This window comes from Hirundo rustica, chromosome 15 (genome assembly GCF_015227805.2).
Source record: "Hirundo rustica isolate bHirRus1 chromosome 15, bHirRus1.pri.v3, whole genome shotgun sequence".
Taxonomy (NCBI): domain Eukaryota; kingdom Metazoa; phylum Chordata; class Aves; order Passeriformes; family Hirundinidae; genus Hirundo; species Hirundo rustica.
In genome coordinates this window covers 1-52,165 of record NC_053464.1, presented here as the reverse complement: position 1 = coordinate 52,165, position 52,165 = coordinate 1, and the positions used below count along the sequence as shown (strand labels likewise).

Sequence of the window (52,165 nt, the reverse complement as noted above, 5' to 3'; positions counted from 1 at the left end):
GGAGCCTTTCGGTTACTGCTTCTTAAGGGGAATTATTTCAAAGGAACCGCTGCTAATTCGGGGGTGCTGCAGTCCCGTTCGCTGCCCCGGCACAAACACCGGCCCCGTCAGGGGCAGGGGCGGGGGCGGCAGCCACCACCAGAGTGGCCCAGCAGAATAACACCGCCCGACGGGCCGCCACTGGCACTTCCCACGATGCACTCGGCACACGGCGCTCCTTACACTGACACTTCCGACGATGCGCGCCAAACCGAGCTCCTCCGAGCGCACGGCAGGCAGACGGCCCAGAGAGCCTCCGACAGAGGCACCGGATGAGCGCGGCTCCTGCCTCGGCTCCACCCCCGCTCCGCGCGCCAATGGGAGCCGCCGCCCTCAGGACGAGGAGGGAGAGGGGGGCGGCCGCTGACGGCCCGCCCACGCACGTGATGGTCCGCCTGCCCACGTGACGCGGCCACCCAATGGGCGCGGCCACCGCCCCCCTTCCCCCTACTCGCGCTCCCGGCAGCCCCCGCGCGGCGCGGCCGGTCTGTGTCGGTAAGATGGCGGCCGTGAGTCTGAGGCTTGGAGACCTGGTGTGGTGAGTGGTGGCGCGGGCTGGGTGGTGGCTGCGGAGCACGGTAGGCCGAGCGCCTTTAGCGGAATCAGGCTGCGGCTACAGAGACGCGGGCGGGGCTGTACCCGGCCCTGGGAGCGACGCAGCGGGAGCCGAGTCGGGCTGGGCCGCGCTGGGCGCTGTCAGCTCGCCGTCGACTCCGGAGAGCGGCTGCGGACTGGGTGGGGCTGGGCAGGGCAGGGCAGTGGTGGGACGGCTGCCGGCTTGCCGGTGTCGCCGCCGCCGTCCCTCGGGCGGTGTGGGAGGAGCGGCGTGAGGCAGCCCGGAGCCAGGGCACCGGGCGGGCGGAAGGTGGGCCGGGCTGTGAGCCGGGCCGGCACTGGAGGCTGGCGGGGGCGGTGCATGACGGAAGCTGTGTCAGATAGAGGGATGAGGGAAGCGGGACGGAAGGGCGAGCGCTGCGGGGTTTCCTTGTAAGCACGGGCTCATCTCCCGAGGGATGCGAGGAGGGTTAGAGATAGAAGGTGTTTAGGGAGAGCCGCGGCACCGTTTCTTGGTGATGCTTTAATGAAGCAACACAACAAATCCAGCGTTTCGTTGCAGGTTGGGGTGTCCCTGTGGAAGCCCCCAGAAGCTATTTCCCCTTGTCACTGCAGTCTTATCCTCAGATAGTCAGAGATGTGATTTTGTGTTTCCTGGTCGGGAGAAGAGGGCATTCCATCGCGCCCTGTAAGCACCGATTAAGTGAATAGGTTCTGCTGTGCTGGATGGGCTAGGCTGTCCTACCAGGGCTCAAAGAAGTAGCTGATTCCCAATACATAAATACATGCATTTATACTGATAACCCAGATAAAAAGAACCATGTGCTTCAGGCTGTGACAACTGCACCTCTCATCTGAGAAATTTACAGTGCTGGGAAGTTGTCTAATTTATATAGCAAAATAAAGATTAGTTACTTTCAGCATATTTCTTTCAGATGAGAATTTGGAGAGTGTTCTGCTCTCAGTGTTGGAATGCAGATTATCCTGCTTTTGTTTTGTATGTGACAGGCAGGTGCTGTCCCTAGAGCTGTCGCAGGGAACTTTAACAATTAGACAGCAATAGCAGAAAGGGTTTGTTGATTTTTTTTTTTTCTCAGTACAGGAATGGGAGCATTGAATATGAGACGTGGTCATGGTCACAGCTCTTGGCAGTGTTCCTGCCTGCCCCTGGCTTCTGAATCCTCTGTGCAGCATTGCCATCTCAGGGGGCTGCAGTACCACTTGCTGAGAAGTTTTGTGTCAGGGGTTGTTGGCCCAGCAGGTTCTTTTTCCGTCTCTTGCAAGACAGTTACTAATGGGGTTTTGTGAGTACTGCGGCACAAGTTGGTGACAAGGGTGAACTAAGGGGTAAAGCTTGCCAGGAAAGCTGGTGAGCTGAGGGCTAAGACTAATGTCTCTTCCTCCTCTGTGATTATTTCTAGTATTGCCTAGTTTTCATAATGGAAACATTTGGAAGTGTAGAAAGTAAGTATTTCTGCCTTCCTTTCATGGCTCTTCATATCTTCAGTTATTGTGGTGGTGAGCACCTAAAGAAAAGTGATAGTGGAACACCTGTTGAGGGCATCCTGCCATTAATGCTTTCCTGTGAGAATCAGAACTTCAGCTTTCTGACCTGGGAGTTGGTGGCTGCTCTGCTCACCAACCTCTAGACAGGTGGATAGAAGTTCTTAACTTGAACTTTGATCTGACTGCCTGCATCAGTGCTTTTGTTCAGTTCCATGTGAAGAAATCTCCACGCTTATGGTGCTACAGTGCCTATTACTCTTGTATCTTGCAGGCAGTGTAGCTGCTACTCTTCTCTTCAGTTCTGACAGCCCAGCAAGGTCAAACAGACTGTCCAGAAACTTAAGTTAGGTGCAGATGTCAGCCATGTGTCCTGCCTTGCACAGGTTTTGACTGCAAACTGTAACTTTCTTAATATGAAAAGTGTGACATAATGTGGAAAAGCAGACACTGGGACAGTTGTTTTTTTCTCTGGTTCCAGTGCCTAACACTTTCTTTTTTCTCTAGGGGGAAGCTGGGCCGTTACCCTCCATGGCCGGGGAAGGTGATGTTTGTTTGTATTTATTGTTGCTTTCTTCGTTTTTCATGATTTGTGGGTTTTTTTGTTTGAGTGCAGGTTTTTTTGTGTTTCCCTTCTGTGCAGCGAAAGTTTTGCCTGAAAGCATTTTGGTTATAGATTAATATTGGTTTTCTTGTTTGTTTGGTTGGTTTTTATACACATATACCCCACAAATCTAAAGTGTGAACTAGTTTAGGGCTTTATTTAATCTGTTATCTCAGTCTGTCAGTAGCAGCAGGTGGTTCACGTGGAATGAAAAGCAAACAGAGAGCCAGCTCTGGAACTGATTGCGTTTCCCAAGTTTAGTTATTTAATCCCTGTCGGTTTCTGCAAGACACATTTCTTTTCTTCCATAGTAAGTTGGTTAACAGTACTGTGTTAAATAATAGAAGTAAAGAGTGTGGCTTCTCAAGATACTGGTTTAGAGCTGTGGTTTTTGAGAATTATCTGAGGTAGTTTGATCCTGCTTCTGGTTTGGTTGGCTTTTTTTCGATGAAAGATTTAGAAAAGTGAATTTTATATACCATTTCTATTATTTATACTCTGAAAGACCTTTCTTTTATGTCGTATGAGGGTTAAGCATGCTGATCTAACAGTATGAATCAGGGAAAAGAATTGTCAATGTGGCTGACAACTATAAACATTTGGTTATTGGATCAAGTTAACACCAGGCTCCTCTACAGGTGTCACCTGTGTAACTGAATGATAGCCTTTCTCCTCAGGAACATTTTAAACTCGATAAGAAATCTATTCTGGGAGTAAAGACAAAGTTTAAATTTTAAGGGATACCTAAGTGGAACAAGTTTTTATTAATGCCAGTTATCTTCTTAGTCAGAGTTTAAAAAAACCTGCAGTAGCTGAACACTGTATGGTAAAATCAAAATTTGTCACTATTTGCTTTTTTAATTTTGATTTCTGATCACCTTCAGATTGTTAACCCACCTAAAGACCTGAAGAAACCTCGAGGGAAAAAGTGCTTCTTTGTGAAGTTTTTTGGAACAGAAGATCAGTATGTAATTGCTTGTTTTCATCTGGGGAAAATATTGTATCACATAAGGTGGCTCTTTTGGGGAAGAAATATTTACTAATATATTTTTTAATGGGAGAAGTATTTACGAATATTACAGTGTGATGTAGCATTGTAAAGGATTTCCTTTGAACCACACATTAAAAGAAATTTAACTGTTATTGCATGCTGTAGCTGCTCACTGGGGTGTATGAAAATACTGTAAGAACTTAGCTTAGGATCTGAGTTGCTGCTGTGATGATAGCTTGGCACTTTTAGGTGTGACATGACTTAAATTTTGGCATGTAACCATGAATGAGAAAAGTACAGCTCAGAGTATTTTATTTTGCTGCCAGAGGAATAAAATTAACTATATAATTGCCATTTTTGAAAATATATGTCCTACCTACTGACTGAAAACATTCTTGCTGTGCTTTTGGAAGACTTGACAGTATAAGAGAGCCAAAACTGTTTTAGACTTTCTTTTTTCAAGGCAGAATTTAATGATTTCAAATGTGAACAAAATCATGGTTGTCTTAGATTTAAATGATTACAAACTAGGGGGGGAAAAAACAACAAAAAAGCCCCTGAGAACTTGGATGTTTTGTGAAACTGAGAATTACTTTGATAATTTTTCCGTTTCCCTCTTTATTTTCTGCTATTTCCTATTAAGTCATGGAATAAAGAGTAAATTGCAAATATCTGTGGAAGACTAAAAAACCCTTTACTTTTTGGAAGAAAGGTGACAAGAACTGAGGCCATTTGATGAATGTCTCTTAAGGAAATTATTTTTTCACTGCTAAATTATTTTTGCTTAATACTTAAAAATATTTTTTCATTAAGAATTGAGGTCTAACCTTGATAGAATAGTAGTGAATGCTGCATACTAATGGGAATGTTTGTATCTCTAGTAACTTGAGGCGGGTGCAGGTTGATTTGAGGGCAGAGAACAGTTTATGTTGGTGTTACTAAATATGGTTATTTGAGCTAATAAATTCTGAGTTGAAGTGGATTATTTCTGTCCTGATTATTTGTTCTCAGTTCTTGTATTTCACGTTATTGACTCAAATACAGATTTATTTGGTATTAAGACAAGTGGCCAAATGTCTTGGATGCTGTTGCTGAGATTAATAATGTAATTGCAAATTTCAAAGTTCAGAGCTGCAAGAGATTTATTGAGATTTATTATGAGATTTATTAGAGCTCTGGCCAGGGCAAATTCAGTCATCTGGCACAGAAAGGTAGTGTGTTTTTTGTAGTGTAGCCCACCACCCCAGTCCAGCTTGTGAAATTTAATTATATCATGCTAGATAATAGATGAAGTAGAAATTTGCTTGCTTTGATTGGCATACCCTACCTGAAAAATGAATAAAAAGAAATACTATCACCTTTCTTTCAAATAATGTTGATAGAGACAAGAGAGGGAAACTCGTGTGCCTCTTCTGTCCTGACCTGGAGCTTCAAAAGGCTGTGCGGGTTAGAACTGTGCTGTTCTAACCAGTATGTTTCTTGAGAAAGTTCTCTCAAACTTGAGAAGCTGGAGCATAATCAGTGAGCCAGATCAGGAAAAATGTAAATGATTTCACTTAAAATGTGAAGAGAAAATAATTTTACTTATTTAGTACAAGTGAACGAGTGGGTTTTGCCAATAATTTTTTCAGGTGTGTGTGTAAACAGGACTTGGAAATACGTAACTAAGAGAATGTCACCACCTTGTCACGCCTGAGGAACAGCAGAGCGCAGAGCTCTCACTCTCACTGTTCAAGGGGTGATGAGAGGCGCACTTACCCATACTGATGTTGTAGTGTATGTAGCTTCTTTTTTTAGCACCTCTCTTTTTCTGCCATATTTATGCTTTAGGATGGCATTTCTGTACCATGAATCCATTGGTGCAGTTCTTGTATTGCTGCCTTAACCTTGGAGGTTGAACAGGAGGGGATGTTGTCACTGACTGTTCGCCTCTTGTCCAGTGTGTGTAAGGCAAAGGTGATGCTGGTTGCTCAGTACAGGCCCTCCTGTGAACTTCTGAGTGTTGTTGCCAGCCAGTTTGTGGAGAGGTAGGCAGTATCGGGCCCTATTTTAGTCTTACTTCCTTCTGAGGGTTCCTAGGTGCCTGCTGTGGCCAGAAATGCTCCTCTTCCAGGCGGGGTGCAAACTGTTCCCTCCTGACTCACGTCAGGCTTTGGTTTGTCATGCTAAAGGTTAAGGAGAAAGAGGTTTAGAAGTAAAAACGGATGTGCATGAGCAGAGGGTTAATAAAAACATACCGATGAGTTTGGCAGTGGTTTTGGTGTAGTGTATAAGTTATGTTTATTTGTGAAATTCTGACTTATCTTAGGATACAGCACAGAGGAAATGCGTTTTCCTTTTCCTGCAAATTGAATATTACCGTGTACTGTGCCTGTGCAATGCTGCAGTGACTAAGGGAATAGATTAACTGGAATGCTTTGAGTATTTTTGGTCCAAGACACACAGGTGAGAGCGTAAGTGCATTCAGACTGTTTTCTAGGTCCTGGCTTTTGATAAATTTTCTACTGGGCTCTGTGTGTTAATTGTGTTGGTGGTGTTAGTTTTTCTTGTTGCTTCTGAAGGAATGGGTTTTCTGGAAGATAAGGATTCTCTACCCATGAAAGCTGAGTTTGCCTATGTTTGAATTGTGAAGTACATATCTGCTTTACCATAGTGAAAGCCACCTTGATGTTCATAGTAGTGATGTAATATCCATGTCCTATTCTAAGAGATTATGTGTATCACAATTAAGGCAATCATGTAATGTCTCTTTATTACTTTCTCCAAACTGATATGGAGGTTTTTCTAGTCTGCCTAGGAGTTGTTTTTCTGAGTGTCTCTTCTTAGAGTAAGTCACATTAAAAGGATTCTTTATCTAAAATCAAGAACAGTTTCCTGCCCATAGACCTGACAAGCATGAAACAACTTCCATTACAGGAATCTAAATAACAAATTTAATTTAGTTTGGAACTGGAACTTAGACCTCTTGTCTGTGTTCCTAACTGTGCTTCTCAGATAGTATTTAAAATCTCCTATTTTTTATTATTTCCATGCTACAATCTTGTAGAAAATCTGCTTTATATGTACATTTACTGCTTTTAGTACTTAAAACTTACAGACTGGCTGGCCCACCAGTGTGCATCATACAGTTCAAAATATTTTTACGTTTTTTGGCCTGCTTTCAAATTCATTATGACGTTTGTCAAAACTAAAAATATCATTGCTTTGAAGGTATCTTTCTAGTGTGAGTCTATAGAAATACTAGTGAGAGTCCCGCAGCCATCAGAGGTGTGTGTACAAACGCAGCCATTCACCTTCCTTCCCCCTTTGGTATTTCCTAACAGTCAAATGGACTTGCAAATCGTGTGTATCCATCTTAACAGGAAGCTGGGACAGCCCATTCTTGCTTACAACCTTTTGAAGCATCAGTGTGAAACTAAGTGCGGGAGGCGGGGGTCAAGGGACACTTCCAGACATATTAAGGAAGAAATGGAGGAAGCTTGCAGTCTAAGTTAAGTGTAATAATATGCAGCCTGTTTCCATCAGGTGCAGGGATTTTAACGCAGCACTCATTACCTTCCATCCTTTGTGTCCTATTGGGATGAAAGCACCTACCCTTTTCTTCTGCCACTGTTTTCTGTGGTTTTCAAGGAGAAAGGAAATTCAGGATGTAGTCTTTCTAAAATGTTCTTTCAGGTCCTGACATCAGAAAACACTTGCTTTAAGTGTGCCAACTTTTGGAAATACACCGTAGTAGTCTGAGGGGCTGGAGGGATACGTTGAGTTGATGGAGGGGGATGAGCTTGTGTTCCTGGTACTTCTCATGAGCAGATTATCCCTTGCTGGCTCTGTGTTGCTGTCGCAGAGCCAGCTGGAATGTTGTTTAGTGTTGTTCAACATTCTTGCAGGCACACTACCATAGCTGAAAATCACTACAGACAAAACTCTTCTGCCTTGTATTGAGGAGGTGTTTTATTGCACAAATTTGAAAGACCTAATACTTAATTTCCTTCACTATTGTCCTGCTTCTGGGTTTCTTCTAAATATCCCTTCTTTTATTCTAGTATGATGTGGTCATTTTTGTATTTTTTTTTCTAGGAGTTTATGTACTAAGTTGTAGAGTTTAGTTGAGTTACTTAATTGATGAGGGTTGGGATGTTCCCTTTTAACAGAAGGAAATCCATCTTGATTTCTGTCGTGTGCTCACACATACTGGCCTTGTAAATAAATAACTAAGCAATTTTCTTTTGCTTTTAGAACCAGTTGTGTTAGCATTTGGTGTGGGCGTCTAAAGTGGTGTGGGCTACAGTCTAAAGCAATAAAATTTTTCCAAGACTTGTGGTAAATAAAAATTTGGAGATACTGTGCCACTGTTTTCCATTCCTAGCTACATGGTTGGCAAAAAGTGGAGATTGCTGGATATTCTTCCGTCTCATTTCTGCAGTTTATCATTACGAATTGGTATCTGTAGACAGGAAGAGAGTGGCTGGAATGGTGAGGGTTTGATCTCCATGCCTGTGCCATGCTTGTGCCAGGGATTTGAATCTGGTGTCTCTGCATCTCTCTGTGCCACTGTTTCCGTGTGGCTGCAGGTAATTTTCATACTTGCCTCTGCTTATTCTAAGTTTTGCTTATTGTTCATGTTTTTAATGTGGATTTGACATGAGCAGTGATTTTTTAGGAGTGGTATTTTGGAGAGTATGAGGAGCTGTGGAGAAATGAAAAGAGAAAGCCATTGCTAACAGGTATTTTTATTACATCTTTCACTTTCCATGTAGCCCATTCTTTACAGATGCCTGATGACTGTGCAGCAGGATGAACACAATGTCATCTTAAATATGACATCTTCGGTGTCATCTCTAATGTTTTTCTCGTGCATTGATTCATTGCTGAATCAGGAGAGAAATAGTAGTTCCCTTTATATGTCGTATTCTTGAGACTGATCTAAATACTGGACTTCATTGGCCTTGAAGGTATTGAGATCTTGTGTATAAACATGAATGATTTTGTTTGGTGAAAAGTTCTTTTGTTTTCAAGTGCTTGAAACAGTGCATGCAAATGGTTTGTGGACATTGGTGTCAAAAGACACTCATCTCTTATAGAAGGTTGTCCAGGTAGGTCATGCATAAATGACATAAATGAACTGGAAAGGAAAAGATCAATTTAATTTTTTTTTTTTTTTTTTTTACTGAGGCAGCATTTAGGATTGTTTTTCACTTAGTTTGTCTCTGAGTTCTCTAGTTCTTTGTCCTGGTGGATCACAAGTGCCAAGATTCACTTTTGAAGCCAGGAAGCAAAAGGGTTTGGGCTTTCTCCATACCAAAGGAAAAGGAATGAGAAAGGAAGCTAATGAGCACATACAGTGAGGAAGGGTAGGATGTGCAGAAACCTAAGACAATGCCTTGAGAGAAAATAACTTATTTTTATTTAGAAATTGTCCTGCAACAACATTTAACTTGCTTTTTTATATTGTGGTCGAAAATTTTGTTTCCTTTGTACGTGTAATGAAAGGCTTCTCATGAGCTGGTGCTCTGTGGTACCCAGGGATGTTTGTCACTGTTTGTCATATAGGCAGGCTTTACAGTGTAAGATAGTTTTAAGGTGTGTTTCACAGTAATGTCTGGGCAGCTGGGAGAGATTCCCCGAATAGCTGCTGGACTCAGACTCTAGTCTGAATACAATTATTTGACTTGTTTCTATTAAGTCAGTTCTTACACAAATAATGTAAACTAAGTGAAAGGATTCAGCTTTGCATGCAGGAGCACTGGGTTCTTTGGAAAGGATGCTGGCATTTTCTGCAGTCATTTCTGGCAGGAGGTCTTGTCTCTGCAAATGAGACCCAAAATGTTTCCATTTACTTTCTTAAAGTTGATTCCTGATTGCAAACAATTGCTATTGCCAGTGAGGAGAAAACTCTTAATGAAGTTATAGAGCTTATTTTTGTGAAGAGAGGACATTCAAGATTCAGCAAAACATTACTATTTTTTTCTTGTTTTAATCTTCATGTTCAGTTTAACTATATGACATGGTGCATACAGTCTGAAAATGAAGCTGTTGAATCACTTTATCTGCTTGCAGGAATATTTAAAACCTGTAATTGTGGATAATCTATGTAATATAGGGATATCTGGGGACAAGAGAAAGTGTGATTGCCCTATTTTTGCTGTGTGCTAAGAAGTGCCATTGGCCATGCTAACTGAGGGAGGGGTTTTCAAAACTTTGGGGGTTTTGTTTTTAGTAGGGTGGAAGTGGCTTTGTAACAGTGTGGCTGATGAGTCTGAAGCCTGAATTTGTGTAGGGAGAGAGGTGGTTTAATCTCTGAGAGCCACAAGGAATTCAAGCATCAAGGGAAGCAATGCCATTCCTGTTGGAGTCCAAGGCATTCCTTTGGTTGCCCTGGAGGTTCAGGGACCTGGGCAGGGGGGTCTGGGACCCCAGCCCAGAGCCCAGAGCTCAGAGAGACACTGGATTTGATTTCAGTCCATGGGAGAGGCTTCTTGCACTGCAGGAAGCATTGCAGGCCACAGGAGTGTGAAAAATAGTAGTTTAGTACATCACAGGGTGAAAAAACAGTGGGTTTGGGATTCTTTGCATTGAAGTGAATGGGGCAAGATGGAGAATTTGGGGCATTGTCTCCTTCTTCTTCCTTCTTGTTCCCTCACTCCATTTCTGCAGTGACGTTGGCACAAAGTAGTTAGTGAGGATTGGGTCAGAGTAAAGATGACCTTTTTAGTAGTAGTGATAGACATTGGTAATAAATAGTAAATAAAGAATACGTAGCAATTAGTATAAAAGATAAGGACAGCCCAGAGACAGGGGGAGTCACCAGATGTCTGAGCTGCGGCAAACATCTTGCTGGACACTGAGAAAATTGTAAGATAAGAACTAATAAACGAAGCATGTAACCTTGAAGACTCCGTCTTTTCCTGCGTTTGGCACAGAGCTTTGCAGAGGGCCAGAACTCTAAAACCACCTGAATGCCAGGAAATTTAAGCTCCTGAAAAGGAGCCCCTGACAACTGGCGTCCCTAGGATGGGCAGAAACAACTGGCACCCCAGATGGGACAAGAAACACATTCCCTTAAACCTCACTGAAAAAGTAGTAGAAGAGCTTGTTTACATAAAGGAAAGTGAAGTTGTCACCCATACTTGATGACTTTACCATTTGGTAAATGTCAAGAAGTCTTATTTAGTTGGAGTGGAAACAGGGAAGTATTTGATTTTTCTTGAAGGACTGCAGTCTTAATAATACTGCAGGTTAATACTCTCCTATTGTACAAGCTAGGTTATCTTAAAATAGCAACAGTGAAAGAAATAGTTATTCTTCCTCAAAACCAAAATTATTATTTTCATGCAGAATATCTGGGTACATCAGAAATAAGTGCAGCAATGAGCTGTGGCTTTTGTATTCACTCTGTATGGTCGTCTCTATAGTGAGATACATAATTTTGTTTTGTTTTTTTTTTTCCTACAGTTTTTTTAGGCACCTGTGTGCTCAGTATATTTGAATCAGGGATTGATAGCTGAGAATTGTTAGGTGAACTTTGCTTTCTTACCACCTCTAGAGTGGATTTGTGGTTTTGACTACTTTACCTGGAGATGTGAGACTGTGGGTGTTCCTCATGGTGAAACAAGTGCAGACATTGGGCTGTCCTTGTTTTAAATGTCTCCTGTGATCACTTCCAAAAGCTGTTTTGCTGATAGAGAGTAATGCTTAGAGGGGAACAGTGCTAGAATGAGAGGAGATAAAGCTTAAAAAAAAATAACAAAGTAAAAGTGCCAGAAAAAAATCTCAGTGAATGCTATAATGGCAGCCCTTCAGTTTCTAGATAGGAAGTGAGTTTGGGCTGTTGTCATCAGTAGATCTGGGGAAGAAAGTGTAGCTAAATCTTCCTAAAAGTGGGATGATTAACAAAAATGCAGTTTAGAGGATATAACTAGCTTCTTTTTTTGTTTCAAGTGCTTGGATCAAAGTGGAGCAGCTGAAGCCTTATCACGCTCACAAAGAGGAAATGATAAAGATTAACAAGGGTAAGCGCTTCCAGCAAGCTGTGGATGCTGTAGAGGAGTTTCTTAGAAAAACCAAAGGCAAGGACCAGGTGAGTGGGTTCTTTTTCACTGTGTGCATCAAAACAGGTCTTGGCATGAATGGTGATTAGATGCCTTGTTATGTGAAAGGCATTTGCTTCTCTAGCAAGTTGAGGAGGATTTTGTTTTCCTTCCTTTGGTTTTTGGTGTTTATTTCCTATCCTCTCTTCTTTCCCATTTAATCTTGTTTGGTGGGGAAAAGTGATTATTGGATTATTAAATGATGAAGAAACTGAAGAGGCTAATTGATCTGCTTGTGATGATTTTATGAATCAGTCTTCACAATTTGGTATCTAGTAATCTTGTCTTTAGTATGCTGGAAGTCCACACAGTCCTGCCAAGTCTTCAGGTGGCCTGTTCTGTTATGTACTTGCTTAAACTGGTGTGTTTTTGCAGGAGAACTAACCAGGAACTTCACTCACCAATTCCAAAGGGCTAACAGATACGTAGTTTTCAAGTTACTGTGCTGTTGTTTTCCTTGATAGTAATCAGCACAGAGTCCTTCACATCCTTGGTTTTGCATGAAAATCATTCCATCTCTTCTCTTCTTTCCTTACCATCTTCTATTCTGTAATCTCTCAGGCGTCTTCCCATAACTCCACTGAAGAGAAGAATCGGCGTAATTCCAGTGAAGAAAGAGGCAAGCAATCTGCTGGTGAAGAGAAACGCAAAGCCAGTTTGTCTGAAGGAAAGGTGAAGAAGGGCACAGGGGAAGGAAAAAAGAGGGTCTCTTCTGTCTCGTCAGAGAGAGGATCAAAGTCACCTTTGAAAAGAGCCCAGGATCAGAGCCCCCGAAAACGGGGGCGTCCACCCAAGGATGAGAAGGTTTGTGTTGTGCATGTCTGCCAGTGCCCATGGACTTGGCAGCTGGACTTGAGGGCAGACTGGCACCTTGACTAACAGGCCAGCAGGAGGAATCAGTTCAGTATCCCTTTTTTTAAGCTTTTCCATGTTGCTACTTCTAGACGATTTGGCTGCCTGATACCCTTGGCAAGCATATTGTTGATTCTTCCTGTGATTTTTACCAGTTAGTTACTGTAAGTGGCTCTGTTCATATCTTTGAGAGGGCTTTGAAAGCTGTATCAGGAGACTCCATTCTTTCGTCTTGCCATCCCTCGAGTTGTTTGTATGGGAAGGATTAGGAAAGAAATACATGTCTTCATCTGGCTCCTGACTTCTCCAATCTCATGATGATATGATCAGGTGATAAATAGTTGCTCAACTTCAACCTTACTACTCACAAAGAGTGAGATATTCTTAAGGGCTAGGGCTTAAAGAAGAAATCCGTAGCCTGGGGAATCCACCAGAAGAATTGTCTTCATTTCAGCTTCTTTGCTTCAGGATATGTTCCCATCCTCCATTATAAAGGAGCCTTAATATTTTATTCCCACTACTTTCCTGATATTTCTCAGTGTTCTGGCAGCACTTTGTCTACCCTCATTTAGAGTTCCAGCCTTTTTATTATGGAACTTGCCGTTGTAGTCTAGATCTTTATTTCAAATGGATATTTATTTTGGTGGATTATTACAACGCACATCCTCCATTGGAGACTACACCTGAAGACAACTGGGAGACCTGTACTGAAACACCATATGGCAACGTGCTTGCTCACCTGTGCTTCAAGGGGATCATGTTGTGCTTCAGTCTTTTCTTTCAGTCAGGATGCAAGTCAAGATGGTGATCTTTCCTCTCCAGAACTGTGAATGGATTGGCCTTTGCTGGTTGAACAGGAGACTCTTGATGTAGTAAAATGAAGCTGATCAACTCAGATATTAGCTGTGAAGGCATCGTAGAATAGAGTCATAGAATATCCTGGTTTGGAAAGGACACACAAGGATCGTCAAGTCCAACTCCTAAGGGGTTGAAGGAAATACTGGCTCTTTTTTAGCACCAGTGTCTGTGAAACTAGGCTGCACAACAGATCCCATCAGTTTCTTCTTTTGAGGGAAGTTGGAGGAGGGGAGGAATGGATGCATATTTATGAATTATAACTAATAAGTACAGAACTTGTCTTGACTGCAGGAAAATGCTTCACTGGCTACATAATTTTCACCTTTCTAAGTGTCTTCCTATAAGCATGTTGTGTCTACACATATTTCTGTTAAAATAAGCCACAAGAACCTTTTTTTTTTTTACTTGCAAAATTATTCTGTCTTTGAGTTATATTCCTTCTAAAATTGATCAAAACGAATGGCTGGGAGAGTTCTGATTATGCTGACACATTGCACACTTAGGTTTTACTGTGTTAACTACCTCAGGACATCAGAGTGCTTTGAGTGAGCTAATTGTGGTAATAGATATTATTTTACTGGCACATGACAAGCAAACTGATTTTAAAATTGCCACAGAGTGATGGCCAGCTGTGTAATAACTGCCTGGCCACAAACCAGGAAATTAAGCAGGATAAGGTAGGAAAGTAAGCCTTACAGTTCTGGAAAGTGACAAATAAAATAATTACCATAAAAACATAACAGTACTGCCTTAATACTGTGTTTCAGCCTATGAAATAATTTTAAAATCTTGTCGTCTTGCCTTGTTCTTATAAGTTCATCGAGTTCTTAGCCCTAGAGTAGAAAACATTCATGTTTTTGTCCTGAATTAATATGATGCTAGGATTAGGGGATTTTTCTCCATCCCAGTCGAAAATCTGGCTTCCAAGCAAAAAGGATGCATAAAAATCGAGAATCCAATTGTTGCTGAGGTGTGCTCTGTCTAGAAAGGCTTTGTGGCCTTACATGATCGTTCACATACTCTTATTTTTAAGTTTATATGAATGTTTTTGAAGGAGCCTATTTTTCATAGGTATTGAGGCAGGTTTTTTCCATGCTTTACCAGCTGAAGTATGCACAACTCTCCATAGATGCTGCAAGGTTGGAGACTGATGGCTGCATTGTTGTGCTAACACCTTGGACAGTTGTATCATTCTGGATTAGGTCCAGGAGTCTTGCTTTGGCTGTTTTTGCAAACAGTGTTCTTCTCTTGTGCTTCTGTCTGGATACTAAGGTATATTGTGCATTTTCAGGAAGTAATTTTGTAGGGGAGATAATGTGACTCCGTTTCTGAACCTTCATTTCAGAGGAAGACAGCACATATTATGCAGAAGTCCTGTACATTCCCTTCATGTTGCATAAAAACCTAGATGTGTATAGCATATGTCTGTGACCTACAGCATAAAGACCTATTTTAACCGATATGTCTTGGGGAAATAAAAGATAAAGTTTAATCTGCTTAACAGTAAAAGCCCCAGCATCTTAAGTACTATCATGATATTACAAACCAGGGCCTGTGGAGCAGATGGGGCAGCCTACATACCAGTTTGTCTCATGGATTCTGCAAACTTGAGCAGGTGTGGCTATCAGTCTCATGCTTTGAAGGTTCTCCTGATAACAGGTGGCCTATTCTATTGTGACAGGGTAGGATTAAAGGAGTTCAGACCTCTGCTTGTAATGATGTTCTTCACTCATTTGTTAAGCTTTTTGCATCCACCCGAGGAAAATAATGGGATCAAGCATGTTTGTTTTCTGCTCATTCTGTAAGTGCACAAGTGCAGTGATTCCTCTTAGGTATGAAGAATGGACTCTCCAGAAGCCATAAATCTGATTGAATTCCTTTGCTGGCAGTTGATGTTTTCCTCACCTCATCTGTGTTGCTAATACTCTGTGTTTAAATATGACTGCTCATGGAAAGGCCTGTGGAATGGAAGGGCTTATGGAAAGGCCTATGAAACGAAGGCATTTTTAGTGTTTTCAGAGCTCTCTGTGTGCTCAAATGATTGTAGTACTGTGGCCAGCCCGTGAGCTGGTTTTAAGCTCTTTCTGATCATCTTTCTGTCTCCTCAGGACCTCACAATTCCAGAGTCAAGTACAGTGAAGAGAGTGATGACTGGAACAGTGGCTGGATTTAAATGGCCACCAAGTGTGAGCGAGGTGAGAAGCTTTACAACATCTAGGATCTGAGAGTTTGTTGCAGCAAGTCTAGGGCCTTTTGTCTGGCTGTAAAACAGTGAGATCTTATCTTCTTGTGTCAGAATATACTGCAGCATAACAAAGCTGAACAGTATCCCAGACAGTTCAGAAATATGCTGGGAAATCAGAATTCTGTCCACCTTTTGATTTTGTTGAATAAATGAGTGATCAGTAAAGTAGAGTAAGAGCAATGTGATTCCAGGTTAGTATGTATGATGCTCACTGGGGAGATGAGGTATCTGGGCCTGCGGTCCTTGTTACTGTTAGGATAGGTTTGCTTGGCGTGTTGCAATCACCGGTCAATTCCCAGAATGCTGTTTTATGGAATTCCTTGGAAGCTGGAAAAGAAGTGTTTTCATTTGCTTGGGAGAGGAAGGAGCAGAATATGAATTTTCTTCCTCTCATGTTAATCTTGCTTGTATACTTCTTTGGTTTATCCTACAGATATACAAAAATGAGGAATTTGGGTTGAATGGCTTTGGTTTTGCGAATGAAACACAATGAAAACTACTTAATTGAAACAGGCTCCTTGTGACAGCTGATACATTTCATGTTTTCCCCCTTATGCTGTTGTTCTCATGCAGCTTAGGAGAGCAAGGGAATTGTGCTGTGGTCACTCAGTGACTCTCTGGATTTATTTCTGAGGCTGTACTTTCTCTGTTTGTAGCCTGTGAAGGACAGTGATCCACACTTTCATCACTTCCTGCTGAGCCAGACAGAGAAGGTAAGGATTTGGCAGACAGGGTCATGCTGCTGGGTAGCTTGGAATCCTGCCCTTTACTGGGACTGAACACAAGGAGTATGCATAAAGAGCTTCAGAGTTCTGTTATTTATGGGCTGATAATTAGATCAGTTGAAGTATTTCCAAGCCTTAAGATTTAGAGGTATTTAGCAATAAGTGCAGTGAATAGTTCAAAGTAATTCAAGATTATCTAGCACTAGTTTTTGACAGATAGGATGTAATAAATTGTGTAGAATGAACAGGATGGACAGGAAAGGGGTTTTTTGTGTTCAAAAATCCTGTTTGATTATTTTTGATGTTTGTCTTATCAGTTTCTTCATCTGGATAGGCTTGGCAATTAACTGAATGTTGCAGGAAAACTTCCAGGGCCAGAAAAGCTCAGTGTAAAACCCAGCCACTTTATCTCCCAAGAGTCAGAAGCCTTGCAGGATTTTATATTCAGCAGTGAACATCAGGAGGAAAAGGAAAGATCAAATTAAGCATAAAAGGATTTGTATCTCACTGAGGATCTGGGCAGAGCCAGAAGGATTAAGAGCTGCTAAAAGTTTTATCTAAACAAGCTCACAGTAAGCAGCATGGGGAGGTACAGCCTTTACCTTAGCATTTGTAGAAAGCCACATGCCTTCTCATATTAACCAGAAGGTTTTGGTTCCACAGCTGCAGGGACATAGTGGGTGCAGATATGAGGCTTCATGGCAGGCTTCAGAGAGCTAAACATAGGAGTAGGGATGGCCCGGATTCTGGTGCCTCCAGAGGAGCTGTTGTAAGAACTATAGAAAGGAGTTTGCAGTGCCTCTGTTAGAAGACAGGCTGAGCTGCTGGGGCAGGGTGGGAAAGAACAATCATAATATCTTGCAATATATTTTAGGTTTTATTTTCTTCCCTTGAGAGAAGCCCCCAGAGTTGTCCTGCTTTGAAGGTAGTGGTGGGTAGGTGAGCTGCCTGTTTCTGTGGAACAAGGATATGGTCTGTTTGCTTGGCAGAGTAAATCAGCACTGTCCTTCCCCCCTGAATGTTTTGTATTCCCCATACAGCCAGCTGTCTGCTATCAAGCCATCACAAAGAAGCTGAAGGTTTGTGAAGAGGTAAAGCAAATCTTAATTTTGATGGATTTTTCTTGTTATGAGGCCTTGCAGTTTTTCCAGAGCTGTGCATTATATTGTTTTTATTATTATTTTTCCCCTCTCTCTTCCCCACCTTCATCCCCCCACCCCACTTCCTCAGGAGACAGGATCCACCTCCATTCAAGCAGCAGACAGCACAGCAGTCAATGGCAGCATTACGCCTACAGACAAAAAGTAAGATCTCCGACACACTTCAGCCATTTTCCTCCCAGCGCACACATGCAGCCACTCTCCCGCTTGTAACTGAGAATGAATAAGCCTAACATTTCCCTTTAACTGCACATTCCCTCTGTTCTTGTGTGAAACTGTTTTGGGGGGCAAGGTGAGAGGGAGGCATCTAAAAACAAAAGGGGCTGTACAATGTAAAATTCAGAGTAAGTTCTGTCCTGGAGACATCTGTAATTTGGAGTGTTTCTGCAGCTGCCCTTTTCAGGGGGTCCCTCTTCAGGATGTTAGCCGTAGTATTCCTGAGTGTCCCATGAGGTAGGAAGATAAAAGGGGATTTGTCTCCAGTAGTGCCTGGCAATTGACTAGGGTTGTTTAATTGCTCTCCTGACCATGCAGAAGACAAGAGGAAGAGGGAGGTGTGTTTCCCCATCACAAGAACTTTACTGTGTAGCACGTGAGCTTTCTGGTTTTACCCCGTTCTCCTTTTTAGAGTGAGAGAAGCCTAACTTGAGCTTCCTGTTTTGCTCTAACTTCTGCTCTGTTCAAATTGAGTTCAGGGCACTCTTGCTGTTTTGGGCAGTTCACATGGGATGTCAGTTCTCACCTGTACTGCTGGGGAACAAAAATAACAATGAAGCTGTTCAGGTAAAACAGTCTCTCAGGGAAGTGTGTCTAAGAAGTGGGTTGGGAAGGAAGGAATATATCTGCTGGTTTTGAGACTTGAAAATAGATAGACCTTATTTGGGCCGTGTAAGGAGCCTGCAGTGATTTGCTCTGCCCTGTCTAAATTAGTTTGCTTGGACAAAAGGCAGCAGTATGGTTAGCTGGGAGAGGACAGGTGGCTTGTGAAGCCAACAGTGCAACTGTAGTGTTGCTAATTCTGCTTTTGCCAGGTAGATTTTGTTGTGAAGTTACTTTGGATATAACAGAATGCTTCAGAATCTCTCTGAAAACTGTGTGTTTGTGTAAAGCTGCGTGATGGATAAAAGGATTCTTGCAGCAATATCTGCAGAGGAATTCCTGTTGCAGGTGATTGTAGGGACTTGGTGGTATATTGTCTTTTTTTTTGAATGGAGGGAGCAAAACTCTTTCCAGTTTATGGGAGGAAGGGAAGGCTGTTTTCTGTGATTGATGGTTACCTGTACTGGCCTAATACTTTTCTTCCTGTGTCTGAAATGGCAGCTGTAGAGCAGGGACTAGGTCTTTGGTATTGGCACGATGCATAGCCCCAGTGATCTTTGCTAGACTTTATTAAAATTAAGATACTAATGTATCATTTGATTATACAAGCAAGCATTGTATGTGTGACTTAGTTTTAAAGTCAGAAGATTAATTAGAGAATCACCTGCTCATTTCTAAATGTTCTCTTTAACTTCAGTAAGGCAGTGACTGTTAACAGAAAGCACACAAACAGCAATTTTAGTAAACAAAAAACCGCACACAAAAAAACCACCCCAATCAAACAAAAAGAACCCGGGCCATCCAAACCTTTAAAATTTAGCTGATCTTCTGAAACAGGCTAAAGACTTTCTTCAGGAAGGTATTAGGGATGCTTGGTAAGCAAAATAAATTCCAGCCCATTGTAGCTGTGGCTGCAGAGGAACATGTTTGTTTGGGTATTTTTTTTTTTGTGCTGGTGTCCAGTTTGCTCTTCATCATTTCCAGGACCATGAGAAACTGATGCTGATTGCTTTCTCTTGCATTAATGTTTATCTATACCCTCAGGATAGGATTTCTGGGCCTTGGTCTGATGGGAAGTGGCATTGTCTCCAACTTGCTGAAGATGGGTCACACTGTCACTGTCTGGAACCGGACTGCTGAGAAGGTAGGCGTGTGCTTAAACCTCTCCTAAACATTCAGTTACTCCCTGTATCTCACGGAATTCATCTATCAGTGGTGCCTGGGAGAGGATGATAAAGAAACACACCTTGTTCTGTCCTGTTTCCTAGGTGCTTGTTGGTGGGCTAGGTGTAGCTGTGGTCTTGTTCTAGTGTGGTCACTCTTAAATTTGCAGTCCCGCCCCACTGCTTTTTTTGTGTGAGAGGAGAGAGTTGTTAGAAAAATTACTCCCTTGTATATACATGTGTTGAAGAAGGGGGTGTACATGCCTCTGAAAATACTGCTGATGTGAATAGCCATTTCAGTGTATTGTGCATCTGTGAACAGCCATGAAAATACTGCTGATATGAATAGCTGTGCAGGGTATTGCGCCAAGAAGGCCAGGTGCAGGGAGTTATCCCTAGAGATTGAGGTATGGTAAGATGCACTGTTCAGCCGCTGGTTAGTCTACTTCTGTTGTGCTAGTCGTGTGGTAACAAGCATTCTGTCAGTGGCCTGCTGTATCATGAGACCAGGATGGAGAAGAAGTATTCAAAATTAAAATAGAGCTTATATTGCATTGCACTTTTATATTAGTGTTACTCTATGTAGTGGAGAAGGAAAAGTAGGTAGCTGGGGGAGATGTGGTACTTGTAAGATGCTGTGGAATATCAAAGCAGGAAGAGCACTGTGGTTACTTTGTTAAGAGGGGATTAAAATATTTATTTTTTAAGAGCAAAACATGGCTGGTATGAGGGGATAGGGTAAGAAGGAGCTAAGATTTTGAAGCAGCAGCCCTCTGAAACACATCAGTCTCAGCTGTGCATAATCCTGTTACTATCCAGTATGATATTTTACTATGTCCTTTTACCAATTTTTTCCCTAAATCTCTCTTTTTTCCCTAATAATTTCTTGTCAAACCCACCACATTCTTACCGTCTCACCTAAGAGTTTTGTTTCTGTATGTCTTTCTTTCAAAGTCCTTCACCTGTTTTTCAGAGAAGCTGCAGAAAAGTTGTATGTGTGAGTGTAGACAAAGCAACAGAAAAATACATAGTTGCTGTGTAATTAACATGCCTAACACCTTTGGAGATGTCTAGCAGTGAAGTTTTTTACAGCAAAACGTAAAGAATCCATTTGCTCTGCATTTTATTTGTCTTACTTCTGGATTTATGCCTTTTGCAGTGTGATTTGTTCATCCAGGAGGGTGCACGGCTGGGAAGAACCCCTGCTGAAGTAGTCTCCACCTGTGACATCACGTTTGCCTGTGTATCAGATCCAAAAGCAGCAAAGGATGTAAGGATTAACTCTTATTTTACCTCCACTGGTTAGACTGAGATGACAGTCACTGAATGCCAGTTCTGATTCCTGCTAACCACAGTAGCCTGGGTCGTTGTACGTCCTGAGCAATGCAGCTGTGTAAAAATAAACGTCCCAACAAAAAAATAAGCATTTTAAGTCTTTGAGGGCAGGTTCTGACAACCCTCTGGGGGTCTGCTACTGCAATGCCAGGCTCAGCTGGACTCCTGCAGAACTGGGGTTTCTCTGCAGACACCCTATTGCTTTACCGCTCTTCTGTTCTCCACAGCTGGTGCTTGGTCCAAGTGGAGTGTTGCAGGGGATTCGCCCAGGGAAGTGTTATGTAGATATGTCCACCGTGGATGCAGATACAGTCACAGAGCTGGCCCAGGTAATCACTGAACTGAGCCTTTTAACAGCAGCAGCTGTTCATTCAGCAGCAGTTGTGCAGTTTGTGTTGCATCAGGTGCTTTATTACCTGTTGGTAATAAAACTGCTTCTAGAGGTCTTTGGGCTTCTTTTGGGAGAGTCTCAAGTTCCAGGCAAACAAGACAAAATAACAAGTCAAATCTTGACCAGCAAATAGTGTTGGATGAGATGTTCCCTGGTGATACCAGCAAAGCCTGTAGATTTGGCAGAGCTGTTACCTGCTACCAGGGCAGACAGCCAAATTTTGATCCCCTAAGAAATATTTGTAAACAGATTGGTATTCTGTAGCAAACTGGAGGGTAAAACCCTGTCTGGATTAATGACTGATAAAATGCATAATCTGCCTAGTTTAAATGCACTGGTTGAGTAAAATGAATGTCTTCTCATTTCATTCTATAGAAATATTATAGGATTTTTGTAGAAGTGTTCTGATTACTTTTACTGTGCTTATCTCTGATTTCGTTTTGGCATCTTGATTGTTCCCCACTGCCCTAAAGCAGTGTTTGTGTGGTTTTACAAGAAAGGGGAGCTGGTTTTGGTGAGGTTTTAAGTAGACATGTTGGTGATGCACTAGTGTGTAACATCAATTTGAAGAATGCAAGTCACCCATATTAGTAAACGTCTGGCTGAAGAGATCTGTCAAAGGCCTTTCCTCTCTGGGAAAGAGGGGAAAATATTATGATCAATCTTCTGGGATTCTTATGCCACATGTACACCTTCAGCATTGATCCCTTGACCAGTGTAGGGTGCCATGACTAAAGCATGTCAGTTCAGCTGCTTAAAACATGCACAGTAGTGATGGGTATCTGGAGTGGTCTTGCCTGGAGTGTGAGGTCAATGTTTGTTCTTAAGCACACTTTGCAGGGATACAGTGTGGTACATCACATTAGTGCTTTCCTCTCCTGTTTATGTGTCGGAGCTATTTGTTCTGCTTTAAAATTCTGTCCTTAAATATTGCCCTAAATGATGTTCCTGCTGCTGTTCATGCACAGCTAACCAGAGATGCTCTTCTTCCAGGTGATAGTGTCCCGAGGCGGTCGCTTTCTGGAAGCACCAGTCTCAGGAAACCAGCAGCTTTCTAATGATGGAATGCTTGTGATCCTGGCAGCTGGCGACAGGGGTTTATATGAGGACTGCAGCAGCTGTTTCCAAGCAATGGGGAAGACCTCTTTTTTCCTAGGTAATTGAAACATGGAGGCCCTGATAGCAGTTTCTTAGTGCAAGGACTGGGAATTTCAGCAAGGAGTCTGAGAATATATGTCATCTTTTTATTTTCTCTTTGGGCAGTGTGGGAGATTGGCCTGCTCCTCTGGAACATGGCCAGTTTCAGAGCCTGCAGGCTAAGGTTTCTTTTTTGAATGCTGACTCGTTTTGGACGATTGTGATGCTTTTGGTTTTAAATAATATTTTCTTATGATTTCTCCATTCCTTTGAGTGCTTGGAAAATGGGAATATTTTCTGAAGTCTTTCAGGGCAAGGGAGAGCTGTGAAGTGTTTGATGCCAGGAGTCTAGCAGTGTTACTGCTGTGTGAGTTGGGGAAGCAGGGCAGCTGTTTCTCTTCTGGAGGAATCCCAATGGTGTGTTTCACTCCCAGGTGAAGTAGGCAATGCTGCCAAGATGATGCTGATTGTGAACATGGTCCAAGGCAGCTTCATGGCAACAATAGCAGAAGGACTGACTTTGGCTCAAGTGACTGGCCAGTCCCAGCAGACCCTTCTGGATATCCTCAATCAGGGACAACTTGCCAGCATCTTCTTGGACCAGAAGTGCCAAAGTAAAGTTCTCTTATATTGTTTTCTTAAAAGATCCTTTTTTACAATCTATTAGCTTTTCAGAGAGTGGCCAAAGGTAGAAAATAACAGTCCCATTTTCATCTGTCTGAGATTATGGTTATTTTAAGCATTCTGGAAATGAAGAGCTGAGTTCCCATTCCTTTCCCTTCATAGCTAGGACTTCTGAGAATCTGAGTTAGGACTGCTTAGGGCTTAAGTTAGTATTTCATTGGGGCAGGGTAACAAGTGAAATGGAAGACAAGGTGTTTAGAAATCTGAGCTTTCTTTGTCAGTGGGGCAGTATTGACATCATCTGCTATGGCCATATGAAGATAGAGAGCAGAGAAACAGGAGAGCTAAAAGTAGTGATCAGCAATGGAAAGGGAGATTGGTGTTGAATTGCAGCCCCCTGCAGCATGGGCTTGGCTTACTTTTGTCATGCTTACTTTTTGCATGGGTTCTTCTCCACAGATATCTTGCAAGGAAACTTTAAACCTGATTTCTACCTGAAATACATACAGAAGGATCTTAGATTAGCTATTGCACTGGGCGATTCTGTCAACCACCCAACTCCCATGGCAGCTGCTGCCAATGAGGTAAGAGTTGTTCTGTGTTCAGATGTGTTCTTCAGCATTTATTCAACAGAGCCATTTGTCAACCAGAGACACAGATCTAAGAATTACATAATCTCTACAACAAGGGAACAGTGATTGAAATATATTTTAACTAGGGTGGCATTGCATTTATTTTGATTGTAGAGACCCTTAGAATGTTACATCAGGAAACACAGAAAGATGTGGCATTTTCTGATCTGCGCTTGGATTATTTGACATACTGTGCAGTTCTCTGGTTGCAGTGGTGAGCAAAGGAGTTTTTCTGCTGGGAAAAGGCTTCACATAAAAGCAGGCTCTGATCCTTTTCTGATTTCTCTTTAGGTCTATAAACGAGCAAAAGCATTGGACCAATCTGACAACGATATGTCGGCAGTGTACAGGGCCTACATCCATTAGGCTGCACCCTTCTTACTGTTCATACGATGAATATTGATGAATATTGATTAATATTATGATACTGGGTTTTAACTCTGGACCAGTCCATCTCTGTCTTTCCATTTCCTTTTATACACAAACTCTGAGACCTGCTGCAGTGAGCCTTCCACTGTGGCAGAAGGGGGGAGGAGGGGGCTCGGATTGTTGCAGTCTAATTAAAAAAATCCATGCCATGCACTGACAGTCATGAGACAGAACAGCGGCAATTGTTGAGAAGCTCTGAGGCAATTCTGCCAGAAATCTGCTGCTTGGCTGCTTTAATTTTCCTCTTTGTTTGCTAGTCCAAGACGCTGTTTCTAACAATCCCTTTTCTCCTTTGCTGTGAAATAATGCAAGTGTTGGAGTCTCTGCATCAAGGGGACAGGGTCACATACATCCCATCTACCTGTGAATATCACTCGAGTCCTTGGTCCCAAGTAAGGTGAGGAGCATTCCTGCTAATTAGCCACTGTTTGAGAACAAAGCACCTCCCATGGAGGAGAAGGGCAGATCCAGAGGGTAAGGGGAGTTGAGTGCAACACTGTCTTGATTCAGTCTCTTTTTAGACTTTAGACCCCAGCACCTTGAAGGAGGAATTCCTGTACTGTTAAAGACAGCACATTGCATCCATGTCTTCCCCTGTACAGACAACTACAGCTTAGGGAACACAAACTGTACTGAAAATGGGAGAATGCTAATGTCAATGCGGGTCCTGAAAGGTTTATCATAGCCCATCCAAAACATCATTGGAAAGGAACATGTTTGCATAAGAAAACTGCAAGAGAAACAGAGCCTACAAAACAGGGCTAGAGATTTTACTTGGTCCTGGCCTTAGCTTCTGTTATGTTACTACTTGTTTGGTTTTTTTAACCCTTGTAGTCAATAATTACAAAGGTGTCTTGGATTACAGCAGTGTCACAAGTAGGGTGGTGAGTCTGAAAGGGGAGAGAAGAATGATCCAAGAGATTCCTGAGCTCCTTTCCACACTCTCTGGCCTTTGCATGGTTGTCACATCTCTCAGCCTGTTTGCCCATCTGTAAAGGTGGGTGATGGTTACCTACCTCACAAGGATACTTTTGTGTACTTTATACATGTCAGGTTTTCCATACATGTTCTTACTGTTACTACTTTGGGTACAAGATAGCGCAGCATAAACCTTCTCCCTGTATCTGTGAACTCTGCTTGTGGCCAGACACCAACTTCTGGAAAGACCAGTAACTGAAATTGGGGAGCGTAAGACCACTGCTGAGCTTTAGTCTGGAGGTGAGTGACACGAACTGCAGATGCTGAGGCTAGAGATGAGAGATGCTCTCAGTGTACATAGCAGAGTGACCCAGAGTCAAAGGATGCCTGTCACTAAAAATGCACTTGGGTGTGGCTTGGGTTTTTGTTTGGGTTTTTGTTTTCCAATCCTCAGTATTAGCCTTTTGGGAATGTTCTTGCATTTTAAATTCAAGTGTTAGGAAAATGCTAGTGAGAAACTTTGGCCAAAATCACTTCTCAGTGGTACAATCTCCTTCCTCCCTTGGGCTGGGATTCTGAAAGGAAAGAAGACAGATTCAAATTAGGCCATATTCCTGACATCTGCCCCTGCCACCTTATTTTTTTTCTAGGAACTTGCTGGTTGTGTAAGGAAATTTCCCCTGGGTTAGGATTTCTTACTAGTCCTGCTTTGTGCAGCATGTGTGTATGGTTCAGGGGCACCTTGTTAGGAAAGACACTGTCACAAACTCATTTTGAATCACAGCATCTAATACCTCATACTGTAAATGTTACTTTGGGTATTTCACCTCCTGTGATGACTGTTCCTTGTGGGCTAATGCTGTATTCTGCATTACTTAGTGTTCTGTGGTGAGCACACCTGGCAACAGAGCTGTCAGACCTCACTGCCTGTTGGCCACTTCGTGTGGGCAATGGTAGTTCTACATCCATGTACCTTTGGCAATGCCACTGCCATTCTGCATGTAGGTATTCATATTAAATGTACATAAAATTGCCAGGATAGCTAGCCATTGACCTGCTTTGACACACTGTTCTTCTCCACCCGGAACTCCACAGTTAGCATCTGAAGTCCTTTGTTAAATACGCCACAATAAAAAAATCTCTTATATGAATTATGCGTTGAGGGCATCTGAGGGAAGTTGTGGGTTTGGGGGCAGGAGATGAGACTAAACGAAAAATTTTTTTAGGAGGAGGAAGGAAGTACTGTCCCATGTGCAGCTGAGAGTGAACTGTGCTGAGCCAGTTCAGTGGTATTCCCCACCTGTCCCTGTCATCTTGGGCTACAGTGTCAGTGGATGGGTGCAAGCAAAAGTAATGGAGGATCTTTGTTAGTTTGTTGTGCCTCTGGATACAGAGAGAATGCTGAAGTAGATCTCAAGCCCTGTGACAGGTATTTCATAATGAATTCAAGGGACCAGTCCCTAGGCAGCTCACTGCTGCAGGGTTGGTTTGTAGAAATACTGTAGTTGCCAGACTGGAGATGGTTATTTCTGTGGGAGTCGCAGATGTGGACTAGTTCAACACTGTAGTTAATCCTGTGAGGGTCTGACTGCAGTTTTCAGCCGTTCTGTAGAGTGGCTGCAGTGCTGCCTGGACATCTGTACAGTCACAGGTGTGCCCAGGAGGAACAGGGGGAGACCAAGAGCTCTCACGTGGCTGTGAAGAGGGATGGAAATGGGGGAATCCAGACTGTTTCAGATGCTGGTTGAGATTGCTGTCAGTCTTACTCAGATTCTTGTATTTATGTCTGTAGCCTCTGAACATGGATTTGAGTCTGTTCCTAGGCCTGAGATTTGGGGGAGGGAAGTGGGGTAAGCAGTGGATTGAGAGATGCTCTTATAAAACAGGCTAGTTAATGTTGTCCTAATATTGTTGACAATTCTGTAAAGTTTCTTCTTATGAAGATTTGTTTTAGCAGTTTGCTTTTTTTTGACTCCCTCCTTTTTAAAGAGAAAATGTGACACTTGTGAAGCTTGTAAGAAAAGCAGTTTCCTTCTTCCTCAATGATAGGTCCCGTAGTCCATTAAGGTTGTGAATTTTTATTTTCCTGCCTTGTTTTTAATTAACATTTGTCATTCAGAATAGGATGTGTGAAAATGTTTAAATGGCAAAGATTTTTTTTTTTTTTTTTTGGTGCAATTAACAAAGCTACTGGCAAAAAGAATAAAATCTTTCTTGGTAACAGAATGTTCTTGTGGTGTTTTCTAAAGTCTCTCAGAGCTGTCTTGGGGCATTAAGGAAGTATGTGTTCTCCAGAACATGAGAAGTTCAGAGCTGCTGAAAACCAAGTAATCCTGAGAGCACTTTGGTCATTGCTGAAGCCTGGAACTGTCAGTGAGTCATTACAGAGGATGAGTTTGGATAAATTTTATGCTCTGTGCGCAGAGGGCTGCATGCATCTGGGATGAGAGGAGGATGCTTATTTTTAATGTCCTGGTACTGATGACAACTTATGTTTAAGTTTTGGGCTGGGTGGGATATCCACCCTTCTGGCATTTGGGATTTTTTTGAGTCCAGTGGAAGATTCTTGTCCATCGCTGGAATGAGATGAGCATTAAGGATCCTCTCAACCCCAGCCATCCCATGATTCTGTGAACACGAACTCAGCAGTCAGCTGGGTATTCTAAGAACATGATCCTTAACTGAAATGTTTACAAGCTCTGAATACTTGTGGATGATCAGACAGTTGGACAACAGAACCTGTTCCTGCCCTGAGGCACGAGGATGAAATGAAGTGTAGATGAGAGTGGGTTTCAGGTGCAGTGAGTTACAGGTGCCCGACGAAGCACGCCTTTTGAGCAATGCCATTAAAAGCAACAGCAAGGAAGTCGAGAGCTGTGCTTGCACCAGGAAGCTTTCCCTACCCTGGGCATGAAGGATCATTCCCATCTCCCCCCCGCCCAGGGCTTGGTGTGGTTGAAGGTGCTGTGCCCTCGCATCTCGCTCGCAGTACAGCCGTCGTGAAAGGAAACTCACCGGCTTCTCTGCAAAGACCTCGGTGCCAGGATAAATGTATTTCTTTTAAGAAATTATGAGACTTGCAAGTCTTCACTCGTGTCTGAGTATTCTTACACGCGGTTCGATTTGATCCTTGCCGGTGTGCGCTCGGCTGGGGCCAGGCAGGTCAGCCCCATCTTACCGCTGCGCCAGCCTCGGGGGCTGTGTGGGACGATGGCCGCGCCCTCGCGCTGGGCGGAGGGAAGCGGCGCTGCCCAATCAGGCGCTCCGGGGCCGTGCGCGCGGCCGGGCGGGGGCGGGGACGGCGGGGTCGGGATGGCGGCGGCTATGGCGAACCAGGGCGAGCGGGCGGTGCTGGTGAGTCCGGCGGGCGCTCGGCGGGGCCGGAGCGTGAGCGGCGGTGGCGTCTCCCCGCGTATGACAGCACTGCCGGGCCCTCGCAGGCTCGTTTTGTTTGGTCGGGCTAGGGCGGGGAGCCGCGGAATGGCGGCAAGACCGTCCCGTGCGCCGTGCGGGGGCTGCCCGGGCCCAGCCCTAGAGGAGCTGCCCTGACTGCAGGTGCTGCCCAAGTTTCGGCCTTGCTCTCGGGCCAGACTTTCCGGCACCCCGTCGTCGCGTGGCTCGGAGGCCGCGGCCTCCTCCCCCATCGTCCACCAGCGGTGCCTGAGGCTCTCTGCCACCGGCGCCGCTCCTCCGATGGGCCGGGTGGGGTGGGGCGGCAAGGCCGGGGCCGCCCCGCTCCCGACACAGCGTGAACGCGCCCTTTGGTCTCGGTGTCTCGCTGAACCGCTCCGCACATGGCGAGTGCCCGAGCCGCCCTAGTGACCTGGTAGCAGCGGGGACGGCGCAGAGCAGTCGTCACTGTGGCCTTCCCGGGACAGGATCTCCGAGGAATGAAATCTCCGGTCTGGAGAAGGGATACAGAGATCCATCGGTCTGGGTGGAAAGCCACAGAAGAAAACGGGTTTTTCTAATGTCATATGGTTTAGAAGAGTCCAACCAGCATTCCCCAAAAATACAACTATGCAGTGCACAGATGTGCACGAACTTGACTTAGTCCATAATTAATGGGCAGGGGAAGGGATATTTCTTGCTGTGACTAAAGGGAGGAAAGACACCAGTGGGCATTTTGACAAGAAACACCTGCATGGTGCTGGTGGGTGGTGGAGATACTAAAGGCATCTGCTGCACCCATGGGATCACTGTTCCTTTGGGAACCTGGAGGAGGGCAGACATTATAGAGTGAAAGAGCTGTAGATCCATCTTTTCTCTGGTGATTGGTTACAGGATCCGAGGGAACAGCATAGAGCTCTGTCAGGGGAGGTTTAGGCGGGATATTTGGAAAAGTTTCTTCACCCAGAGGGTCATCAGGCACTGGAATAGGCTCCCCAGGGCAGTGGTCACAGCACCCTGCCTGACAAATTTCAGGGAGGGTTTTGACAACACTCTCAAACACATGGTAGAATTCTTGGGGCTGTCCTATGCCCGCACTTGGACTTCAAGATCCTCGTGGGTCCCTTCCAGTTAAGAACATTTTATGATCAGTATAATTCCCAGAAGTCTAAACAGGATTAAAGGGTCAAAGTTGGTGTTCCTGCACCCAAACTGCTTTGAAGGATAACAGGGAATCCTGCCTGGCTTTGTAGTGTGTGGCTGCCTTGGATAAATGTTTGCTGAAACAAACCTAACTTTTCCTACTGGTTGTTGGGATAACTCTTGCAAAAGGTGATGTCACATCAGTGGGGGGGTTGTGTTCCTCGTGGTGAACAGGAGCCATCTGGCAGAGAAACTGCAAGTTTAAAGTTCTGAGTTGACCATAGCTTGCCTGTTTTTCTGTGGACAACCTGCTCAGAACTCTCCCCACGGAAGATTTTTCTTACAGGATGGTAAATGGCAATCTTTTCTTTGTCCCGTGCTTGCTTCTGTTCCCTGCTTCTTTGATGACCTGCATGGGGACTCATGGTTTAACAGGAACATTAAATGTGCTTTGAGTGTCTGCTTCATACAGGCTTCTCTGTGGCAGCAGCTGATGGAGGCTCAAGGGCAGTGAGTTATCATATCCAAACTTGTTCCTTACTGAATTTGCCCCAATGATGGGAGTCCCCAGCCTGTGTCCCCTCCCCCCACCACTCCCTTTACAGTTTAATTTGTTTAGGTTTTAGACTGCTGTTGCTTGGGGAAATGCTGGTGATAGGGCGGGGGATGCTCATTTTAGTTTATATCTTTGTTTCTCATCACCTAATTAACAACAAATTGTAAGTTGATTCAGTTTTGCCTGTGCCAAGAGTTGGTAATGGATCTCCCTTGCTTTACCTTGGCCCGTGATCTTATTTCCTCCCCTGACCCATTGAGGAGGGGGCAGTGAGGGTAGCTGGGTACGTGTCTGGCAGCCAGGTGAGTCCATCCCAACAGCTTAAAAGGATGCTTCAGTTTTTGAAGCAGTAGTATTTTTACTTTGCTCTGAAAGTTGCATTCAATTCTAATTTTTTTGGTACAGTAATTTGAGTGAATGTTGCTTTCTTAAAGTCAGGGCAAGAATGAGGACAGTTCATTGGACTGGGGTGGAGAAATAGAAATGTGGAGACTGAGATGTTTCAACAAATCAGGAAGAAATCTTTTGTTCTCCTTTATTTAAACAGCATGGAAACAGCAGTATACTTAGAGCTTATATAATTTTCATATGTTTCTTGAGAGATTTGCTTCCAGTGTTTGATGTCTAATGATTCTACTGCTTTCTTCCCATGACATAGGAAGAAGAATTTAAATGGCTTTTACAAGAAGAGGTCCATGCTGTTTTGAGACAGCTGCAGGATATTTTGAAGGTGAGGTTTATTTTGTCTGAGTTTTGCGTGGCTTTCTTTGACCTTGGGTGTAAGGAATGGTAATCAGTTTCCTCTGCAGGAAAAATTCTTGGTGGAGGCTGCACAGAAAGGTCATCCATGCATGTCCAGTTCTGTCCCTAGTGCTTGTTTGCCCTCTGCTCTTGAGGACTCCCAGTAGAACTGATTTCCCCTAGATTGCTCTGTTCTTGACCCTCTGCTGAGAGCTGCTTTGAAAAGGCGCATGGAGGCAGCCAGACCTATCTGCCAGGCATTTGCCGGAGATACAAATGTTTTCTGAAACAGAGAATCTGGATCTGCCTGTAACTCTGTAACTGACATGTGCTGGTGGAAGTAAGCAACATGGCCTTTAGCTGACAGCTGCTACTTGTGCAGTAGTCACTAGCATGCACTCTCTTTGTTCAAAATCATCCTTTCCTGAAAATTCTCACTCCTCTGCTGGTACCTGCCCCTTTCAGAGGTCTGATGTGTTCAGCTGAACCAGAAGGCCAGCACTTTTCTCACTTTTCTCCAGACTGAGCATGTGCTGTGGGGCTGACTCTTTCCAGGCAACCAGTGGGGAACTGGCCAAAGGGACTTGTGTGCACCAAGAATGCACCATGTGTCTTCTGGGTCAGTGTTCACCAGGCCCAGCCCCTTCAAACTCTCTGGTTTTGAGAGGTTATGGAGTGATGGAAGAGGAGGGCCAAAAATGTGGAGGTGAAGGGCAAGTGCCAGAGCAGATACTGGTGCCATAGTGCTGTCTCAGAACCCCAGGACTGGAGTCGGTAGCAGGTGACAGTAAACTGGAATAACTGTATATATAGTACCCATTTTGAAGAATTTATTATAATTTTGAGGGTGAAGTGTGTAAAGGGCAGTCACCAATGAGTATAACCAGGTGGAGGGCTGGGGAGGGCTGGTTTTCTTCATGTGTAAAGACCACCTCTGATAAGGGGCAGCACCATGACGCCTGAGAGTGTGCAGAGCTGAGCTGTTGGGTGCTGCTCCTTCTGGGGGCAGCTTGAGGATCCTGCTGGCACTGCCCAGCTCCAGGGTGTGGGATTTCCAAATGCCTTTCACTATGGGTGGCATGCGCTGAGCCTTCTCCTGGGTTTCACCAGTCCTGCAGTAGGATAAAGTCCAAGTGTTCTGCTTGGTGGACTTCAGGAGGCTGGCAGAGATGACTGCTACATATTCAGCCACTTGCTGGTGTCTACATTATCTTTGTTCCTGGCTCATGGTGTGCTGGGCTCAGGCAGAAGCTCCAGCACTCACTGCGTCCTCTCTTGGGCAGGAGGCCTCCCACCGCTTTGCCATGCCCACTGGTGGCTCTGGAGGAGCTTTCAAGCAGGAGAACTTTGTACTGAGCACATCAAGGTAAGTGGTGGTGGTCAGTGGGTCACTTCCCTCTGCAGCAAAGGGTGCAGATCATGGAGGATCTGTGGTGAAGGGCTTTGCAGAAGCCCTGGAGTAATGGGTTTTCTTTAATAGGAGATTTTGCCTTAAGGAAAGCAAGCTAACTCTCATGGCAGGTGAAGGTAACAGTCTGCTCCAGGGCTGCCTGAGCCAGCCTTGTGCCATTTCCTGCTGACACCTATAATGCAGTCACTGATTCCTGACCACATGCGTGTGTGTTGCCTCCGTGCTGCAGGCAGTTTGCCAAAGGACATTTTTCTGATTATGACACAGGGAGTTGCAGTTACAAGACTCGAATTCTGCTCTTGGCTCAGTTTCTGACCCTGACTATGGAGAAATCTTAACCTTTGTCCTAATCTTCCTAAAACAGGAATAGTAAATCTTCTTCACACAAAGCAAACTGAGGCTTGTGTGCAAAAGATGCCACAGGTATGCAGTTCTTCTGAAATTGATATCCATTTTTGGATGCTCAGTGGGGCCCTTGGTCTCAATAGATGCTCTGGCAGAGTTCACAAGCTTGTCACAAAGCAGTTAACCTTAGTCATTAGGAATGTCACAGCATTGAAAGGAATCATATAGTAATTCTGCACTTAAGTTTGAATGTTGTCTTCTTCAGATCTTAGTTAACTTAATTTAGTTTTCATTTGTTGTTGTAAGGTAGATCTTGCAGTATTGATCTAAAAAGTCTAATATAGTAAAATGTAAGGTATGGCCCAACCAGGTGCTTCAGTCTTTTCTTCACTCTGTTCATTGTAAATGTGAGTCATCTTGCAGGACCTTTCAAAGATTTTGGGGTGTGGTTTTTTTATTTATTTAAGGTTGTGGGGGTTTACTTATTTAGTGTCTTTTTTCTTGGAATGGGGTGTGGTTTTTAGCTTTCAACTCCTGTAGGAATCATCTAACACTCCAATGTTAGTAATTAATTTATTGTCTTGTGCTTGTGCCTGCTAGAGCTGCTTGTAACAGCAACCTAATTGTTGACAGGTGATGAATGGAGTAAGAATGGGATCAGAAATGAAGTTAATGTTTTAGGCAGAGCAGTTAGGGTGAGATTGCCCATAAAGAATATGACTGGAGTTTACCACGGGCCAAGAACTGACGACTTGAAAGTGTTTGTGGTGTTTAGCTACTGGGCAGGAGTAGTGTTTAGACCCTGGGCACAAGGAGCCTGTGTTGGCTACACAGGACCAGGAGGAGAAGTGTTAGGCTGGCAGTTGATAGGTGCCTCTTGTGACATGTGTTGAGGTGCCTCTTGTGACATGTGTTGCCCAGATGTTTCTTTTCATTCCAGCACAGACCAGGTGAAAGGTGTGATGACGCTGCAGGGAGATGCACTGTGTCAAGCTGTGAGTACTTGCCTCACTTCTTGCTTTGTATTACAGCGAGGGAGCTGACCCTGGTTATGTTTTACCAGTGATCAGTGTTCTTTGTCAGTTCTGCCTAATTGGCCTAGATGTTTCCGCAACCATTGAAATATGTGAAGATCCAGCATCTGACATCCCCTTCTACCACCACCATGTGGTGGTGAGTGCTGTAGTCAACTTCTATGGGTATTCCTTGGCTTTACCACCTGTGTTGTGTAATAACAAGTTTCCTTGAAGACCTTCTGGGCTGAGGTCATGTGTCCTGCCTAATTCCTGATTTACTCAATGCCTTTCAGCCTATTCTTTGTATTAATATCATCCTGTACAAGCACTGAGGTTCTGACTGTGCCAAGACTGCAGTTTGCCAGGATGGTCTGGAAGAAGGGAATGTGACTGCCAGCCCCCATCTTCTGCATACAGGCATTTGTTGTTCTCATGTGTTTGTTTCTTTTTTCAAGGATGTTAATCTGAAAATGCCCAGAAACAATCAGCTCCTGCATTTTGCATTCCGGGAAGACAAGCAGTGGAAATTGCAGCAGGTACCTGTTAGCTCTAGATGCCCACCCATCCATAGCCTCAGTGCTCTCTGAGCAGTAACTTTAAGTCTTTTGAGAGAGACTGTTACATCCATTCCACATGAACTACAGTGGTAAAATCTAAGAGAGGAAGCAGGTGCAATTAAATCAGTTAAATTCAGTTGGGGTGCCTGGGTGGGCTCATTCCAGACTCATCAGTTGATCTGAGGGCTGTCTGCACAGCAGTCATGATCCTTTAAAGGGGTGCCTGAGGTGCCTGTGCAGGACTGTCCCATGTCACCCCGTGCTAGCAGGGGAAAGAGCAGCTTCAGGGGCTTTGAGTAGCTCTCATTCTCTTAGAGATGCATTTGTTTACACTGAGAACAAATTGTTGTGTTCCGGTAGTATGTCTGAGTTCCCTCAGGTAAAGAGTCAAAACAATGCAGCTATCCAGAGCCAGAATCTCTTTCCCATCATTTTGCTGGGACATACCTGATTCCAGAGCCTGACCTAGTGTCTGAAGACGTGGTTTTCCTCAATTACTTTGTTACAGCTGAGTAGGTTGGAGGAAAATGGATTCAGTGTATTTCCTTGTGCTATAGTGCAGGTTTTTCTCGGTGATGAGTGCATTTGGCATTGAGTGCAGTTCCCAGTGTCTGCATTAGCAGTGAAAGCTCTGCCTAACAACTTTGTAGAAATCTAGAAAATTGTGTACTTGGGATGTTAATACCAAACTTGATTGAGTTTGCTTATGCCTTGCAACAAAGCAAGGAAGTTTTTGTGACAGCACTCAGCAGTGCCTGCTCTTTTCTCTTTTGTGGCTGTTTTGTACTGCTGCCTGGTTGATAGACTTCTGCCAACTTTTATGGAAAACAACTTCCTTTATTAACTGGCAGTATGTTCTAACATTGTTCAGATATGGAATGCCTAAAGGATTGAACGCAGAAGCCTTTAAAGTGGTTATATGGTGATATTTGGCCTGTCTGAATTAAAAATTAGCATCTCAAAGGAGTGTCTTAATCATCACTCTTAATGAGTGATGTCAATTGAAGTTTTGTTTCTCTGTACAAAGTGAAGTCACGGATAAGAAGTTGTAGCATAGGCACGTTTTTGAGGAACACAAGTGCAGGCACATAAATTTTGAGGAAGTTGATTAGCAAACAAAGCAAAGTCAAGGGGGAATATGAATAAAGCAAATCATAACAGCAGGGTTGGCGTTGCTTGGTTGAGTAGTGCTGCCAGGAGGAGTATGGTTTGCTCAGAAGCCTCTGTGAGATGTAAAGGCTGGAGGTGGTGATACTTGGAGATGCCCAAGTACTTGCAGTCTCTCTGCAGTCTGACAGTGGACTTATCATTGTCACTCTTTTCTCTGTGGCCTCTAGTGCAAGAGCTTTCAAAGAGCAGGGCTGTTCTGTGTTCCCTGAGCTCTGCATTAGAAGGATCCAGAGCCAGGTCTGTGCCAGGGCTGCTTCTACAAGGAGCTGGAGCTGTGACTTCTGGAGGGCATTGTAAATATATGAAACTTTAAATATCCCAAGCTGTGTTATCTGTCTCCCAGCAGAAACTTCTCGTACAAGCTTCTCTGCTTAGCTGTTCCATTTGCACCCTCTAATTTACTCCTTGGGCTTGTTTTTCAATTTTCATTCTGCTGCCTGAAATTGAGCACAAGTCAGCTTCTCCCAGGGCCATTGTCTTCCTCTGGTTTATCCTTGTTCCCATGAAAGCAAGGATACACCTATCAACCTTGCTTTTATAACTGTGTTTCTCTTCTTTAAGAGGAACTCGAGCCAGCTGTGTCCTGAGTCTGGTCCAGTCGCACAGCTTCTTGGTGCTGGAGATAACTCTCAATCCCAACAATTTTACATTAGGACTCTGGGATAGTAACAGAGACACTGTATTAGAAATCAGTGCTTGCTGCTCATTGATGTCATTTGTTTTAGCTCTGGTAGGATTAAATCATTGTTCATGATGCTAGAGTTGACTGCTGTGTATGCAGTTAGCAGTGAGAATTCCTACCAAGCGGTCATGGCCAGAGCACTTCCAGGAGGAGAGTGCCTGATGTCACTTCAGGACAGGAGCAATATCTGTACTGACAATCCAGGTTGTAGCTGTCAGGCTGTTCTGCATCTCCAGTCCATGAGTGGAGAACCCAGTAATGTTTCTGGGCAGCAGTGGTAGGTTTGTGTTAAATAGTGTTTTGCATTTAGACATGGCTTTACATTTGAGAAGGCACCATTCTTGAGGTCAGTGAGATAACTGGGGAAGCATTTACTTCCCAGCATGTGTTATTATGGAGTGTTTCTTTCATAGGGCTGCATTTGTACCTTTGCAGATCCAGGATGCTAGAAACCATGTGAACCAAGCCATTTATCTGCTTACGAACAGAGATGTGAACTACCAGTTCAAAACAGGCTTGGAGGTTCTCAAGGTGAGGAGAAAGTCTCTACTGCTTGGGTAGGAACATGCTTTTTTCTTCCCTCAATTTGTTGTTTTAAACACAGTTAATGCACATTACTATCTGAGTCTCTCAATGGAAACATTTCACAGTTGTACCCATGTTAAGAAGTGTCCGTGTGACCTCTTACTTTATATGTACTAGTAACAGGGCTGTAAATCCTGGTGAACAGTAATCTGAGCAGACAGTGCCCTGTTACACACCAGTGATGATCTGGGAGGATATTCCTTGATCGTCTGTGGATGATGTTGTTACATAACTTACTCTCTTTGTTGATCAGTGCTGCTGGTGAGAGCAGCAGCGAGGCAGCCATCAATAAACAAGATGGCAGTACTTGTGATTTACTGAAAATCTGAAAGTGACTTCTCTCTTGCCAGAAGTATTTTCTGGGGTCTAATACAAAACAGCTGCTGCATGGCAGTGAAGCCCAACCTTCTGCTTGGAAATGCTCTCTGAAGGCACCAGAATTTCAGCTTGGTCATTAGAATGCATCACAATGTCAAACATGAGAAAACTAAACCTTTTAGTTCCCATATGGGCAAGGGCTGCTCATAGGAAGAAGCTAGGTAATAAAACAATTTCCTTTTACTTTCAACTTTTAGTCATAATACAAAGTGCCTTCATCTCAGCAGTCATGAGCTCTATAACAGTCATGTTACTTCCCCTTTTTTTCTGGAAGATGAAGTCTGCCTGAATAGAGCCTTTGAACTGTGGATTCTGGCAGGATTGGCCTCACAATGAGCTAGTTCTTTTTTCTACTGCCTCGCTCATAGCTGGTTATAAACAGAGGGAGCCCATGCAGCAGTTGTACCTGTGATGTGGGACTGGGGAGACCAGGAATGCAGCTTGTTTTTTCTTTAATGCCTGTTCTTCTGAAGAGCTGATGATGAGTTTGTTGATGGCTCTGTGGCATCAGTAATTGATCTTATATTGGCTTTGTATTCTTGTCATGAATAGCTGTTCTCTCATCAGTCACTGGTATTGAACATTCCTGACCTGTCTCATAAGTCTCTGATGGTGTTAACAGTTGAACTGCATTTATGTGGGAGCCATCCCTTCCCAATAAGTTCCTGAATTCCTGGAAGGATGAAGGGTAGCGGCAGTTGTTGTTTTAACACTTGAAGGAGGTTGTAGGATTCTGCAGCACACTGTCCAGAGCTGTCAAGGAATCACACTCACCAATGGTTCTGTACATTATCTTGTAGCTTATGGATGCTGTGATGTTGCAGCTCTCCAGAGCCCGAAATCGGCTAACCACTCCTGCCACTCTGACACTACCAGAAATTGCCTCCAGTGGTCTCACAGTAAGTATGTGGTGGTCTAGATCTCTATACAGGTCTGGCAGCGTTAGAACAGTTCGGATACTGGGTTGCAACCTGGTGGAAGTGGGTTTATGAAGTGTCTCCTGAGGCAGAACTGCAAGTGCAAATCCTGAGTGGTTTTGGCTGCTCTGTATCTTCCTGTGGGAATGCAGATGACTTGAGCATGAGAACTCTGGTTCTCTGAGAGTAAGTTCTGTTCTCCGTCCAGGAGTCTTGTCCAGGGATGACATGCCCTTGTGAACACTGCTCCATCCTCTCTTGTCACTGTCATGCACATACGATTTGATCAAGGGCAGTGAGAGCAGCAATCGTTGCCTGCAGCTGCTCAGTCTTTGTTTCTCTCCTAATGTTTTTTTTGCCTTGGGGTAATTGTAGTGTGGCTTGGGAAAAGGGAATGATTTCCCAGCATTAGAAATTATGATTCTTTCACTGACAAAGAAACTGATTTTCTTGCCAGAAAATGTTCACTCCTGCGCTGCCTCCAGACATCCTTGTGAATTTCTATATTAACCTGAACAAGCTGTGCCTCACTGTCTACCAGCTCCATGTGCTGCAGCCCAGCACAACCAAGGTGATGCCTGCTATCTCCTGAGCGTTGTTTAGTTTCCTCTCCTTACATGCCACTGTGAGGAGGCAATCACGCTGCTACCTAATGCAATGTTATGTTCACAAGATAATGCAGAAATAAGTTCAGCTGTTGCTACGTGTCTGTGTTTAGCTCTGCTGCACACAGAACATTGCCTCTAAATCTAGTTTGGGGCATGGCTGCTTAGCCCAGAAGAACATACCAGTGCTCTGAAGTGAGCCAAATACTTTAAATATAGTTTGATAATTTAGTGTAATTTTGGAAGAGCATAGTTACATTGATCCAGTTTACATCAGAGTAGCATCTTGGGTTTCGTAATGGAGTTTTGATGGACACTTTCCTGCTTCACCTGTTGCCTGGGTCAACTTGAAGTCCTGTAAAAACAGCGTCAAACTCTTAAGCTTTATGAAATGCGGTCCTTCCATAAGGAAGATTGTCCTAAAAATGATTCTTTTGTTTTTCTTCTGGATCTTCTCATCTTACTTCTGTAGTGATAAAATTTGTAGCTACATTGAACTCAGCCAATGTGTAGAATTTCTTTCATGAAAGGGTTCTAACAAAAGGGATTCCATATTGATGGAGTGTCCAGGCAAATAGAGTGTGAGTGTTTCTTGATGTCAGGCTACTGAAAGTGTAAACCTTAAATGTCTTTCTTCTACGTGGTTTGTTGACCACATCATAATCCTAATGACCTTTTCCTTCTCTAGAATTTCAAGCCTGCTGGGGGGTCTGTTTTGCACAACCCTGGAGCCACATTGTAAGTACAGTCACTGCAAGGGAAGTGTACCTGGATAACAGGTGTTGGTATGTCTTGAAGGTGAAATCCAAATATCTGTGTGCAGTTTCCATTGTAGCATCTCCAAAGTGGAGAAGCCGGACTGAGTCACTTGCTGTGCCTGTGGATGCTCTGTTGTGTCTCTTTAATGACTTGGTCCTAAAGGCCAAAATATGTGAATTTCCAGGATTCAGCCCATCTAGACAGTGCCATGAGTGCCATATCTAGAGATGAGAATTTACAACAAAAATGGGCATTGCCGTCTGCATTTCCTGCCTGTCTGGAATGAAGTTCCTACCTTCACCCTTCAGCTTGACTATAAATCTGGTCAGAGGTGGACTTAATTGTTTGCATTCTGTAACTTTGCCAGGTGCTGATTTAAATGTGATAGAAATCATCATAATCTCTCCTGTGGGAATGTAGGACAGTTGAGTTCTATGCTGTTGTGTGTGAAACTGTGCTCTTCCCCCCCCCTTCAGTGAATTTGGCAGCCAGCGATATGAAGTCAGCCATGTCCATAAAGTGGAATGTGTTGTCCCGTGGTTAAATGATGCCCTTGTCTTCTTCACAGTTTCACTGCAGCTTTGCCAGCAACTGAAGGACAAGGTAATGGCCTTGAAAAGGAGGCTTTGTTTTTAACTCTGGATTTTGAGAGGACCACAGATCTGATGTGATGTTATTCGGTTCAGCTTGCTGAAAATAAGGGATGAGTCAGTGTTCAGGAGCCAGGGAGCTGGCTGGCACTGCCTAGCAAACAACCGTAGGATAAGTATAGTGGTGTGGCAGATATCTGCTGAGCTGGTGATTAAATGGAAAGGAGCAAGTAGACACATCTGTGTTCTCTGTCATGAGGTGGATGAAAGGAAACAACCTAGATTCCAGTAGATCAGTGCTCAGTTCCAGTTCTGCAACAGACACCTTGATCAAGTAAGTTTGTGCTCCTTGAGTGACGGCAGCAGCAAACCTGCCTTTCAGTAATGTGGTGCTGAAGTGGGTAATGCCGTGAAACTAAGTCCTCTCTCACACATTATGTGCTCTTTTCTTTTGTGGTCCAAGAGGTATAGGAACTTACCTGCTTTTGTTCTTGCTTTCCAGATCTCCGTTTTCTCCAGTTACTGGAACTACAGGCCATATTAATTCTCTGTGGAATGATCTAAGCCTTTACAGTACTTCCAGTGTCTCTCTCTGTTCTCTCATGCCAGCTGAATCCGGGTCAGCCTGAGGAGTGCTGGGGTTCACTGCCAGATGCCCTCCACAGGGCAGGCTCAGTGTACCCAGAGACACCGCTTTTGTAGCCTTGTCTGGGATTCTTGCATAAGCAGGGCACCAAGTAGTGCTGGGTGGTTGACAGGAACTTCCATTGGTCCCTCTTGTGCATTGTGTGGCTCACGCTTCCCAAACCCCTGATGGAGTTACACAGGTCTGTTAAAACGGATAGGTGCTCTGGACCACCCTCGCTGACTAGCTATGTGCATTGTGCTGTAAATAACTCCTTGACTGTGAAGTGGCTAGAAAGGGGGTAAAACAGACTAACTTAACACATCTCTTAAAAAGTAGGGCATGTTGCTCCATATAGTGAAATATGTTTCTCTTATCTGGTCCAGCTCTGCTTATAACTAACCCTGAGTGACTCCCTCCCCTGCCTGTTCTGCCCATCCCCATGTTACTGATTTCCACTTTGGGGAATGCTCTTACTTGCTGCTGTTTGAATTCTTTCCCCTCTCATCCAGCATCAATGTGATATTAATTTTTCCCTAAGCCCTAGTTGGGCCAATTGGTCTTTTCCAGGTTTAGTGTCTTGTATTCACTGCCAGCCTTTGGAGTTGCCTTGTGCAGTCTTTCATCTTGTCATTAAACGCGAAGTGAGTACCACATTGCTTCTATGATTTGCTGCCTATGGATGCTACAATGTGTAACTCATCTCTTTAGCCGTTGCTAACTGTGAAATAAAGACCCTCATACCTGCAGTTGCTCATGTGGGCTGTGAAAGAATGAGTATCTGAGATTCTGTGCTCTCTCAAAAGTGAGTGGCTGTTCTTGGTTATGCATGCTGGGTTGTATATGCTTTACTGGGGAAGACAGTAGTGGAGGCACTACTAGCTTGGCAGCTCTTGAAAGGCTGAGCCTGTGGGAGCTCTAAAAATCCCCTCAGGGAAACTTCCAGGCTTTGCCCTGGAAAGACTTACCATAGAGTGTTGGGGGTTAGGTTTGGTTTTGGTTTTCTTCCCTATAGAATTCCCCCCCCCCCCCATAAGTTGCTAAGAGACTAAATACTGATGCTTAGAGGGTGCTTGAGCCACACAAAAGAAGTGTCAAGGGTGGGGGAAGATCACTTAAGTTTGGGGGAGGGAAAGGCTCAGGGGCTCCAGGAGCTGGGTGGGCTTTTCTCCTGCTCTCAGCATCGGAGAGGCGTGGTCAGGCGGCTGTTTTACTGCGTTTGGAGTCCACTGATAATGGAGGGTCCGATCCTGGGAATTCTACCACCATCCATCATCTGCTGGAGCACCCAGGAATTTGGAGCCCTTTCACCTGCCCTGCTAGAGCTGGGCCAGCCCTGTCCAGCCATCGTGGCTTCGTCAGCACTGCTCACTTTGCCAGGGCACGCCCCGCCTTTGCCTGCCAGGACACCCCCCTGCCTGCTGGGGACCCTCACCATTCCATCCCCCAGCCTGGGAGTTTTCTACCGTGCCAGCTTGGTGCTCTCAGGGTCCCAAGAGATCAGACTGCCCCACAGAGCCCCTCGCGGTTCCTGGTGTGGTATATGTCCTAAAGTTAATTTGTGTTAAAGGATATAAAATGTAATGCAATCTCTATAAGTTTTGTTTTAATCCCGTATGCTAAGAGTTAACTCAGGGGAAAGTAGCTCGGAAAAGGTACAGGAATTTCTCTTGCGTGAAAAGACATGGGAGGGACACGAGATAAAAATGATTGGAATTACCAGAAAGGGAGACCCAAAAATGCCTCTGCCGGGAAGTGTTAGAAAAAGAACAATGACAACGGAAAAGGAGATGAGAGCCTGGAGAACCGGATGATTACATCAGATGGATATCTAGACCGTCTCCTCCTGAAATTAACATCTCCACACCACACCTGGACCCAACCATTAACGGCATTGTCCTTTCCCGCTGCCCTATTCAGACTCTTAGAACTGGAACATAAATGTTTAATGAAGATGCCTCGGAGGAAGGACCCTCGAAATCCCGAGTTTCTCTCAGCGATCCAGTGTATAAAAAGAGGCTGCTGCAAGGGAGAAATGTGAACTTGGGGGATAACAGACTGGCAGAGTGTGTTATCATTGTTCACCCAGCGCCGACCCCGGGCTCGACGCTGTCCTTTTAATTGTGGCTGTCTGAGACTGCCATTCTGTCTCTCAATAAAATTCCAAATTTTGATTTATCTAATTTGGTGAATCATATTTATTACACTGGTTCTGTTTATTATTAATGCTGTAGTTGTTGTTGTTGTTTGTTTGCCTTGTTATACTTACAAGTAAAGAACTGTTATTCCTTTCCCCATAGCTCTGACTGAAAAGCCTCTTTAATCTTCTAAATTATAATAACTTGGAGGGAGGAGACTGAAATTCCCCATTCCTAGAGGCCTCATCCCTCCCTAGCAGATACGTGTCTTTCAAACCAAGACATAGAGTTTTTCCTGTCTAGGCTGAAAGAAAAGACTTCATGGTGTCTTGCAGAACTACTACCTCGAATTGCTTTCCCATTGGCTAGTTGACCTGCCCACTCCAGCTGTTCATCCCTCATCTCCCCCTGTAGGTTTGCTGCCCCTTGCCCTGCCTGTGCCTTCAGGTCATTGGCCACTGGCCCCATACTTAACCACTGAGCACCACGTGGTCAGTGTCTTCTGTCCCTGATCCCTTCAGCATGCTGAAATAAACCCTGCTGAAACATATCATACAGGAGGCCCTTCCTGTCTTTCCTCCGCTGAGATGTGTGTGTGCGTGGACCCGAAATGGCTGTTCTGTGGCCTGCTCCGAGCAGCTTCTGAAGGAGACGCTTGGGGAAGGTAGCAGCATTTCACCATCCTGCAAGGATGTTACATGAGCCTGTTTGCACAGCTGCAGCTCAGTGCTGTCTGATACTTGAATACTACCTGAAGTAGTTTTCCAAACATGCCTTGAGAGTCACATCAGGAGGAGGCTGTAGGCACTCAGACTGGGGTGGCTCATAGAGTTGTGATATATGTCCTAAAGTTAATTTGTGTTAAAAGATGTAAAATGTAATTCAACCCCTATGAGTATAAGTTTTGTTTTTAATCCAGTATGCTAAGAGTTAACTCAGATGAAAACAGCCCGGAGAAGGGTACAGGAATTTCTTTTGCCTGAAAAGACATGGGAGGTACACAAAGAAACCATGATTGGATTTACCAGAAAAAGGGAACACGAGGATGCCTCTGCCTGGAATCGTTAAGGGGAGAACAAAGACAACGGAAAAAGGAGATGAGAGCCCCGAGAACCAGATGATTACATCAGATCGATATCTCATCCATCTCCTCCTGAAATTAAAATCTTCACGCCACACCTGGACCCAACCATCAACGGCATTGTCCTCTCCAGCTGCCCTATTCAGAATCCCAGAACTGGAACATGAATGTCTAATGAGGCTGCCTCGGAAGGAGGAACCTCGAAGTCCCGAGTTTCTCTCAGCGATCCAGTGTATAAAAAGAGACTGCTCCAAGCCAGAAATGTGAACTTGGGGGGTTACATACTGGCTAAGTGTGTTACTGTGTTCACCCAGTGCCGATCCCGGGCTCGACACTGTCCTTTTAATTGTGGCTGTCCAAGACTGTCATTCTGTGTCTCAATAAAATTCCAAATTTTGATTTATCGAATTTGGTCGATCGTACTTATTGCACTCTGGACGACAGAGACGGGAGCTGCGAGAAAGGAGACGCAGAAGTGGCCTCACAGAGGAAAAGTGGGAGCTGGATTCTGAGAGTGCACCTCAGACTTCTGCAAGGTAAGAACTGCGAGCATGGAACTTGAGGCTGCAGTTCAACTGCTGGAAAGTATTCTCTCTAAGAGAGGGAAAGCAGCAGAAGCTAAGAACCTTCACACTTTAGTGAAGTGGGCACAGAAGCTAGGGCAATTACAAGAAATCTCCTTGCTGTTCAGCCCTGCAGCATGGCAAGATGTGGGGGAATGTCTGTGGCAGATGGTAGTAGCTGGTGGAAAAGCTGGGAAGGAAGCTCAAACTTATAGGACGCTTGGAAGTCAGTGACTGAAACATTGAGTGAAATGAAAGCAGAGCAGTAGGTAGCAATGATTGCTTCACAAGCATTGAGCCCGGAACCCTCCATGGGTGCTGAGAAGAAAAACCTGGACAATTTGCAACTCTTTTTTGGTGCTAGCCGCGTGTTACCTATGCGGGGAATGGCTGCAGTGCTGAGTTGTTCAGCTGCCGATGTGCAACGTGGTGTAGAAGAAAAGGAGGAAGTGTCTGCACCATTGCAGGCAGAGACTGAGCAAAATGCAGTATTAACTACTGACAGTTTGTCTTCCGAGATGCAGAAACAACGGGGAGAAATTAGCTGTGATTCTTGAAAAATTTATCCCCGACTGCCATCCAGTGGATCCAGCAGTTCAAGTCAGACACCAAGTGAATCAGGCTCACAAACTCCAGCTGCCTCTCGTCAGCCTGAGAAAAAATCAACAAAAGCTATGATGAAAGAAGTTTTAAATAAATTAAAGGACCTTACTGTGGAGCAACAAGGACAAGACAAACATCAAGAAAAACCTACAGCGCCTTCTTGGCCAACCTGCACAAAGCAATGTCAAAATGTTCAGGAATTAAAACACTTGGATTTAGAAAGCCAACCTCAACCATATGCACCACAATCAAATTCTATGCAAATACAGAGAAATTTGCCCTCTCAGTGGTCAGGAGTCATTCGTGATGCTATACTTGAAGGAGAATGGGAAGCTGCTGCACCAATTACTTGTCCAGTTGTAATTGAACATGCAAATCAATTAGCTGAATGGAGACCACGTGACTGGAAAATTCTACAACAAGCGAAGCAAACTGTCACTCAGCATGGATTAAAATCTGAAGCTGCAAAATCAATTTTGTCATGGATCTTTACAGCAGATGTCACAGCCCCTGTGGACTGTCAGAATTTAGCAAGACTGTTGTTGACTCCATCTGAATTTATAATGTGGGAAAGCGAATGGTTCAGAAAGGCACAATTAGAGGCTGACAAACAGCGGCCTCAAGGACATGATTTATTTGGAATTACTGTAGACATTTGGAATTACATGCAGATGTGATCACAGGCAAAGGAAATTATTCATCTACAGCAACTCAATTATCATATCCTTTAGCCCTGAATCATTTGGCTGCTCAACGTGCTCAAGATGCTTTGTTTAGTATACCACAAGATACAAAAGCTCCAAAACCTATAGCCCAAAGGCAACAACAAACTTGAAAACCTATGTACAGGAGGTGGTGTATCTGTCTGGGATCTCTGTCAGACCTGAAAGAAAAGTAAGTGCCGTGGTTATTCCAGTCAGGCACGGAGGGTGTTCCATGTGCTCGCAGGCTGGCACATGCTGGCACAGCAGGTCTCTGCTGCCAGAACTGAGCCTGCCTGGGGCTGGGGGCTGTGCAGCCCAAAGCAAGCACAGGGCAGGCTGGGGATGGCTGCCAGAATCCAGTGCACGGGCTACCGTGTCCCTGAGCCGGGACCACCTGTGGTAGCACCAGCCTGGCAGCAGGGGACCCACTCTGCCTTTGGGGAGCACATACCACCACTTCCATGTCCTGCTGTGGATCCATGTCTAGATCCAGCATCATTGCTTCCTCCTTGTCCTCTTCCACATCCACCTCCATCTCTTCCTCTTCATTCTCCGTCTACTTCCATCTCTTCGTCTGTCTCCTCCTCCACATCCACCTCCATCTCTTCCTCTGCATTCTCTTCTCTGTCTGCCTCCATCTCCTCGTCTCTCTCCTCCTCCACCTCCACCTCCATCTCCTCGTCTCTCTCCTCCTCCGCATCCACCTCCATCTCTTCGTCTCCATGCTCTTCTCCATCCACTTCCATGTCCTCCTCTGGATCAACCTGTAGATCCACTTCCATCTCCTCATCTTTCTTCTCCTCCACATCCACCTCCATCTCCTCTTCCTCTCTGTGGCAGCCTGCAGAGGTGGCAAAACCTCGGAGTGGGCTCCCTGTGCCACAGCATCCGCACAGAGCTGCAGCCCACTCCACATGTCCCAGGCTCTCCACCTCCGTGGAATGGTACCGTACCTTCCTCAGGACAAACGTGAGCATCGTGCCAAGATGGAGCCAGGCCCAAGCCAGCCAGCAGGGAGCTTTCAGGACTGATGCAGCCTGCAGAGGTGGCAAAACCTTGGAGTGGGTTCCCTGTGCCCCACCTTTGGCAAAGAGCTGCAACCCACCCAGGGAGTCCAGGGGTGTCCACCTCCGTGGAATGGCACCCTACCTTCCTCAGGACAAATGTCAGCATGGTGCAGGGATGGACCCAGGCCCAACCCAGCCAACAGGGAGCTTCCAGCACTCAGAGGGTGATCAGGGAGCACGTGAGGGCGACAGGAGCGCTCTCAGAGCAGGCCGAAGGGTGGGCTGACACAAAGGCCAGTGACTGTGACCTGCTCTTTGCTGGATGCTGAAAGTGCCACTTGGAACACGGAACATGACATCACAAAGCCCAGGAGTCCAGGGTCGACGTGATGTGGGCAACGGAGACCATGGAATGATGGGAGCCCTGAACACTTGGGCTTGGAAGGGCCCTAAAACCCCTCATCTTGTCCCAAGCTGAGCAATCTTCTCCCAGACCATGTTGCTCAGAGCCATGTTCCCAGCTGGCCTTGGATGTTGCCAAGGATGGGGCATCCCCAGCCTCCGTGCACGGCCTGGGCCAGTGCCTCATCAGCCTCAGTGTAAAAGAACATCTTGGTTAAGCGTAAACTTCCAACTGACATCGACCTGCTGCACTTGAAAGCCGTCTCCCCTTCTCCTCTCACCGCAGGCCCTGTTGAACACTCTGTCCCCATCTTTCCCATGGGACCCTTCAAGGTCTGCACAGCTGCACTGAGGCCTCCCCAGCGCCTCTTCTTTCCAGGCTGAGCATCCCCAGCCCCACATGGACAGCAGTCAGTGAGATCCGTGGGAGTCAAGGCTGAAGGCTCGCAAATAGCATCAGGAACAGAGAGATGGGAGCTTTAGAGCCCGGGTTGTCTGTAAATGTCCAAAATTAATACCGGTGGAGGGGAAGAGGGTGGCACACTGGCTCTGTTCTGGATGGGGAAGATTTTCTTTTTTTCCCTGCTTTTCTGTCATGCTGACCAAGGTTTTGCTGTTTGAAAGGAAGCTTGGCACAATAGTTGTCTGGTCCGTTTGTGAGCCACCGAGCAGGGTTTGGGCAGGCTGATGATGCAGGGCAAAACCTGCAACTGTTGTGGTGATCCTGAGCCTGGGGGCTGCAGTTAATCCCAGTCAAAAGTAATTTCTGCAAAGCTGAGCCTGGTTGACATCTTCTGGAGTTTGCCTGTGCCAATTTCACCAGTCATTTATAACCAAGCAAACAAAAACCTCAAACCAAAAGAGAAAAAAAAACCCAAAACCCAAACAAACCAACCCAAACAAACCAATCAAACAAATAGGCAAAAACCTCCCAATAGAACCAAAGAGCATGAGGAGTTAATATTAGTGGGGAGGTTATCACAGCAGGCCAATGGCTGCTTCCCATTGGAAGGGATCACCATCAAAAGCCACATCTAACAGCTGCTCCAAAATATACCCAACAGGAGGAAGAGAAAAACTCTGGGGGCAGCTCTGCATTTAGGTGGAGGATCAGAACGCAGTGGTACACATGCAGCATTCCCCACCCTCCAGGCTGCTGATTGCTGCTGCTGAAAGACCCTTGCAGGACTGTGGCCCCTCTCAATGCAATGTCAATCCTTCCTGTGATATATGTCCTAAAGTTAATTTGTGTTAAAAAGATACAAAGAGTAATATCATCCCTATAAGTATAAGTTTTATTTTAATCCAATATGCTATGAATTAATTCAGAAGAAAGCAGCTCAGTAAAAGTGCAGGAATTTCTCTCGCCTGAAAAGACAAGGGGGTGGGGCACGAGACACAACATGATTAGAATTACCAGGAGAGAGACACAAACATGCCTTGGCTACGAATCATTAAAAAGGAATGTTACATCTGTTCTAAAGTTACTTCATGTTAATAGAATATAAAATGTAACACCGACTGTAGAAATATAAGTTCTGTATAAACTAGCATGTTAGAAGTTAAGTTTTGTTTTAAAATAGCATTTTGTGGGTTAACTCAGGAGGAAGGGGACTTAATAAAATACAAGAATGTCCCTAGCCTGAAAAGGCATGGGAAGGACAAGAGGAGAGCTTGATTAGAATTACCAGAAAGGAGGACAAGAAGACTGTCACTGCCAGGAATCGCTGAAAAGAAACAAAAGGCAACGGAAAACGGAGATGATAGCCCGGAGAACCCGATGATGGTTTCAGATCCGTATCTAGATTGTCTCCAGCTGGAATTAACATGTCTACACCACACCTGGAACCGACCATTAACAGCATTGTCCTCCTCCGCTGATCCATTCAGACTCTTAGAACTGAGACCTGCATGTTTAATGAAGCTGCCTCGGAGGGAAGACTTTCGACATCTCGAGCCTCTCTCCGCGATCCAGTGTATAAAAAGAGACTGCTGCAAACCACAAATGTGAACTTGGGGATAACAGACTGGCAGAGTGTGTTATCGTTGTTCACCCGGCGCCGACCCCGGGCTTGACGCTGTCCTTTTAATTGTGGCTGTCCGAGACTGTTATTTTGTCTCTCAATAAAATTCCAAAATTTGCTTTATCGAATCTGGTCTTCTCATTTATAACATTCCCACAGCTCTCCCTGGAGCCCCTGGCGTTTCCAGAGTGAGATCCAGGCACAATCCTCCTGCCTGCCTGCTGAGCATCTGTGGAAGATTCCGAGCAGATCTTCATGCCTAGAAGCACCAAATAGCTCAGGCTCTCCCTCAGCTGTGATTTCAGGGGAGGCTGCCATATCTCTGTGACATTTGTTCATCCCTCAGCACCACAGACTTTATAGAAAATGGTGCACTTGGCTTCCTTCCAAACTCCTGTGTGCCAGCCAGTAACCATGCACATGGCTGGAGGATATGGTGGAGAGGGTTGCCACCACTGTGGTGTAATAGAGAGGGGAACGCTGGGGCTACCACTGCTGTGGTGTCATAATGAGCAGAAGCACTGGGGCTGCCACCAGTGGGATGTCACAAAAACAGAAGCACTGGTGTTGCCACCACTGTGTTGTCATAGAGAGGGGAAGAACACAGGAGATTCCACCACTGTGCTGTCAAAGCCATGGGAACGCTGGTGCTACCACTGCCGTGGTGTCACAATGAGCAGAACGCTGGGGCTGTCACCACTGTGGTGTCATAGACAGTGGAACACTGGTGCTACCACTTCTGTGGTGACATAGTGAGCAGAACACTGGGGCTGCCACCAGTGGGATGTCACAAAGACGGAAGCACTGGTGTTGCCACCACTGTGATGTCATAGAGAGGGAAACACAGGGATTCCACCACTCTGATGTCAAAAACAGGGGAACGCTGGTGCTTCCACTGCTGTGGTGTCATAAAGAGCAGAACGCTGGGGCTGCCACCACTGTGATGTCATAGACAGGAGAACGCTGGTGCTACCACTGCTGTGGTGTCATAATGAGCAGAACGCTGGGGCTGCCACCACTGTGATGTCGTATACAGGGGAACGCTGGTGCTACCACTGCTGTGGTGTCATAATGAGCAGAACGCTGGGGCTGCCACCACTGTGATGTCATAGACAGGGGAACGCTGGTGCTACCACTGCTGTGGCGTCATAATGAGCAGAACACTGGGGCTGTTGCCAGTGCGATGTCACAAAGACGGAGGCACTGGTGTTGCCACCAGTGAGATATCATAGAGAGGGGAACCCAGGTATTCCACCACTGTGATGTCATAGAGCCTGGAACACAGGGATTCCACCACTGTGATGGCAAAGACAGGGGAATCCTGGTGCTACCACTGCTGTGGTGTCATAATGGGCAGAACACTGGGGCTGCCACCAGTGGTATGTCACAAAGAGGGAAGCACTGGTGTTACCACCACTGTGATGTCATAAAGAGGGGAACACAGGGATTCCACCACTGTGATGCTGGAAAGAAAGAAAGAAAGAAAGAAAGAAAGAAAGAAAGAAAGAAAGAAAGAAAGAAAGAAAGAAAGAAAGAAAGAAAGAAAGAAAGAAAGAAAAGAAAGAAAGAAAGAAAGAAAGAAAGAAAGAAAGAAAGAAAGAAAGAAAGAAAGAAAGAAAGAAAGAAAGAAAGAAAGAAAGAAAGAAAGAAAGAAAAGAAAGAAAGAAAGAAAGAAGAAAGAAAGAGAGAGAAAATCCAGACCTGTTGTTTCTCAGCATGTGGAGTATGAAGTCTGGTGTTTCCTGTCTCATCCTGAGCCCAGATCCATAATTTTCCCAGTGCCCTCGCAGCCCAGGTTCAGCAATTTGGTGGCACCAGATCTGGGCAGTGCTGGCAGCAGAACTCCAGATGCAGCAGTTTGCCCTCAGTGGTGGCAGCCAGATGGGGCAATTCCCTGCTGCTGGGGCACACGGGGGGTGTGGCTGAGCAGGAAAGCAGTAGCCTGAGGCAGGAGCTTTTCTCAGCTGCTGCAAGGCACTGCTCAAGCTGTTTTTGCTGCAGATGTGACTGAGGAACGGTCATTGCTTGCAGTCTCAGGTGCTATATGTGTGGAGGTGAAACTAGGGAGGGAGGGAGCAGCTCTGCTGGGGGCAGAGTGTTTTTGTGCATTTAATGAAGTGGCTGCCAGCTCTGGGCACAGCTCTTGTAACTGTATCTGAGCCTGGTCTGTGGCACTGTGGGGGAGGCCAAGAAGGCCTTCCCTGAGCCACTGTGTGCAGAGGAGTAAAGCTGAGGCCAGGCCGGCAGGGGCTCAGTGGGCCGCTCAGTGGTGTTGACTGGACGCAGCTCTGGACACTTGCCATTGAGCGTCTCCAGGCAGGGAAGGTTGGGGCTGCATCGGCTGTGGTGTCACAGACACGGGAACGCTGGGGCTGCCACCACTGCGCTGTCACAAAGGCAGGAGAGCTGCGGCAGGAAAACTCTGGTGTCATAGAGAATGGAACATTGCTGTTGACACGACTGTGGTTTCATAGTGAGGGGAACACAGGGGTTGCCACCACTGTGGTGTAATAGAGAGGGGAACGCTGGGGCTACCACTGCTGTGGTGTCATAATGAGCAGAACGCTGGGGCTGTCACCACTGTGGTGTCATAGACAGTGGAACACTGGTGCTACCACTTCTGTGGTGACATAATGAGCAGAACACTGGGGCTGCCACCAGTGGGATGTCACAAAGACGGAAGCACTGGTGTTGCCACCACTGTGATGTCATAGAGAGGGAAACACAGGGATTCCACCACTCTGATGTCAAAAACTAGGGGAACGCTGGTGCTTCCACTGCCTGTGGTGTCATAAAGAGCAGAACGCTGGGGCTGCCACCACTGTGATGTCATAGACAGGGGAACGCTGGTGCTACCACTGCTGTGGTGTCATAATGAGCAGAACACTGGGGCTGCCACCAGTGGTATGTCACAAAGAGGGAAGCACTGGTGTTACCACCACTGTGATGTCATAAAGAGGGGAACACAGGGATTCCACCACTGTGATGCTGGAAAGAAAGAAAGAAAGAAAGAAAGAAAGAAAGAAAGAAAGAAAGAAAGAAAGAAAGAAAGAAAGAAAGAAAGAAAGAAAGAAAGAAAGAAAGAAAGAAAGAAAGAAAGAAAAGA

General features: G+C 44.9%; 2 protein-coding genes across 10 annotated transcripts; both read left to right on the top strand.

The window, feature by feature from the left end:
• Positions 1–454: 454 nt before the first annotated feature.
• On the top strand, positions 455–27,293 carry GLYR1 (glyoxylate reductase 1 homolog). 8 transcript variants are annotated; one of them, XM_040079061.2, is made up of 16 exons: positions 455–577; positions 2,605–2,641; positions 3,586–3,665; positions 11,631–11,769; positions 12,341–12,583; positions 15,598–15,684; positions 16,391–16,447; positions 17,500–17,550; positions 17,690–17,763; positions 19,483–19,582; positions 20,761–20,871; positions 21,164–21,265; positions 22,321–22,483; positions 22,899–23,078; positions 23,548–23,672; positions 24,012–27,293. In XM_040079061.2, the coding sequence occupies exons 1-16, from the start codon at positions 459–461 to the stop codon at positions 24,084–24,086; spliced, it is 1,743 nt and encodes a 580-aa protein (XP_039934995.2). In that variant the 5' UTR covers positions 455–458; the 3' UTR covers positions 24,087–27,293. The 8 variants fall into 8 exon arrangements, with proteins under 8 accessions (XP_039934995.2, XP_039935002.1, XP_058278569.1 ...); XM_058422586.1 differs by having other exon boundaries at positions 464–577; positions 20,761–20,873; positions 21,169–21,265; XM_040079066.2 differs by lacking the exon at positions 455–577 and adding an exon at positions 1,183–1,282.
• Positions 27,294–28,344: 1,051 nt separating this feature from the next.
• Positions 28,345–42,864, top strand: ROGDI (rogdi atypical leucine zipper). Of its 2 annotated transcripts, XR_005703204.2 has the most exons (12): positions 28,356–28,421; positions 30,815–30,886; positions 32,181–32,263; positions 33,594–33,648; positions 34,125–34,205; positions 36,514–36,609; positions 37,842–37,940; positions 38,416–38,529; positions 39,252–39,301; positions 39,799–39,925; positions 40,415–41,181; positions 41,719–42,864. XR_005703204.2 is itself a non-coding variant. In XM_040079060.1 (11 exons), the coding sequence occupies exons 1-11, from the start codon at positions 28,380–28,382 to the stop codon at positions 40,454–40,456; spliced, it is 861 nt and encodes a 286-aa protein (XP_039934994.1). In that variant the 5' UTR covers positions 28,345–28,379; the 3' UTR covers positions 40,457–41,328. The 2 variants fall into 2 exon arrangements, 1 of the variants encoding a protein (XP_039934994.1); XM_040079060.1 differs by lacking the exon at positions 41,719–42,864 and having other exon boundaries at positions 28,345–28,421; positions 40,415–41,328.
• The last annotated feature ends 9,301 nt before the right edge of the window (positions 42,865–52,165 follow it).

What these genes read in the sequence shown, in the direction of transcription:
- ROGDI (XM_040079060.1), top strand. Translation starts at nt 28,380, where the DNA reads ATGGCGGCGGCTATGGCGAACCAGGGCGAGCGGGCGGTGCTG. An exon ending in TTGCCTCCAGTGGTCTCACA is followed by an intron (nt 37,941 to 38,415) that starts GTAAGTATGTGG and finishes TTTTCTTGCCAG; the next exon opens with AAAATGTTCACTCCTGCGCT. An exon ending in GCCAGCAACTGAAGGACAAG is followed by an intron (nt 39,926 to 40,414) that starts GTAATGGCCTTG and finishes CTTGCTTTCCAG; the next exon opens with ATCTCCGTTTTCTCCAGTTA.
- GLYR1 (XM_040079061.2), top strand. Translation starts at nt 459, where the DNA reads ATGGGCGCGGCCACCGCCCCCCTTCCCCCTACTCGCGCTCCCGGCAGC. An exon ending in CAGTCACAGAGCTGGCCCAG is followed by an intron (nt 21,266 to 22,320) that starts GTAATCACTGAA and finishes CTCTTCTTCCAG; the next exon opens with GTGATAGTGTCCCGAGGCGG. An exon ending in CTTGGACCAGAAGTGCCAAA is followed by an intron (nt 23,079 to 23,547) that starts GTAAAGTTCTCT and finishes TCTTCTCCACAG; the next exon opens with ATATCTTGCAAGGAAACTTT.